Raw genomic sequence first — 68,750 nt, 5'->3', positions numbered from 1 at the left:
ACCCCATGGCCGGGGGCGGCCTGATGCCACCCCATGAGGGGCTGGATTTTTCCTACTTGCGTCAACCCCGTCTTCTCTCCTGCCTGCTTCCTGGCGGCTGGATGGGCTCAGGTTTGAAGGACAAGCCCTTTACTCTCCAACAGGCTCATGCTGAGAGCTCTTAGGTCCTTCCTTTGGGGTAACCGCAAGGGTGCAGCTGCTGTGCAAGGTGCTGTGTCCAGTGCTGGGCTCCCCGGTTCCAGAAGGACAGGGAACTGCTGGAGAGGGGACAGCAAAGGGCTACCAAGAGGATGAGGGGACTGGAACACCTCTCTTGTGAAGAAAGGCTGAGGGATTTGGGTCTCTTCAGGCTGGAAAAAAGACGCCTGAGGGGGCACTTTCTCAACGCTTATCAATACTGAAAGGGGGGGTGTCAGGAGGATGGGGCCAGGCTCTTTTCAGTGGTGCCTGGGGACAGGACAAGGGGTAACGGGCACAAACTTGACCATAGGGAGTTCCACCTAAACACGAGGAGGAACTTCTTTGCTGTGAGGGTGGCAGAGCCCTGGCCCAGGCTGCCCCGAGAGGTGGTGGAGTCTCCGTCTCTGGAGACATCCCAAACCCGCCTGGAGGCGTTCCTGTGCCACCTGCTGTGGGTGACCCTGCTCTGGCAGGGGGTTGGACTGGGTGATCTCCAGAGGTCCCTGCCAAGCCCCGCCAGCCTGGGATTCTGTGCACCACACGGAGAAGCAGTGAGGGCTGTGCTCACCTCCCCTGGGGACACTGGAAATCCTGTCAAGGACAGAGGGAGCTCTTTGGCATTGCACCCCGAGGGGCTGTGGAGGATCAGGCACCCTGAACTTCACACCTCCTCCTGGCAGCCCGCTGGGTGAGGCTCCCTGGGAAGCCTTTTCAAAGCAACTTAAACCCAGCCCCGGAGCCGGTTCAGCATCTCTCACGCCATCCTTTGTTCCATCCTCCACTTGTTTCACCTTCGCTTTTAGCCTCTCCCAGCTGTCCTCTTTCGCTGCGTGTGCACCCGTGGCTGTGGGGAGGACCCTTGCCCGGGGAAATCCAGGAGGGGGAGCCAAGAAACCCACAAAACCAAACAGGAACGGGAAACCACAGCTGCTCGTCCCCCTGCTTGGTGGCACCACCTGCTCTGGCAGACGCGGCTGCGCGTTGCCGAAGCCTTCGAGCAGATGTTCACTGAGCGCGGTGAAGGGGGAAAACCCATGCCCCAGGGGCACATCAGCAACGCCATGCTAGAAACCACTCACGTGACAGGACTTCTAATGGGGGCTCCTTGCTGTTTTCCAGCCTTGTCAACGAGGTCCGTGACATCCATGGGACGGTGCAGACTCTTCAGCAGCAGCTGAGAGACAGCCAGGACACCTTGCAAATGCTGGTTCGCACCAAATCCATCCTGCAGCACGACCTGGCCGTCAAAGCCAACTCCCTGTTCATCGATGAGGAGAAGTGCATGGCGATGCGCAAGACCTTTCCCAGCACCGCGCGGCTGCTGGGTCCCATCTAGGCTGGGCTCAGCCCACCCCACAGCATCCATTGCCAGAGTTATCAGTTTTGCCAGTATGTTATAAATAGTACATGATTAAACTTCCACTTCCTGATAGAAGCCTGGCTAGAAATTAAATTATCACTTTGCATGTCACATGGTGTACCAGGAATATTTTTTTTTCCCTTTGGTTTTTCTCTTTCCACTGCTCTTTCACGGCGTGCCAGAAAGTAACTGAAAATATCCTGGATGCAACTAAGAGCAAATCCAGCCACGGGGATTCATTCCTACCCATTCGGTCTGTGATTTTAGGAGAAAAAGTGTCGTGTCCTCCTCCTTTGGAGTCTGATGTGGAAAAAGCACAGGGTGAAGCCATGTCTCAAATCACCTCCTTGTCCTCCATGGGCCTTAGCGTGGCTTTTAGGAGGATCTGCCCCATGACCTTCCCAGCCACAGAGGTGACGCCGACAGGTCCGTACCCTCCTTTAAACCCTTTTTAAAAATGGGTGCAATGTTTCCCTTTTTCCAGTCCCCGGGGACTTCACCTGATGCCATGACTTTTCAAATACCACCTTCTTCCAGGAACACCCCTTGATTCCTTTGGGGTATTGCACCGGTGTTTCCCTCCTGGCTCCTGTGACCTCAGGAGCCCCCGGCTCATCTCTCCAAGACTTCAAGTGTGAGGCAGCGTCACCAGCGCGTCTCAGAGCAACAGGCCCTCGCTGGCACCCCGTCCCTCCAACCTTGGCATCTCATCCCACAGGGACAGCCCGATATTGTCCCCCTCTCCCTTCAAGCCTTGTTTAAAGCTCTGTCAATGAGCCCCGCTACCTCCTGAGCAAAGACCCTCTTCCCCCTTGGAGGTGGGTGGGGAGACACTGGCCCAGGTTGCCCGGAGAGGTGGGGGAGGCCCCATCCCTGGAGACATTCAAGGCCAGGCTGGATGAGGCTCTCAGCAACCTGATCCAGTTGAAGATGTCCCTGCTGACTGCAGGGGAGTTGGACTAGATGCCCTTGAGAAGTCCCTTCCTATCCAACACATTCTGTAATTCTGTGTACTTTCTAACCACTTTTTTGGGGAAAATATGTCAAGGGTTCTCAAAAGAGGCAGTTAAAGCACTTTAGTTTGTGCAGAGCCCGTTTTGATGTTGGAAATAACAATGCCAATGATGTAAATTATCTAGCAGGAGTGTGGAGTGAGGGTCCCTGGGTGTGATGGTGCTGTTACCTGAAATAAAAACTCTCGAAATCAAAAGTAGTTTAGAGAGGAAATTGCTTTATTTGCCACCAGCCTGAACAGATCCTCCACAGGGAGGTCCTGCAGGCCCAGGTGCCAGAGCATGGCCAGCAGCAGTCTGCGCAGGGCCACGAAGTCGATGGCCCTGACCTTGGTCGTCCCGACGGCGACATCCAGCAGCTGGGCCAGGCTGAGCTGGGCCATGGCTGCTGCCGTGCCTGAAACGACAGAGGGACCTGAGCGGGACCTGAGCTCCTGGGGAGCGGGAGAAAGAGCTGCCCAGGGGGCCCTTTCTGCCTGGGGGAGACTGGGATGGGTGGGAGGGATGGGCAGTCAAAGCCTTCCTCCTCCTCCCCTCGTCCTCCTCCCTGTGCGCGTCCTCCTTGTCCTCGTGCTTCTCCTCCTCCTCCTCCTCCTCTGTTGCCTCCTAGCAGCAGAGTGGTCACAGCGGCGGTGGGACGGGTGACAAGGGACAATGCAGCGTCCCCCGTTGCTGGGCGATGCCGCGCTCCCGGCCGGTCCTTGGGATGGGGTTATCCACAGGCATGGGAGAGGCCGAGGGTCCCGGCTGCCTTTTCCACCTCCATCCCTGAGGCGCAGCTGGCGCAGGCTGATCTGTGGCCGCAGCCAGCGCAGCCCGAGCCCGGGCAGAGGCAGCTCCCTCGCAGGGCTGTCCCGGTCACTCAGCCCGCTCCAGTGACACGTCCCGCAGGAGACCAGTCCCCGCTGGGAACCACCACCAATATTTTTTTTTTTGAGGAATCGAAGTGCAAGACAGATTTTACCTTCTCCCTTAGACATCAAAGACTGCTGGTGACAGCACCAACTCCCTTTGGTTTCTAGCATCTTGCTCCAAAGCAAAGAGCCACAGAAGCAGGGAAAAAGAAACACAGATAAACATGAGCTGCCAGACAAGCCTAGGAAGGATTCAAACACTGGGAAAATCTCTGAATCCGAGTGATCTGTCAGACAAGTACGTAGGAAAAGAATCAGCAAGAGCTTCTTTTCCCTTACAGCCCTCCAAGCCCGACCATTCCACGGAGAGGGCACTGCCATCTCCCTCCTTCAGTGAGGCACTCCAAGAGAGTTCCCAGGAAAGGAGGCGGGTGAGGAAGCAGGGAAGGGAGCAGAGAGTTGCTCTTCTAAAAGATACGGGAAATCTGTTTTCAGGCACTGGAGCAACAGCCACAGCTGGGCTCCGAGCATCCACTGGGGCCAGGGGTTGCAGGTGTGGGACGCAGTTGGGATCCCCGGTGACTGGTCCAGCTCTTGCAGGTGGCTTGGGGCCCCAGAAGCATCCGTGACCCACCTGATGCCCACCCTCTCCTCTCCCCGGCAGATGGAGGTGCTGCAACCCCCAGCAACACGCCGGCCACACTGCCCAACTTCCCGGGTGCTCTGGACACGTTCTCCAAGCTGTGGACCTCGAAGAGCCTGCAGAGCATGAAGAGCCCCAGCCCCTCCATGGCCTGCTCCCCACGGGCAGCTGCAGCCCCTCTGGACATCCTCGCCCCATGGCCGCCAGCCCACCTGGCCCCCGTGCCCCCCACCTGCCCCCCCGCAAAGGCCCTGGCCACCATGGACGGCCAGAGACAAAGCTGGGTTGGTGAGGGGGGAGAATCGGGGGGTCTGGGCCAGTGTGTTGGGAGCGGGGAGTCCCCCAGAAACACACGGGAATCATTGTCTGGGTCTTGTTGTTGTATTTAAGTAGAAGCCCCTCCTCTGGCTTCCAAAATTCAGCACGGCTTCTTGCACAGACCCCCCTGAACACCCCCTCACCCCGTCCTCCCTCCCTCTGCACCTCTGCCGGGCAGGGGGGAAGCAGAAGTGGGGGCTGTGATTTGTCAACGTGATGCCCCCCCCAGCCTGTGAGCACCGTTCCTGGCCCTTCCCTGGGCAAGAGGGGAGCTGGGGGGGTTTAGTTTTCAAATCAACCTCACTTAAAACAAGAAACAAACCAGCCCACCCAAGACCCCAGTAAAAAAAAGTTACAAGGTTTTTTATTAATTAAAGAAGAATTATTAATTTAATTATTTACTTAAGATTCATGAACTTAAAAAAAAACTGAAAAATCCCGTTCATAACACCAGCTGTTCCTGGCTGGCTGCCTGGGTGCTGGGTCCGTCCCGTGGGGCCCCTGCTCAGCAGGCAGCTGCTCGTCCAGCCGGTCCCTGCAGGTGTGGCCGTCCTTCCCCAGCAGATCCCTCACGTTGTGCTGGAAGGAGAGAGCGGGCTGGCTGAGCCCCGGGGCCGAACTCCGCGTCTGGGGAAACTGAGGCACGGCTCCCCGAGATGCTCAGCATCTCCCTCCCAGCCTCAGTCCCCCCTTTTGCATCCCCACCATTGTTATTCCTACCTTGCCGGGAAGCAGGAGGGGCTGGAAGGCTGTGGGGCGCTGGAGGAGGTGCATGTGCTGCAGTGGGGTAGTGTCCTTTTGCGAGCCCCCGCAGCTGCGTGGCACGGTGGGGTCCCTGCCCTCGGCCGCTGGCGCCCTGTTGGACGGGGCACAGGGATGCTCAGTGCCCAGTACTGTGGCAGCCCGTGCTCCAGCCTGCTACGGCAGGGAGGGGGCCAGGGGGTGCTCCCCGGTGGTATCTGTCCCTTCCGTCTCCCCTCCCACTGCGGCAGGAGACCCTCCACCCGCCCAGCCATCCTGGATCTGCTCTTTCCCCACAGCTCCCCAAGGAGCTGAGACCCGACAGAACTCGTCACATGTGGCTTCAGCACCCTTGAGACAGAGACCTGGGCCAGGTGGGGCAGTGTGGGCAGGCTGTAAAACCCCACAGAGCGGGGGCAAGCACAGCTGCCCCTGCGCAGCACATCTCTGCTCCCCTGCCCTGCCCAAGCCCCCCTGGAAGCCTCCGCCCCCACCCTGCTCGGGGCAGCGTCCTCAAATTCACAGGCTTGTACCCCATGGCACCTCCATCCCCGCTCTTCCCCCTGGGGAGGGCTCCCTGGGTCCCTGCTGCCGGGCAAGGCTGCGACGGGGCTTGGCAGGGTCGCACCTCCTAGGCAGACACCCGCACCCCCGTGCCAGCACCCGTCTCCCCCGTCCCACCAACGGTGCCGGGTCCTACTCGGGGCCAAGCAGCCGCATGCTGGGGGGCCGGTCCCAGGACAGGCTGTGGACATGGCTCAGCAGCTACTTTGTCAGCATGCCCACGGATCGCTGGGAAATTGTTCCCGTGCCAGGGACCACGTGGGCACCAGTCGGGGAGCCAGAGGGACCGGGGCGAGCGTTGTGCCTGCAGCCACCACTGACCCCATCGCACTCACTCCTTAATCCCAGCGGCATCCTCAGCCCCTGGCTGCGGCGCCTTCTCCTGGAGCTGCCCCACGATCCTCTTGCCGTGCTCCTCCAGCTGCTGCCGGAAAGCCCCCAGCTCCAGGCGGTCCAGCTGTGGATGGGTGCACACCCTCAGCCAGCCGCCCCGTGATGGGCCATCATTGTCCCCGGGGGGGACAGCTGGGAGGGGAGGGCCCTTGCAGGCAGGCCGCCATAGGCCCCCAAGGCCCGATGGTGCCAGTTTTGTGTGGTGGGGACAAGCCAACCCTCACCTTGGAGGCCGTCTCTTCACTGAACTGTTGCTGGACCTTCTCCTGGCCTATAACCTGGCTCAGCAGCTCCTCAGTCGCGTCATTCAGCCGCTTCATGCTTGTGTTAAACTCGGTGAAGTTGACATTGGTGGCCAGGGCTGTCTCTGCTTTCTAGCAAGAGGGAAAGGCAGGAGAGCGGTGGGGAAAGGACGGCGGTACGATGGGCAGGGCCAGGTCGTGTCGGGAGGAGAGGGAGAAGCAGCTACATGGCCCTGCTCGCCCCGTCACCCCCGTGGGCTTGGTCCCAGCAGCCAAAGGGACCTGGGGGGAAAGAGCAGGACCCGGCGAGGGAAATCCTGGAAATCCTCCCTCCCCTTGGCTGGTTGTGTCACCGAGCACCCAAGGGACCAGGGGTGTTTGTCACCCTGCCTGGGACCCCCTTGGCTGGTGCTGTGGCCCCTCAAGGGTGTAGCACAGCAACTCCCAGCACCGGGTCCTCCTTGTCCGCTTTCTCCTCCAGCCTCTCCAGGGCCTGGAACGGAGCCTTCCCATGCAGACAGCACCCCATGATGCCACGGCAGGGTCAGAGCTGCCTCCCAGCCAGCCCAGAACGCTGGCCTCCTCGGCTTCTCAGACTCCTCCAGGAAAGGCATTTGGAAGCTGTGCAGGGCTGCGAGCAGGTTGGCAGGGGGACAAACGGCTTGTGGTGCCCAGCCTGGGCTCTGCCTGGAGGATGCTCTGACCCCACGGGGCTTTCAGCCACCTACCTCGGTATCTTTGTGCTCCTGGTGACTGTCAGCCAGGACGTCCCCCACGACGGAGCTGAGTTTCCAACAGTCCCCTTGTACCTGCAGCGTGGTGGCCTGGGTGCTCTTCAGCAGTTCTTCATCCTGCTTCAGGGAGGAAGATGAGGAGGCAGTGCCATGCAAGGGGGGAGTGGCTGCCCCGTGGGGACAGACCCAGGTTACTTGGCTGGTGGCCATGGGCTATCAGTGCCAGCAGGACATTTACACCAGACTGTAATTTCCTTCCATGCTGCTGACTTGTACAAGCCAGTCTGGGGGGCGGTGAGGGGCTCCCCCACGTTACAGCGAAGCACAAGCAGCCGGGGGGTTCCTAGCAGCCCCCTGCCAAGCCCCCCACGTCGGCCTCTCCCTACGTGGCTCCTCCTCGGCAGCTGCTTCACCACCTTGCCCCTGGCTGTGGCCGCAGGGTGGTGGTCTGGGGTCGAGGGGAGCATGGCTGAACCCTTGGGGTGGTGGTCTAGGTTCCCAGGGTTCCCTGGCTGTGTCCTAAGGGTGGTAGTTGGGGGTGCCAGGAACCATGGCTTTGTCCCCAGATCATGGTCTGGGTGCCCAGGGACCGTGGCTCTGTGCCCAGGGTGGTGGTCTGGGGTCGAGGGGACCCTGACTGCACCCTTGCAGTGGTGGTTTGCCTCACCACCTTGCCCACCGCCTGCCAGGACATGAAGGTGTTCACCTTTTCCTGGAGCTTCTCATGGTGCTGGAGAAGCTGCCCCACCTTCACTCCGGTGTCCGTGCTGGAGACGGGGCGTGCTGCCTGTGCCTCGGCCTCCTCCTGCCCCATGTGCTGTATCGCCCTCAGCTTGTGTTTCTGCAGGAAGGGGAGAAGGAATGGGCTGTGAGCTGGGATGGATGCAGCCAAGGAGCCCAGATGCCCTGGAGGCTCGATGGCCCCAGCCAGCCCAGGGAGGTGGCTGGGAACCTCGCCAGAACCACCCCCCCGAGGTGGTGGGTGAAGGGAGCGCTACCTCACCTGTGCCTTCAGCTGCTCGTCCGTCTGCATCGCCAGGAGCTTCAGCCTGGCCTCAGTCCTCTGCTGATGCTCTCCCAGCTCCTTTAGTTCCCACTCTATCTCCTGCAGGCCCAGGTCCTTCATCTCCATCAGCTCCTGCTTGATTTTTTGCAGCGTGGACCTGGCCAGGGAGGTGGGGGCACGGGGAGGTTTATCCTCCATTGGGCTGCTCGGGGGTGTTCGTCACCCCCCAGACCAGGGTGCTCCAAGCCCCCCTGGGCTTCCCTGCAGCCCCCCGGGGTAGGAAACCCCCTCCCATCCTCTTACCCCATCTGGGCGCTTCCATGCAATTTCCAGTTGGCTCCATCCACCCTGGGCTTTCCACGCGTATCCTCCAGCTGCCTGGTCTGGGAACGGGGGTGTTGGCGGAGTCAGGGCACGGCCCCCCGTGTCGTCCCAGCACCGGGGTCGTTTGTATGCCCCGGGTTCAGGTGCTCACTTGTCCCCCGGAGGGGCTGCTGTGAGACGTCCCTGCCACAGGCAGCGCAGGAGGTCTGTCTGTCGGGGCAGCCGAGGAGCTGCCGTGGCGCTGCCTGTGCCAGGTCCTGCCTCCCGGCGGGATGCGCAGGGAAGAGAAGGGCTGAGCAAAGCTCCGCAGAGCCCCGGGGCGTGCAGTGGCTGGAGGCACTGGGGGCTGCGGTCCCACTGGGTCCCGCTCCCGCAGCCGGGATGCCCCAGCACTCAGCGCCGACAGAGCTCAGGCTCCTCGGCCTCCTCCTCCCTCCTCTCCCAATATGCTGCCCACCAGGCCATCCATCCCCCAGCACCTCCCAGCCCACCATGCTGCTCACCTCCTCCGGGGCCGGGCAGAGGCTCTGCCTTTCCTTCAGCCTTTGCTGGGGAAGGAAGGGATCAAGGGGTCAGGCCGGACACGGGGCTGGGGGGAACGGACCCACAGGGACATCAGTGCCCAGCACCGCCAAGCCGTGGACCATGGCCCGACACAGGAGGACTGGTCTCCGCGAGGGAGCTGGGGATGCAGCTGCTCCCTGTCCCGGTGCAGGATCCAGGCGGGATTGTGGCCGTAGCCCATCACGCTCCAGCACTGTCTGGTCCCAGGGGCCCGGCAGGCGGCCAGCAGCATCCTGGAGTTTCCTCTGGAGCGGGGCGAGGGGAGGGGCACCCGTCTGGATGTGGGAGCGGGATTTAAAAGGAGCATTTGGGCACAGGACAAAGGGAGAGCGGGCAGGCAGCCTGGGGTCTGTGGCTGGCTTGCCCAGGGCAGAGCCTTATCCCCCTCCTTCCCAGCTCCCACGTTTCTTTTTTTCTGCCTGTTAGTTCAGAAGTGCCCCAGCATCCCTTTGGCTGATGCCCGCAGTTCCCTCTACCCGCAGCCCGACTTGCAGGCAGCGGCGTCCGTTTGTGCCCTCGCCGGGGCAGTGGTGGGGGGCAGAGGGTGGGGGGCTGCAGGAGGGTGGGCTGAGCTCCCCTGCTCCCCCCTTGGGACACCCTTCCCACTTTGGGGTGGCGACAGGGAGAGGGGCAGGGAGGGGGCAAGGGCCCAGCTCCCTCCCGGGGCACCAGCGGCAGCTCACCAAGCCAAGCGCCTCCTGCATCCTGCGGATGTCCTCTGCCATGCGGGACTGCGCCACCTTCATGGTGTGGATCTCCTCGAGCAGCTCCTGGGGGAGAGCCATGGCCCACGAGAGGGGGGTGGTGGGGTGAGCCCCAGGGGAGGGTCCCTGGGGACCAGGACCTTGACCCCTGCTGTGCTCTTAACTTGAACCCGGGTTTATTTCTGCCCACGGGGGATAGTTGGGGGGCAAAGCACGGCCGCCAGCGTCTCAGCGCCGTGCAGGATGAGGCCCCTGTCTGTTCCCCACCAGTGCTGGCTTTAGCCCTTGGGCGAGCCGAGGGGATTTGGGGTGGGAGATGAGGCCCATGAGGGACTGATGGAGCCTCCCAGCTGCCCCAGGAGCGGATGCGGTAGCGGCCGTAGGTCAGGAGCGGGGAAGGGAGGGATGGAGAGGGCGATGGGGCCAGAGCTCCAGGGCTGCTGAGCCTCCAGCTAGTGGGGCATTTCAGCCCCAGCTCTTCCTCCCCAAAACTCCAGTTCTTTCCGGCTGTGAAGGCCCACGTGCTGCCATGGGCTCAGACTTAAAGCAGACCTCGGTGTAAGGGGATGCAACGGCGGCGTGGATCCTGGAGGAGGGGGTGTCTCGTGGGGGAGCACCCAAGAGACTGGCAGAAGCCCCTAACTTGAAGATCCAGGGCAGGTTCAAGGCAGCAGTGGCCCTCGAGCCTGCTGGAGTGTGTTTGCTGGGCTGTGTGCTGCCACACCGGTGCTTGGGTGAGCGTCTGATGGTGTAGGGCGGGGAGCGCAGGGCTGGAGTGCGGAGTGTTTGGGGGATGAGGAGGGGAGGGGGCGTAGGGATGAAGATGTGGCCAGGGCAAGGAACAGGGAGCTGTGGCGGCTGGAGGCAAGAATTGTTTGGCAGGAGCCCAGCCCTGGTGCAGGGTGCTGCCGGTCACCCTGCTCTGCAGCAACAGAGGGAATTTGGGCTCCCGACATCCCCTTTAGCAACTGTTTCATTGGGGTTTGAGCTCAGGGATGAGCCCGACTACAGGTGCCCATCACATGAGGGAAAGCAGGCAGGACCGTGCTGCCTGTCCCTGCCCTCCGACGCCTGACACTGGCTCCTCGCCCCCTCCCTGGCCAACCAGGCAAATATCAGGCCTTTAAAACGGGGAACGAGTTCCTCCGCATTCAATCCCCGGGAGCTGGCCCTGTCCCTGCTCCAGCTTCTGCGCAACACGCCCGCATGACACGCGCAGCCAACACCTCTGTGTTAGATAGGTGTCCCAGTCCTCTCCCCAGCTGGTGCTCGGTGCTGGGGCACGGCCAGCCCCGCTTCTGGGGACAGCAGTGGAGTGCATGGAGGGGCTCCTGCCCTGGTGCCCTGCAGCAGGTAAGGGGGCTTTGGGGGCACAGAGGAGCTGGTGCACAGGGTCAGGGTCTCCTTCTGCAGCACGTTGGGGGACCAAGTCCCTGATCCCTCTTAAAGCAGAGCAGGAGCCTGCATCTTTCTTCTCTTTGATTGGGAGGGGATGGTTTGTTGTGTTCTTGTGACCGTCCTGGCGCAGGGGATGGCTCCCAAGGAAGAGGAGGTCAGCCAAGGAGGGGATGGCAAAACCTCCAGAGACAGCTGTGAGGATGCCCATGGGCACAGTCATGCGTGAGAAAAGGGGTGCAGGTTGGGTCGGGTCTGACAATGCTGCAAGGTCTGGAAAAACCTGCAGGTTTTATGAAGCTCAGGTTTTAAGAGAAAGGAGCTGAGCTGAGCTGAGCATCCCTCCTCCCCTCTCCCCTCTCTCCTCTCCCCTTTCCCCTCTCCTCTCTTCCTCCGCCCTTCACCCATCTCCCGCTCCTTTCTCCCTTTTCCCCTCTCCTCTCTCCCTTCTTCCCGCTCCCCTCTCCCTTCCTTGAGCCGCCGCATGAATGCTCCCTGCCCTGGGAGACGCACGGCAGAGCTTCAGACCCAGCCCAGACGCGGGTCTGGGGATGCCAGCGGCCCCGCGCTCCCCCTGGCGCCCCAGGCTGGGGCAGGGGCCAGGCGGGATGGCTGGGCTCTGCCCTCCCCGCTCTGACTAAGAGGAGACGCCGGGCTCCGCGGCTTGCTGACCACACCATGCTCCGGCGTGAGGGAGATGGCTGTGGCCTGGCCACCAGCCTGGGACATCCTCCAGCAGCCTGGAAGGAGCCTGGCGTGGGTGCTCGCTGCCTGCCCCGGGTCCAGCACGCCCCCTCTCCATCCCCGGGGGGTCCTGTGCTCCCACCTGTCCCACTGCCCTGGCCTCCCCCTGCTCCCGCTGGCCCCTCTGTGTCCCCTGGGATGGGAGCATCTCCCTTTCCATGGCAGGTTTCTTTGTGGGATGGGAGTTCCCACCTTCCGTGCACCTGGAGCTGGCAGCAGTGCACGGAGGCACTCGTGACACAAGCTGAACCTGCTTTATCTGTACCACGTGCTGAGCACGTCCATCCAGGGGCTCGTGCATGTGATTTTGCAGCCGGGGATTGTTGCCCGCGCTGGCTCTGGAGTTGGGGTCCTCCCGTCATCTCTCTCTTGCCCCAAGGGCCACACTGAGAGGCGTAATGCTCCTGAAAATGCCCTGTCTTGTTGAGAGGATGCCTAGTAGCTGTCAACTGCATCTGTTAGGGGCAAGAGGGCAAAAGCAAGAGAGCAGGGAGGAGGAGGAGAGATGAAGAGATGGATCATGCTTATCATTTCAACCTTATTAACCCATCGTGCCTCTTCCTCGCAGCTGGGGAGCGCCTGTGTCCGACAGAGCAGGGATGTCTGAGGCCTCGTCCAGAGAGGAGGGACCCCCGGCCGAGTGCCCCATGTGCTACGAGAAGTTCCACCCGCTGGAGGCCATGCACCGCCAGCTCAGCTGCGGGCACACCTTCTGCCACGACTGCCTGGTGAAGTGCTTGCTCTCCGCCAAGCTTGACGGCCAGGTCCAGAGCAGCATCATCTGCCCATCTGCCGCTACGTGACTTTCCTCAGCAAGAAGGCGGCTCTATGGCCGCCCAAGGCAGGCACCAACCTCCGGGCCCTGGAGATGCCTCTGTCACCTTCCTCCTTGTCCCATCTGACCAAATTGGAGGCCAGCAACACCTTGGTGGTGCCCAGCCATTTTGTGATGCTGGTGCAGAGCTTCGACCGGTGCTGCAGCACGGGGAACAGCCCCATGGACTCGCAGGGGGTCCCAGGAGAGCTGGCACGGGAAGCCCACATCTTTGTCATCAGTGACCATGGGATGCCACTGGTGGATGTGGACTGCAGCTCCCTGGGGAGGAGAAGCAGAACAGAAACACGAAGCTCGGTGTCATCCAGCTCGGCCCTGGGGGTGAAATGCTGCCAGTCGCCCATCGCCCTCGCCGTCCAGCTCGTCTTGACGGTGGCCATGCTGGCGGCTGTGCTCCCTTGGCTGCTGCTGGTGAAGAGGGACTCGTAGCAGGGATGGGATCAGCTCAGATGCTGGAGGTGTCACTGATGCTGGGACAGAGCTAGGGCTGGGACCTCTCTCAAAAGATCCCATGAGAAAGTCCAGAAGCAGCTCCAGGTGAAGCTCTCTCTCATCTGGCCAGGGACTGAATGGACTTTCAGACCTTTCCGCAGATCTCCGGGTGCTCACAGTGTCATCGCTGGCATTTTCTGCCTCTTTTGGTTAAAATGTGGCTGGTCAAACCCTGCTACTGGGTTCCTCTAGTGTCTTAGCAGAGAGCATGGTTTCTCCTCCCGCACCCTGTTGAGGAGAAATAACTGGACTCCAGACGATCCAATGTGAATCAACAGAAGCCGTTTATTAAGCACCGATCATCATCTTTTATACCCTGTGTTGTAGCCGTACACGCGACTCGCTTATTTCTGATCAGCGAGTTACACTGTCCACACGCTGTGCATGCAGTTCGTTCACACATCAGATTGGTTACAAGAATTCGCATAGTAAATTGCTTAGTCATTAGCACAACATGTTTTCTACCTTCTCAGTTCCCGTTTTTCCCATGTACTAATGCCATCTTCTACCGCCTGTTTTGCTCTTAATCTAATCTCTCACCGTAGGGAGGCTGGCTCACATGGCCGTTTTCTCTCAGATACATTCCTACAATACCCCCTTTTTCTTCTTGAGCCAGCCAGACCTTATGCATGGCATTTTCTATCATGTCAGTCACTTTGCGGAGAACACACGAGGCTGCCATAATCAATAATAATATAACCAACAATAGCATGAGCCCTTGCTTTAGTAAATCTGATAACCATCCCGTTATACCCCATGAGCTTAACCAATCATCAAAACCGTTTTTGACCACTTTTAATTTGGACATGTTATCCTTCAGCTCCCGTAACTGCTTATGAATGGATGATGAGTGGTCGGAAAGGTTCATACAACACATACCTTCAAAACCTTCACATCCATGACCCTGGGCTAACAGCAAAAAATCAACAGCCGCTCGATTTTGCAACGTAGCATGCCGAATGCTATCAACATCAGTCAGCAAGCTAGATTTGGGTTGCCCATTGACGGTGCTGGGGGTTGTCCAGGCAAGGGATCAAGTTGCCCAGCAGAGGCACTAGGATGCACGGAGTCTGCACTGACTTGCCCAGGGGTGGCACTGGGTTGCCCACTGAGGGCCGTGAGTTCATAGGATCATAGAACGTCTCAAGTCGAGAGAGACCCATGAGGATCATCGAGTCCATCTCCCTGCTTCTTGCAGGACTACCTAAAACCAAAAGATATGACTAAGGCGCTCAACAGTTGCCCAAAAGCTGCACCTGGTTGCCCAGGGGCTGCAAAACCTGCCCATGGAGGGCAGTAGGTTGTCCAGGGCAGGATCTAGGATGCCATGTGAGGGTATTTTCTTGCCCAGGGCTGGCCCCGGCTTGCCCATCCACAGCAATGCGTTGCCCAGCGGCTGCATCGGGTTGCCAGAGCGGCTGCAGGGAGTTGCCCGCATAGAACCCGGTTACTGAGCACCCTGCGCCAGCGGCAACGCTGCCCTGGTTCTGTGACACAGAGGGCACTGGGGATGCTGCAGTGTCTGGCAGTGCTGCCACCCAACCTGACAGCACAGCACTGAGTAGCAGCCCCCCCCGCACACCCCCAAGCCTCTGCAGGGTGAGTATGTCCCTGAACTGGGAGGGAAAAAAACGGGTCATTCTCCTAATCCCCCTCCATATCTCTTCTGTCCTCTAAATGTACCCGGGTGAGGTGGTCGGTGCTCCTGTCGTGTGTCCGTGTTCAGGGGTGGCACAAAGTGTCGCCCTGGGATGGCTTATCCCAAGGGGATGCAGGGGCATTTATTTCAGCTGGAAATGCAGGGAAAAGTAGCCCTGGGCCGTTCCCAAGGGGTTTTCCCTCCCTTTCCTAAACGTGTGTCTGTCAGTGTCTGAAAGGGCAGAGTTTATTTGTGGGGGTGGGAGCCAGGGAAGCTGCCTCCCACCCTCCCAAGGCCGTTTCTCAGGTATAAAGCGGCACGGAGCTAGGGAAAGCGCCGTCATTTATCTCCCTAGGCGGGAGAAAAGGGCTGAAGGGAGCGGTTTGTGGGAAGCGGCACACACGGTGGTTTCTGTTGGACCTGAGCGCAGACATTTCGTCCTCGGTTCTGCCAAACTGCCTCGGAGGGTCGTGTTTGCGAAAGCTTCTTTTTCTGCTAAATTTGAGGGTGTGAGTTTCCCGCTGCCTGTCCCACAGCCACTCCCATCAGGGATCTTGCTGTAGCACACCCGTGTCCTCATCTTCCCCTGGGGCTCCGAGCCAGGCTGGGAGCAGTGGGGACGGGACGGTGTTAGGGGAAGGACACGTCAGGCTGGCTACAACAGCCGTATTGAGGGACTTATTCCGCCCGTGGTTGACACTCGTAACCTCACAAGAGCTTCGTACCGAGCACCACGTACCCCTCCGGAGTGTTTGTCCTCAGATGAGGTGTGTTTGGTGGCCCCCTGCCTTATCTTGCTGATAACCATCGATTGACAGCCTCAAGCTGGAGAGGACAATATGCAATTCTTGGTAGCAAAATCTTCATGTGTGGCCATTCCTCCTAGGGCTACTGCAAGGCTGGTGTTTCCAAACCACTCTGAAAAGACTGTGGGCCATCTCCTTCCCACGCACACTGATCTTACACCAGGTGAGCCATCGACACCTTTCCTCCTTTGCAAGGCAAGAGGCGGCCCCTCTTTTGAGGCTGAAATAGGGGTGTGGGGGGGTCAAATTTGGATATAGTCCTGCAAAGCTCAGCTCACCTGCAGGCTCCTCACTCCAGCATTTAAGGCAAGGGAAGATAGAGGGGGTGAGGATGGAGTCCCTCACCCACCCACAAATGGCGCTGGGCCGGTAGCAGATGTGTGTCCAAAAGGGACGCAGCTCTCGGGGCTGGGAATGGAACTTTTACAGAGAAAATGACCTCTGGAGTATCAGAAGATCAGCAGATACGCCAGCCAAAAGAAACAAAGGAAGAGCAGAGAAGGAGCAACTCCAGTTTGACTGGATTGACAGATTTAAGGAAAAGGAAGGCACGGTATCTGTCATTCTCCTTACGGCCGTGATTTGTTTTTCTCCGCATTCCAAGACCTGATGCTAGATACTAACAGCAAAGTCAAATGCTTTTATATACAAATGTTTGGGATGCTGTCAGGAGGGATTTGTTTTCAAGGGGTTTAGGCCTGTTCAGGCGCTGTGAGGGCGCTCTGTGCGTCGCTGTTTGTGTTTGAAGTTGCGGGTGTTGCTGTAAGAAGTAAGGCAAGTGCAGGAGGTTGCTGAGGTTGTCCTCTCTCTCCTCCTCTGTGCAGGACACGGACGGGACACACGAATAGCAGCGGTGGAGCATGGAGTCTGTCGGCTCTCCCTTACCAGCAAAGTTCGCCCATCCCAGAGCCATACCCACCAGGTTTCTCCCTGCCATCCACACCACGGCGTCAAGCTATAAGAACCGATTTCCTTACCGCCCCTTGCCTCAGAGCTACAGCCTCCCCTGGATGCCCAGCACCTACTACAAAACGGCTGCCAGCAAACCAACTTTGGCTGCCTTTTCCAAGAGTTCCCAGGGGATAACTGCCAGCGAGAAGCTTCCATCTGTTTCCACCAGAACGACCGTCTTCACCCGCTACACCCCTGAAGACTGGTACAAGTCCAACGTGACCAATTACAGGGAGTCGGAGACCTCCCAGAAGAACGCGGAGCGCCTGAGAGCCGATACCTCCCGCATCATTGACCACAAATACCAGCAGACCAAGAAAACGCAAGCAGAAAGCACCAAAAACCTGGGAGTGCGCGCCAATGACATCGCGTTTTGGAAATCAGAGCTCTGCCACGAGCTAGATGAGGTGATCGGGGAGACCAACACGCTCACGGAGGTGAAGACCAGGCTGGAGAGAGCCTTGGCCGAGGCGGACGCCCCTCTCCGGGTAAGCACCCGTCCCGGCGCGCTGCAAGCTGTAGCCTACTGCTGAAACATCTGCAGCCCTTCAAACGTCTCATTAAGTTTCACTGCAGCTCTGGAACGTCTAGAAAGTTGTTATTAAGAGGCCATTAGTTAAGTTAGTAGTAACCAAACCCCCCTTGCCATCTGCTGGATCCCCTATCAGCACAGGCTGAGCACGTCAGAGCTGCGTTTGCTTAACTCAATATTTTTAGAAGTGGTACATCCAAAATCCCGGTTTGGGAGACAAAAGCCCGTGTCTTACAACGAGGCTCTGGCGAGGTGGGCGTCAAGGCTGACACGGGTCCCCGTTTCAGCTGTGGCTGCACCAGGGACACGTCTGCTCCCTCATGATGGTTTAATGATGATGTTGCAGCTCGCCTGCTCCTTGTCAGCTAAACCAGCAGCCCCGGGCCACTTTTTTCCCCCTCTTGTCATCTCCGTGCCCACCTAGAATTTCTTTTCTCACATTACTGGAGATGGGGACAGTCCCCATAGAGAGCCCTGCCCCTGCAGCCAGCGGTGATGGCGTGTCCCCAACAGGTCGCTCAGGAGTGCTTACTTCACCGGGAGAAGAGGATGGGCATCGACCTGGTCCACGACAACGTGGAGGAACAGCTCTTAACAGTAAGTTGGGCAACTCAGATCATGCGTTGAAGGTATTTTTACTGTATTTCAAAGTTATGGGATTTGGAGCACTGATCACCTGCCTCCAGCAGCCGGAGCTTCACAAAGGCAATGGCTTTGTGCTGAAGTCAAGTGAGCTGAGAGCAACACACTTCCTCCGGTGGAGCTGAATGTGTCTCAGAAATTCAGCCTGGGCATTTACACCGCAGTCAAGTCCATCTCCTCTTGTCCCGTACGGATGGGATTCCTCCTGGGGAGGAAAACATTTTGGGAGCAAAAAGGGCAGGTGCTGATCTGGGGATGGAGGTGTGTAGTGGCCCAGGGAACCGCTCTGCCTCTCCACACCAGGATGTGTCCCTGTCCGTGCAGTGGGACTAACCACCGCTTGACACTGAGGTCAAGGTGAAAAAGTCCTTATTGACCCACCCCGAAAGGGAACGCAAAGGCCGTGGCTGCAGCCACAGCACCCTTCTGTCCCCTCCAGGGCGCTGGGCGCAGGCTCAGCTGCGAGTTTTCCTGCCTGTTTGCTTTGGGCAGGAAGACAAGCAGGCAAGTTCTTGCTGTGTGCAGGGCTGGAGAGGTCCAAGGGGAGGAGTGTGACCAGGACGAGTGAGTATGGACACTGATGGGGTCCTCTTTTGCCTTTGCCCAGGAAGTCGATGTCATCAGGTCGTGCCGGGAGAAGATGCAGCAGGTCCTGGACAAGGCCAAAGCCCAGATCACGTAAGGAGGAGCTCCTTCTCTCATGTCGTAGGGCTGATGTGCATTTGTGGTCACAGCAGAACCCCAGCAGATGTGAACCCCCAGAAGAAGCCTGTCTCTCCCCACACCCCGCAGGCATAAAGCCCATGGAGGCTCCATGGCATGCGGGCGGTGATGCTCGTGGGAGGACAGAGCTGCGCGGGGGGCCGGGAGCTGCTGTGGGGAGTGGAACGGGGAGGAAGCCATTCCACCCGTACGTCCCCACCGATGGCTGCTGTTTGCATGTTGAAGGTCCAACCGGGTGGCCCAGCAGAATCTGGAGAAGGATCTGGCCAACAAGCAGGTGGCCCACCGGATCGATGACAGGTGCCACCACCTGATGAACACCTCCCACGGCATCAGTTACTACCGAGGGGTGGAGCAGGTCGATGCCACGTGAGTGCACGCTGTCGGTCCCCAGCAGCAAGCTGTCCCCGGGATACGCGGTGCCTCTCCCTGGCAGGGAGCTGCTTGTCCCCAACCCAGATCCATCCCGCCTGGAGACACCTCCCTCAGAGCGGTCATTTCTCTCCGCTCCCCGGAAAGGGAGCACAACCCTCTGCTGACAGTTGGATGCAAACATCCAGAGGGTGAAAGCCAGTCCCACCTCATTAAACATTCTACCAGGGGTTGAGAGATCAGCCTGCCAATTAATTCAGCGGAGTACCTCTGCTGAAACAGCTCACTAAGTTTATGCATATTTTCAAAGATGTGTCTTAGATGATGCTAGGCGATGTTTATACTTTTCAAGGACTCTTTTCAGCTTCCCATAGAAGTGAGGAGGAGCATAGGCAGAACAAGGGAAAGGCCAACGGAATATTCCGTACCATAGATGCCATGCTCAGGATATAAATGGGGGTTGGTGCGGGGTGGGAATATGCGGTCGGGGCTCGGGAAGGTGCCAGTTCACTGGGTGGTGAGAGTGACTTCTCTCATTATTATTACTATTATTATTATTGTTCATTTCTGTTACTGTTCTATTAAACTGTCCTTATCTCCACCCACGAGTTTTTCCCTTTCCCTTTCCCCTCCTTTTCTCCCTCTTCTCCCTTCTGGGGGGAAGGGGGAGAACTGCACCGGCGCATGCGTGGTCCTGGCTGCTGGCTGGGGTTAAACTATGACATACAGTCCCATTAAAAGTGTAGATTTAAGCTATAGTGAATCCACGCTGCTCCCTGGCAGGGTCCATGCCTGCCCACATCCAGCTTACCGGGGGCCTCTCCTTTTCCCCGCCAGGATCTCGGTGCCGCAGTCCTGGGCCAAGTTCACCAACGACAACATCCTCCGCTCCCAGAGCCAGCGGGCGGCCTCCGCCAAGCTGCGGGACAACATCGAGAACCTGCTGGCGGTGACGGACAGCCAGATGTGGCGGCAGTTCAACGCCGTGAACGGCGCCTTCACCAACCGCATCGCCGAGACGGCCGATGCCAAGAGAAAGATTCAGACCCACCTGGCCAAGGTAGCCTGAACCCCTCCCTTTTGGTGTGACACTGTCACTTCCCAGTGACACCTCCAAAGCGCGACCCTCCACGCAGACCTGGCCCCAGCAGAGGAATGGTCACCACAAGAAGCTTTTATAGCATCATTTAGAATCATGGAGTCATAGGATGTGTTGGGTGTGAAGGGACCTCTCAAGGCCACCTAGTCCAACCCCCTGCAGTCAGCAGGGACATCTTCAACTGGATCAGGTTGCTCAGAGCCTCATCCAGCCTGGCCTTGAATGTCTCCAGGGATGGGGCCTCCCCCACCTCTCTGGGCAACCTGGGCCAGTGTCTCACCACCCTCAGTGCAAAGAACTTCTGCCTAATGTCTCATCTAAACCCGCCCTGCTCTAGTTGAAACCATTGCCCCTCGTCCTCTCGCTACATGCCCTTGCAAACAGCCCCTGCCCAGCTTTCTTGGGGACTTTCTTCTTGGAGCAGGATGAGTTGGCAGTGTAATTTCATCCCAAGGGATACTGCCCGTTGCTCATCCCAGCTGACAGCCTGCTAGCACAGGGATTTCCAGCAGAAAATGCCAGCGCTACTTGCATCAGCGCTAGTTACTTCAGAGGCGCTGGCTGCCCTGCAGAAGGGCTTTACTGGGACTCTGCTGGGGTGTCTGCTGTGGGGTTTGCAGCTTTGCTGCTCCTCCAAGGACGTGTTTTCGGTCTCAGCACTCTGTGGTTGCTGCACAGGTATCGGTGTGTTTGCTCCGCCAAGCAGATGAAGTGGAGATCAGCCATGGGCAGCAGGCTCGCACCACTGGCTCTCATGGAAAGCTGCCTGAAAAGTGCTCGGCACAGATTAACCGAGCAGAAACTGGGCTTGCAGCATCGCGGGCTGGTGCCACATCCTTCAGCGAGCATCCACCAAAAACCTGCCCTCTGTTAGTTGCTAGTGATGGACGATCAGTTCCTGCAAGCAGTAATTTTGGGGAGCGGGTAATTCAGTAGATCCATCACTGCTCCAAAACCTCCTCTGATGGGACAGCAAGAGCAAAGAGAGGCTTTTCCCCGCAGAGAAATGGCTGCTGGATCTGTGCCTCCATCTATGGCAGAGCGAGAGCAGTCTGAGCCCGGGGTCTGCTGATTGAACTTGGTTTTGTTCTGCAGATGGATGGCAGAAAAGGGAAATCCCGTTGCCGCTGGAGAATACATTTTTTAAATTTATGCATGTGTTTCTTTCTTACGCCAGACACTGCAGGAAATATTCCAGACGGAGAGGAATATAGAAGCCATCCAAAAGGCCATTAGGGACCAGGGGCCTCCATTAAAGGTGGCTCAGACCCGGCTGGACCAGCGCACTCGGAGGCCAAACATGGAGCTGTGCCGGGACACTGCCCAGCTGCGGTAAGGCAGGAGCGCGGGGCCGGCGGGGACCTCGAGGGCTCACGGGTGGTAGCACTCGGGAGCATCGCTGGATGACAAAATTAATCATGGGGGGTTGGTTCTTTTCCCTAAAGAGTCCTTCCAGAAGTGCACCGACATAATCAAAAGCAATGAGCGGGTATCCCAGCCTTTGGGTGCTGGGAGAGCTCTGCGCCCACAACGGAGGCTGTACCCCATGGCCGGGGGCGGCCTGATGCCACCCCATGAGGGGCTGGATTTTTCCTACTTGCGTCAACCCCGTCTTCTCTCCTGCCTGCTTCCCGGCGGCTGGATGGGCTCAGGTTTGAAGGACAAGCCCTTTACTCTCCAACAGGCTCATGCTGAGAGCTCTTAGGTCCTTCCTTTGGGGTAACCGCAAGGGTGCAGCTGCTGTGCAAGGTGCTGTGTCCAGTGCTGGGCTCCCCGGTTCCAGAAGGACAGGGAACTGCTGGAGAGGGGACAGCAAAGGGCTACCAAGAGGATGAGGGGACTGGAACACCTCTCTTGTGAAGAAAGGCTGAGGGATTTGGGTCTCTTCAGGCTGGAAAAAAGACGCCTGAGGGGGCACCTTCTCAACGCTTATCAATACTGAAAGGGGGGGTGTCAGGAGGATGGGGCCAGGCTCTTTTCAGTGGTGCCCGGGGACAGGACAAGGGGTAACGGGCACAAACTTAACCATAGGGAGTTCCACCTAAACAGGAGGAGGAACTTCTTTGCTGTGAGGGTGGCAGAGCCCTGGCACAGGCTGCCCCGAGAGGTGGGGGAGTCTCCGTCTCTGGAGACATCCCAAACCCGCCTGGAGGCGTTCCTGTGCCACCTGCTCTGGGTGACCCTGCTCTGGCAGGGGGTTGGACTGGGTGATCTCCAGAGGTCCCTGCCAACCCCCGCCAGCCTGGGATTCTGTGCACCACAGGGAGAAGCAGTGAGGGCTGTCCTCACCTCCCCTGGGGACACTGGAAATCCTGTCAAGGACAGAGGGAGCTCTTTGGCATTGCATCCCGAGGGGCTGGGGAGGATCAGGCACCCTGAACTTCACACCTCCTCCTGGCAGCCCGCTGGGTGAGGCTCCCTGGGAAGCCTTTTCAAAGCAATTTAAACCCAGCCCCAGAGCCGGTTTAGCATCTCTCACGCCATCCTTTGTTCCATCCTCCACTTGTTTCACCTTCGCTTTTAGCCTCTCCCAGCTGTCCTCTTTCGCTGCGTGTGCACCCGTGGGTGTGGGGAGGACCCTTGCCCGGGGAAATCCAGGAGGGGGAGCCAAGAAACCCACAAAACCAAACAGGAACGGGAAACCACAGCTGCTCGTCCCTCTGCTTGGTGGCACCACCTGCTCTGGCAGACGCGGCTGCGCGTTGCCGAAGCCTTTGAGCAGACGTTCACCGTGCCTCCCCGCCGAGACCCCGAGGAGCTCTGCCCTCAGCTTCCCCATGGATCTGCCACAAACAGGGGGGGTCCGAGTGAGTCTGAGCGCACTGAAGGGGGAAAACCCATGCCCCAGGGGCCCATCAGCAACGCCATGCTAGAAAACACCCGTGTGACGGGACTTCTAATGAGGGCTCCTTGCTGTTTTCCAGCCTTGTCAACGAGGTCCGTGACATCCATGAGACGGTGCAGACTCTTCAGCAGCAGCTGAGAGACAGCCAGGACACCTTGCAAATGCTGGTTCGTGCCAAGGCTGTCCTGCAGCACGACCTGGCCGTCAAAGCCAACTCCCTGTTCATCGACCAGGAGAAGTGCATGGGGATGCGCAAGACCTTTCCCAGCACCGCGCGGCTGCTGGGTCCCATCTAGGCTGGGCTCAGCCCACCCCACGGCATCCCTTGCCGGAGTTATCAGTTTTGCCAATATGCTTTAAATAGTGCATGATTAACCTTCTACTTCCTGATGGAAGCCTGGCTACAAATTAAATTATCACTTTGCATGTCACATGGTCTAGCAGGAGTATTTTTTTTTTCCCTTTGGTTTTTCTCTTTCCACTGCTCTTTCACGGCGTGCCAGAAAGTAACTGAAAATATCCTGGATGCAACTAAGAGTAAATCCACCCACGGGGATTCATTCCTACCCATTCGGTCTGTGATTTTAGGAGAAAAAGTGTCACGTCCTCCTCCGTTGGAGTCTGATGTGGAAAAAGCACAGGGTGAAGCCATGTCTCGAATCACCTCCTTGTCCTCCGTGGGCCTTAGCGTGGCTTTTAGGAGGATCTGCCCCTTGACCTTCCCAGCCACAGAGGTGACGCCGACAGGTCCGTACCCTCCTTTCCACCCTTTTTACAAATGGGTGCAATGTTTCCCTTTTTCCAGTCCCCGGGCACTTCACCTGATGCCATGACTTTTCAAATACCACCTTCTTCCAGGAACACCCCTTGATTCCTTTGGGGTATTGCACTGGTGTTTCCCTCCTGGCTCCTGTGACCTCAGGAGCCCCCGGCTCATGTCTCCAAGACTTCAAGTGTGAGGCAGCGTCACCAGCGTGTCTCAGAGCAACAGGCCCTCGCTGGCACCCCGTCCCTCCAACCTTGGCATCTCATCCCACAGGGACAGCCCGATATTGTCCCCCTCTCCCTTCAAGCCTTGTTTAAAGCTCTGTCAATGAGCCCCGCTACCTCCTGAGCAAAGACCCTCTTCCCCCTTGGAGGTGGGTGGGGAGACCCTGGCCCAGGTTGCCCAGAGAGGTGGGGGAGGCCCCATCCCTGGAGACATTCAAGGCCAGGCTGCATGAGGCTCTGAGCAACCTGATCCAGTTGAAGATGTCCCTGCTGACTGCAGGGGGGTTGGACTAGATGCCCTTGAGAGGTCCCTTCCAACCCAACGCATTCTATGAGTCTTGGATTCTATGAGAGGTGAACCCCATCTGACACCAGCAAGCCTGGTGCCGTGTATGCCATCCCATTACCATAAAACCCAAAATGGTGTTGATGACACCAGCCACGGAGCCACGTATTAATAGGCTGGTCCCACCTGTTCCTTCCAATGTCATTGCCCGCAACTGGGAGGAGAGGAAAAAATAACCTGCCTCCCAGATTCCCTTACCTGAAGTCTCCTTTGATGGGTTATCAAGCATTGGAACAGGCTGCCAGGGAAGTGTTTGAGTCACCAGCCCTGGAGGTACTTAAAAGATGGCTAGATGGGATGCTGAGGGACATGGTTTAGTGATGGTTTTGGCAGTGTTAGGTTGATGGTTGGACTTGATGATCTTAAAGGTCCCTTCCAACCCAGACCATTCTATGATCCTATGATCGAGACCCCTTGGATTACGCATTGTGGCTTCATTGCCACCCACAGGGGAGAACAGGAATGGGTAGTAATCCAAGGGCCATACCTCTTCTTGTTGCCTAAGAAAAGAAGAAGGAGAGAATGTCCTGGAGGAGTCTGATATGAATTTGGGTGAAATCAAAGCTTGCCACAAGACATGTTAACAGGATATTGCATAACTAAGGCATATTATCCGGCTTGAGGGAGAGAGAATTCCCAAAACAGCATCAGCGGTCAGAAAGAAAAAAACCCAAACTCATTGCTTTTATGAAAGAGAGCCTTCCCCCAGGCCTTCAGCTGGAAAGACTTATTTAGAGAGTTATTTCTCTCTGTATTTTTATAGAATTATAGTCGTGATTTGGGCCGGTGAGATGAACGATAGATGCTCTCCCCCACCCCCAAGGAGAGGAGGGAGAGAAAGAAAGAGAATTAGGAGTTTAGAAGGGACTAAATTACTTTAATGAAATATTAATAAAATAAAAAAGAATTAAAATGAAATATAAACCGCTCCGAGCACCTAAGTCCTCCAGCATTTCGGAAAATCTCCATTTAGTGAAAGGTTGCTCAGTCCCACAGGATTCGGCTTTTTCAAGCGCTCAAAAAAGCCCCAGCCCCCGGAGCCAGAAGCCCATTGCCCATCGCGGGAGCAAATTGCAGAGGTGTCACTTTCCTGGCCGCAGCCGCACCGTGTAAACCAGAGGGGACATTGCCCCCGACTGCAGCACAGCCCGTTCCCCAAATCCCGCCCCACGGATCCCTGGCTGAGGCTACACGAACCGCCTCCGCCGGGGCGTGGGGGGCCACCCGGTGCAGCGGAGCTCTCTGTCCTCTGCGTGTCACCTCCTCGCTGACCGCGTCCCCCTCCCCGAGCATCCCCGGGGGAGGGAAGCTCCCTGCCAGCCCTCACCAGAACTCACTTATCTGCTCAGCAACACACGCGGCTGCAGCCGCCGGCCACCGGCCGCCTCCGGCACCCCGGGCTTCCTACAGCCCCGCACCCCGCCGTGCTGCGCCCCCCGCCCCCGCCCCCCACCCGCGGCCGCTCCGGAGAGCGGAACGGGGCAGAGCCGCCCCCCGGCACAGCCCCCCCGGGGCGAGGGGGGGGGGGGGTCCGTCCACGATGGGGAAGCTGGGGGTCCTGGCTGGGGAAGCAAAGAGGGATGGCTGCCCCCCCCAAAAAAAAACCAAGAACAAATAAAAAAAAATCCCCCCGCTGAGCCAGCGGGATCGGCCGCGCCTGTGTGCGGGGACGGGGATGGGGCAGGGAGTGACCCCCGGCTGGGGGGGGCCGGCGGAGGGGGGGTGGGTGCTGGCGGGGCCGGGGCGCTGCCGCATTTACAGGAGGAGCGGCCGGGCGCCGCGGCAGGGCCCTCCCCGTCCCGCAGCCGCCAGCGGGGCCGTGGCCCCGGTTAAAGGGGAAACTTGTCAGCGCCGCCGCCCGCTCCGCTCCGCCGCTGCCGCCCCGCGCCCCTCGGCTCCGCCGCGACGTGAGTACGGCCCGGCCCGGGAGGGGGGCGGCTGCTGCGGGCTCCGCCGGGAAGGGGAAGGGGAAGGGGAAGGGGAAGGGGAAGGGGAAGGGGAAGGGGAAGGGGAAGGGAAGGGCTCTCCCGATGGGGAGAAGGGCCAGAGAGACCCTCCGGGGGGTCCACAGGGGAGAGGGAGGGGGGAGCGCACCCCCGTCCCCCCGCTGCGAGGGTCCTCTAGGGAGAGCGGTCGGGGCAGCCCCTCCCTGCTTCTCCGCGGGGAGATGGGCTGCGGAAAGACCCCCCCCACCCGTCCCGCTCCCGGGGGAGAAGGGCAATGAGAGCCCCTGCTGGGGGGGCCGGAGGGAGATGGGCCGAGGAGACCCCCCCTGCAGAAGAGAGGAAGGAGCAGCTGTCGGGGGAGATGGTCCGAGATAGACGCTCCCCCCACTCCCACCCTATGCAGGGGTCCCCAGGGGAGATGGGCTGGGGAAAGCCCCCCCACACACACGCCGGGGCGGGAGAGGGGCAAAGAAAGCCCCTGTTGGGGGTGTCGAGGGGAGATGGGTCGAGAAGAACACCCCCCCCAAGCCGGGGGGAGATGGGCCTAGATAGGTGGCTCCCCCTCCTTCCCGCAGCCGTCCTCTGCAGGGGGTCGCCAGGGGAGATGGGCCAGGGAAAGCCCCCCCTGGGGAGAGGGGCCGGCAGAATGACCCCCGGTGGTCCCCATGGGTAGGTGGGCAGGGGACCCTCCATCCCGGCGGAGGGGGGCCGGGGTAGCCCCTCGGCTGAGATGCGCCGAGATAGACACACACACACACACCCCCGCGCCGGGGTTGCCGAGGAGCACGCTGCCCTCGGGGAGAGGGATGGGAGCCCCCCCTTCGGAGGAGAGGGGCTGAGGGAGCCCCTCGGTGAGCGGGCTTGGGGGGAGCTTGGGGGATCCCCGGGGGCATCCGGGCCGCCAAGATGCTGCTTTTGCTGCTGGGGATCATCGTGCTCCACGTCACCGTGCTGGTGCTCCTCTTCGTCTCCACCATCGTCAGCGTAAGTACGGACTTTTCCTGCGGCACCGGGGTACCAGCGAGGCAGGGAGCGGCCGGCGGGGGGGTTAGGGCATGGCAAAACCAGAAGGTGGTGTTTTTATTTTTGGTTTATTTTCCAGCCTGGCTTTTAGCAGGAATTGTTACTTGCCGACTGCTGGTCTTCCTAACGTTGGGATTTTGGAGAATTTTGCACAGAAAGCTCTTTTCCGTATTTGTGCTGTCAGGTGTCACTGGGGGGGTGGGTCAGTCAGGTGTAATGGGGGGGGTCGCTTGGTTGTGTGCGGCAGCGGGTGCTCAGGACATCCCCATCAGTCCAGAGGAGAGGGCTGTTGAAGGCCATCTCCTCATCGTCCCCATGTCACATCATAGAGCACCCAAAAGACCCTCGGTGGGGGTGACGCCACACTCCCCTTTCATAAAGGAGCTCCACCTGCTAACGGGCTTCAGGCCACAGGACCAGTACAGCCAGTCTGAGCAAAACCCCTTGAAACGGGACTGGTTTGGGCACTGGCTCCTCAGCACCAGCAGTTTTGCTCTCCAGCTCTGCTCCTCTGGGGCTGTGCGTTGGGCACAGCCTCTCGCTCCCCACCCGCATGGGCTCCTCCTGGCGATGTTCAAGGCTTAAGCTGTGCAAGCAGTGGGAAGATGGAGGGTTGGATGCTGCACAGAGGGTTGCCAGCACCGTTCTCGGTCCAGAGCCCAGTTAACACGTCATCTACTTAGGAAGAGGTTTGCCTTGGTTTTAAGGCAGCAGTTTTGTAGAGCTGGTGAGTTCCAGGCTTGCTTCACCAGGTTCTTCTTTCCCTTAATTTTTTTTTTCTTATTTTGTTTTTTTTTGGGTGGTCATAGTACTAGAAGACGTTAAAAAAAAAAATAAATCTTGCAAGTCGTTAGAAATCACGTGGAACCATTCAAATAGCCCGGCCCGGCGCTGGGCGAGGACGGCAGAGGGGAGGGAAGCGCGCGTCCCGTGCGGGACTTGGTCCGTGTTTAAAGAGAATAAAGAGCTTCTGTGTTTTTTCTGCCGTTGGGGTGAAAGCGGCTAAAAGCAACTATCAGTATTTCCTTTCCAAACCCCTTTTCTGTGGAAAAGCATGTGCCTGGGAGCCCCCGGCCGGTACGCCCTGGGGCTGCTGGGTGCCGAAGCCCTGGCGGGGGGCACACGGCTGCCTGCCCCCTCCTGCCAGGGCGCTGCTCACGGGGCTGCGTCTCTTTGCAGCAATGGCTGGTGAACGGCGGGCACACGGCGCACCTCTGGCAGAACTGCACCTCCGGTAGCGTCTTCCACTGCCTGACCTCCTCCACGAGCGGTGAGTGCTCCCCCCCCGCAAATCGCTGCCCCTCGCTTTTATTCTCCTCCCCAGCCTTAGGAAATCAAGGGGGATTTGCCTGTGTGGGTCACTTGCGATTCCCTCTTGCTTTTCACTGCACACCCCCCCTCCGCCCCCGAAATTATTCCCTCCCTCCCCATCCCCTCCCCTCCTCTGCTCTGTCCCCAGATGGAGGGACAGGGACCCACCGCATTCCCGGTGTCCTGGTGGGGAGATTGCGCCCCGCCCCCAGCTTTACCAGTCCCTGAAACTGGGCTGGGGCTTCGCGTGGGTCCCAGCCCCGATGCCCATTGCTCTGCCCCCCAGCTGTGGGGCAGCTCCTGGCAGCACCGTGGCAGGGTGTTCAGCGCGCCCAGCCGCAGCGGAGGTGACCGGCTCGAGTGCTTTTCGGTAGCCTCCTGTTATTAGCCCCTTTCGATGACACTGGGATGTATAAACGCGAGGCAGTCCTTGGAGCAGGGCTCGCTGGGCGCCCATCGCCCTGCTGGGAGTGGAGGGGCCGTTTTCATCACGCCTCCCTCTTGCCTTTGTTAAAGTGGTTTAAAGATGCCACGGTGCCCTGAGGACACCCCGTCTCCAGGGGACACCCTGTCCCCTATCCAGAAAGTTGCCCTGCTTTCTGCCGCTGCGACAGGCTGAGTTTTGGGGCGCTCTCCTCGCTCCGTGGTTCGCTGCCGAGCCCCATGGGGTGGGACGTGCTGAGCCCTCAGGCCCTGCCTCATCCCGCCGCTGACGCGGCACCTGCACATCTAGAGTGGCCGAGCGGCCACCTCTGGCCTGGGCTGGGTGGAGGCTGCTGTGGCGCTGGGTGACGTCACCCAGCGAGCTGTGTGCTGAGGTCAGCAGGGGAGGGGTGCTTGCTGAGAGGCCGTGACGCAGTTTGCAGGGCACCTAGCGGTACCAGTGTCATGAGACCTGTGCTCAAGGAGTCAGGCAAGCCCGTGCCTCAGTTTCCCCACAAGGCAGGGCTAATGCCGGTGGTGCCGCGTCCAGCGTTTGTTTTCAGTTAGCCTGGGTTTTGCTTTCCCCTGGAGACGGATTCTCCCAGTGAAACCAGTTGTGAATCATACCGATGTCACACTACGCCGGAAACACGCTCCTGGCGTAGGAGCAAACCGATGCCACGTGGTCTTGGCAAGTTGCAGGGAAGAGCACTGTGTGCTTTCAAAGGGTCTTGCGGTGATGGGAGACTGTCAGGGGTTTGTGGAGATTCATGTCGCCCTAGTCCCCAGCCTGGTGGGAGTAAAACTCTTGTGGGTCCCCGACGTGGGGAGATGGGTGCTCTGGGAGGGTCCTTGGCTCTAAAGCCTCCTCAAATCTTTTGCTTTTCAAATCTCCACCGCTTTTTTTTTTTTTTTTTTTTTTCCTGGGTGTTTGCAGGGTGCCGTGTGTTGGGGAGTTTTTAAGTGTTGAGAGGGGCTTGTCCAAAACGTGGTTGGGGTGGTTTCCTCCACGTCTGACTGCCCTGCTGGGGGTTGCCAGTCTATATTGCCCCGTTCCCAGGAGCTGCTCGAAGAGGGGCTTCCCTCTGGATCCTTTCAGTGGTGAATTTTTGTCATTGAAGGGACTATAGTCGGAAAGGCCCTGCTAAAAACGCCGTCAAGCGGCTGAGTTTGGTTCATGAGGTGCCCCAGTGGGCAGCTCTTTGGGTAGAGGTGCATCGTGCTCGAGCCTTAAAGAGCTCTCTGCCAGCTCTTATTGATGTGAAGGCTCTGCTCTGGCATCAGGAAAAGGAGGTTTTGCTTGGGCAAAAGCTTCTGCCCCATCCACCCTGCGGCCGGGCTGGGGGAGCAACGCCGCTGAGGACCAGTCTTCATCTGGTGGGACCCTGGATGCAGGAGCCAGAGCTCACCGGTGCTGTAGGAACACAGAATCAAAAGATATTTCCTGGGCTTTTAAAGCAAGGCTTTTAAAATCTGTCGGTAAAAATGGAATAAAAATAGCCCGCAGTATCCTTTCCGGTGGGTCCCTGTGCCCTCCCTCCCTGCTGCCCGTCTCCGAGCCCCTCCGCTGCCGGGGGAGCCGCGGTCGGCCACGATTCGGAGCGATAAGAGGGACACGGAACAAGGATGCTGTGGCAGGACCAACTCCGGGGCTCGCCCTCATCCCCTGCCCGCTCCTTGTTAATGCTCCTCAGACTCTCTTTGCAAGGAACGTGCTTATTTTCAAAAATACGAAAGATCCTATACCAAATAACCACAAACCGTTCTCATTTAAGTCTCTCTCAAAACACAGGCTGTGCATGCCGCACGGCGTTGTAGAAAGCGGTAAGGATTTGTTTCTCTGTGCCTGTGCCAAGGACGGTACTCAACGGTTAATCGCCGAGTGCCAAGGTCTGCTCTGGGCTAAGAGCAAGAAATCCTCGGTCGGGAATTTTTGGCAGAACTTGGTCTTTACAGCCACCCTGAAACGCTGATTGTCTTGGTTATTGCCAGGCTGCTCGTGGGCTGCAGGGGTGACCTCTTAGGCACCCTGGATCTGCTTGTGCCCATTTTCCTGGGGGTCCTTAACGATGGACATGGAGGGCCAAGGAGATGTGGGAAACTGCTGTGACACCAGCCACAGCCCCGATGCCGGCTCGGGAGCGTCTGTGTGCTGGACCCATCATCCTCCCAGGATGCAGAAGGGGACAGCCGGGCACCACCTGCCCTGTCCCTCATGGGACACCGTGGGTTGGGGGTTGTCAGGACCCTTGTGTGTTTTCCAGCTGACCCCATCTGGAAGGGAGGACTGGGGTTATCCTTCCTATATTTTGACTACGGGGACTGCAGAGCCCACAGGATGGTGGGACAGGGACAGTAGCCCTCCTGCCTTGTGCCAGCATGTCTGGGCAGATGCATTTTTTCCCAAGCATCCTCCTATCACTAACCCACTTGTGTTTCTGGTTGATGATCCACCAGCTGACCCTGGCTGGTGGAGCAGCTCTGCCTGCAAACTCTCTGCTCACAGCACCATGCTGACTGCATGGTCATAAGACCCTGGAAAAATCATGAAATGAACCAAAATCCAGTATTTAGTGCTCCTTTTATGGAGCCTTTCCTTTCCGGGCCGCTCCAGCGTGTGTGGTGTTGCAGGGCTAGAAGCTGACCTCTACTTGTTCCCATTAAAGGCAGCAACCCCTCTGCAGTCTCGGCCCTCCGGGAGACAGGGCTTGGAGGAAAAAGCCAAACTGCAACACAACCTGGCAGCCAAAACCACAGGGAACATCCCATTTTGGTAAAAGCCCCCCAATCCCTAACCCCGGCAGCCTTTTCTCCTGACGTTGCAGGGATTCTGTGCATTGTCCCCCAGAATAAGGCTCGAGGGAGCTGCCTGGTAAAAAGGCAGCCAGAGGGGATGGCGTAAAAGAGTCCGTCAATACCCGCTGCTGCAGGGGACGCGGGTGGTAAAACACCCCTGGAGTGGCATGGCTCATGGCACAGCAGGGACGGGTCACAGTGACCGCGGAGGGTCTACAGCAGGTTTGTGTGCTTCCCCCGAGGGGCTGGTGTGGGCACCGGGGAAGGGGGGACAAGCCATTTTGCCCCCACATCCAGGGGGTTTGTGCAGCCCTGGCCTTGCTCATCATCTGAGACGCTTGCCTTGGGCTGCCCCCGGGCTCACTGAGCTGACGCTGTGTTGGTGGAGGGGGGAAAGAAGCTGAAGGAGCCCCTGGAGAGTGCAGTTGCCCTCCCAGGTATGGGAAAACCCCATGCACCGTGGGGCTGTGTGGCTCGGCCTGGACTGGACGAGACAAATCGCCAAGTTTTGCTGTCAGAATAAGGCTCCAAGGGCTCACACCAGGCTCGGGGTCATTCCTGGGAGGGTTTGTTGGAGGCAGAGGCAGGTGGGTGCTGTGATGCCCAGGTACTGTGCAGGTGCCTTCGCAAAAGCGCAGCATCCGGTGGGAAAACAGGCATTGGAGAGGGGTTTGGGGATGTACCCCGTTGTTCCTTGGTGTTTGATAAGCATTCGTCATGTCAAATGACTGGATGTAAATTTCTGATCATCAGGAGGATAAGCAGATCCCATCCGTCCTGGTGGGGAAGAGGCAGCATCCCAGCTGGTGGGGACCACCAGCTCCAGACCTTGGCACCCCTGGAGAGGCAGGCCCAGGGCTTTTTTTTACGGTGCACCCGGGTCTTTTTTTTTTTTTTTTTTTTTTTTTTTTTAGGGTGGCCACAGCAGATCCGAGAGTACCAGCTGCTGGGCATGGCAAAAAGCGCTGAGGAGAAAGCTGTCGGAAGAGCTTCTGCTAGGTGTTTTGGGCTGTCTTGGCTAAATCAGCAGCTTGATGGTGGGTCTGCATCCTGCCAGGTGCCTGACAGGCAGGATGGAGACATGCAGAAGGAAAAGACACTTATTTTCCCACTCTGAATTCAAGTAAAGCAAGTATGGGAAAAGATGGACCCCCTTAAAGGGCTTGGGTGCCTCCAAACTCATCCATCTTTTCCATCTATGTGAGTTTATTTTGACAGCACGGGAATGGATACAGCTAAGACAGGGGCCAGGACCCTTGGACCCTCCACCCCTTGGATTTACTTTTTCCCCTCTTCCCTTCACCTGGTTCCCAGCAGTGCCAACTATTCACCATGTTTGAGCCGGGGCTGGGAAGTGGTGGGAGGAGAACGGGCTGAGCAGAAACTTGGAGAAAGCCTCAGATTTGCAGGTTGAGCCATCACTAAGGAAAAACCTGGGGGAGTTCGGGAGGACTGGCCGTGTCGTGGGAGGGATGGGGCAGGTGTCCCCAGGTGAGGGACGCTTCAGCCAGCCCATCCTTTCCAGCAGCCACCAGCCATGTGGATGGGTTGTGGCTGCATGGCAAAGCTCCGCGCGTGCATCTTGCCGTCAGGAATAAAGCCATGATTTTTCTCACCGGGATCCTCGCCCTCGTTGAGAGAAGGGATGGAGGACACATCTCTGCTCATTGGAAATGTCCCTGCTTCATCTCTTATGATTTGGAGAAGTGCAGCATGGATTTGTTATGGAAATATGGAGACCTATAGTGAGTATTTGCCTGGCACCAGGCTCACATATAGTTTGATCTTCTGGCTTTAAATGTGCTTTGAAAATAAGCACTTTCACGTAACTATATCTAATATTATTTTCCCTCCTCCCCACCTGGTCGGTGACAGTGGGAAGTTGGGGTGATGCTGTGGAAGACAAGGGCTGTCTGCAGCATCCTCTTGTCCTTGCAAAAGGCTGCAGAGCTCTGCCCAAAAGCCATCGCAGTGTTAGTGAAGGGACCCCCGGTCACCCCCGCCTGTAGGGAGGGCTGTGTCCTCTTCTGGGTCAGAATGTCCCTTGTTCCCTGGAAGCCACCAACCCCAGAGCAGAGAAGGTCCCAGCTGTGGTCCCTGGAGAGAAGCTGAGCCTGATGCTGCCTTCTTGCTTGGATAAAAGGATCCTGGAGACCTTGACCCTGCACTGGGTTTGAGGGGGCTGAAACACTGGCCGTGAGCTGCATTGCTTAAAGCCGGAGAAAAACATACAGGCAGCGTATAGGGACTTGCTTTGCTCCTGAAACTGGTTTCTTCTCCCTCAGGCACCAGCAGACTCAATCCCGTCCTTCAGGAAAGATGCTGCTGCATGTGGAAGTGGGGCAAAGGCAGCGAGAAAAGCCATGCCCAGGAAAGAACGAAAGTGCTCACAGAGCCAGGGCTGTGATATGCCAAAATCCCTTTGATTTTGGCGTGGTCAAAGTGGCAAAGGGAGGCAGACTCGTTTTTCCAGTGCCTATGTATAGAGCCGTGAGCTCATAGTTTCCGACGGCGGGGAGCATTCAAAGTATGGGAAACAGGAATTTCCACCCCGCCTTGGTGCTGGCAGAGAGCAAACTGAAGCTGGGGAGATGCTCGGCTGCCCCAAATCTGCTCTCGCTGGCCCAGATCACTCATTCAGCAATGGAGATGTCGGTGGGTGCAACCCTGGCACCTCCAGCAGCTTCAAGGAGGGCCCAGGGAGGGGGATGGGGATGCCTACCCCAGGGGTGACTGTGCAACCTCAGCCCCGGCACGATCTGTCTGGAGAGGTTTCAGCCTCAATTTCTGGACCATCCCAAGAAAACTGGGATAACGAGTGGAGTGGTTTGGTCCCTGATCTTAAGCGGGGGGTGTGGAAGGTGTTGACATGCTCCGGGTCTCCTTGCAGCGAGGGACAGGGCTTCACGGCTTGAGACATCACCCCCGGGGCATGTCTCCCACCATGGGTGCTCTCTTTTGGCAGCTGCCCCAGTGCACGGGACGGCTCGGCGGGGCTGCACCTCCCCTGCTCCTTCCAGAAACCAGCCCCATGTTGTAACTGCTGCAAGCGCTGCACCCACGAGCGACTGATACTGCTGCCCACGCCTGCAGCCCTGCCGCGACAGCCAGCCGCACGAAACCACCCCTCCTGCCCATAGAGGACCTCCATGGCCCATCTCACTGGGGTTTGGGTGCCAGAGGTGCATCTCCTCTTCTGCCTGCCCCACGGATCCTGCAGAGCCCTGGGCATCTTCTTGGGGCTGGAGGACCACAGGGCTGGGAATGCTTGTGCGGAGCATCTCTCTGCCCCAAGGCAAGGCTCCCCGCTATGTCAGGGTTCTACGGAAGGCTCTCCATGATGGAGACTCCAGGCCCTCCAGGCCATTGGGGCCCCTTGATGGTTCAAATCCAGGTCCCGTGGCTGCACTGCCACAGCCAGAGCTGGGGAAGGCGTGCAGGCAGGGCGCCTTGGGGTCACTGTGCCTGCTCTGGGAATCTCATCCTCACATCCCTGTGGAGCCGCTCAGCAAGCCTGAGTGTGGGCTGGCAGCCCCGTGGCCACTGGCCGGGCTGAGGGGTGGCAGGGGTGGCTGGAAAGAGTCGAGACTGTGGGAGGAGTGACCCACCCCGTGGCAGTTTTTTCAAGGCTTTGCAGGGGAGACACCTCTCAGCTTCTCGCCTGGGGGTCGAGGGAGGGATGGGCAGCACCCTGGGACACATGTAAGGCCACAGGGAACCTTCTTTACGTGTGTTTCCAGCCGGCACCTGGCCAAACAGTGACTCATGAGCCACCTGCGGCTGCTGAGATGGCCAAGCTCGGGGCTTCTGCCTGCCCTGAGCCCACAGGGCTCCTGCCGCTGCCTGGACTGCAGTTCCCAAAGATGCTGGAAACCCCCTCCAGGGCAGGTTCAAGGCAGCAGTGGCCCTCGAGCCTGCTGGAGTGTGTTTGCTGGGCTGTGTGCTGCCACACCGGTGCTTGGGTGAGCGTCTGACGGTGTAGGGCGGGGAGCGCAGGGCTGAAGTGCGGAGTGTTTGGGGGATGAGGAGGGGAGGGGGCGTAGGGATGAAGATGTGGCCAGGGCGAGGAACAGGGAGCTGTGGCGGCTGGAGGCAAGAATTGTTTGGCAGGAGCCCAGCCCTGGTGCAGGGTGCTGCCGGTCACCCTGCTCTGCAGCAACAGAGGGATTCTGGGCTCCCGACATCCCCTTTAGCGACTGTTTCATTGGGGTTTGAGCTCAGGGATGAGCCCGACTACAGGTGCCCATCACATGAGGGAAAGCAGGCAGGACCGTGCTGCCTGTCCCTGCCCTCCGACGCCTGACACTGGCTCCTCGCCCCCTCCCTGGCCAACCAGGCAAATATCAGGCCTTTAAAACGGGGAACGAGTTCCTCCACATTCAATCCCCGGGAGCTGGCCCTGTCCCTGCTCCAGCTTCTGCGCAACGCGCCCGCATGACACGCGCAGCCAACACCTCTGTGTTATATAGGTGTCCCAGTCCTCTCCCCAGCTGATGCTCGGTGCTGGGGCACGGCCAGCCCCGCTTCTGGGGACAGCAGTGGAGTGCATGGAGGGGCTCCTGCCCTGGTGCCCTGCAGCAGGTAAGGGGGCTTTGGGGGCACAGAGGAGCTGGTGCACAGGGTCAGGGTCTCCTTCTGCAGCACTTTGGGGACCAGGTCCCTGATCCCTCTTAAAGCAGAGCAGGAGCCTGCATCTTTCTTCTCTTTGATTGGGAGGGGATGGTTTGTTGTGTTCTTGTGACCGTCCTGGCGCAGGGGATGGCTCCCAAGGAAGAGGAGGTCAGCCAAGGAGGGGATGGCAAAACCTCCAGAGGCAACTGTGAGGATGCCCATGGGCACAGTCATGCGTGAGAAAAGGGGTGCAGGTTGGGTCGGGTCTGACAATGCTGCAAGGTCTGGAAAAACCTGCAGGTTTTATGAAGCTCCAGTTTTAAGAGAAAGGAGCTGAGCTGAGCATCCCTCCTCCCCTCTCCCCTCTCTCCTCTCCCCTTTCCCCTCTCCTCTCTTCCCTCGCCCTTCACCCATCTCCCGCTCCCTTCTCCCTTTTCCCCTCTCCTCTCTCCCTTCTTCCCGCTCCCCTCTCCCTTCCTTGAGCCACCGCATGAATGCTCCCTGCCCTGGGAGACGCACGGCAGAGCTTCAGACCCAGCCCAGACGCGGGTCTGGGGATGCCAGCGGCCCCGCGCTCCCCCTGGCGCCCCAGGCTGGGGCAGGGGCCAGGCGGGATGGCTGGGCTCTGCCCTCCCTGCTCTGACTAAGAGGAGACGCCGGGCTCCGGGGCTTGCTGACCACACCATGCTCCAGCATGAGGAGCACAGCTTGGAGATGGCTGTGGCCTGGCCAGCAGCCTGGGACATCCTCCAGCAGCCTGGAAGGAGCCTGGCGTGGGTGCTCTCTGCCTGCCCCGGGTCCAGCACGCCCCCTCTCCATCCCCGGGGGGTCCTGTGCTCCCACCTGTCCCACTGCCCTGGCCTCCCCCTGCTCCCGCTGGCCCCTCTGTGTCCCCTGGGATGGGAGCATCTCCCTTTCCATGGCAGGTTTCTTTGTGGGATGGGAGTTCCCACCTCCCGTGCACCTGGAGCTGGCAGCAGTGCACGGAGGCACTCGTGACACAAGCTGAACCTGCTTTATCTGTACCACGTGCTGAGCAGGTCCATCCAGGGGCTCGTGCATGTGATTTTGCAGCCGGGGATTGTTGCCCGCGCTGGCTCTGGAGTTGGGGTCCTCCCGTCTTGCCCCAAGGGCCACACTGAGAGGCGTAATGCTCCTGAAAATGCCCTGTCTTGTTGAGAGGATGCCTAGTAGCTGTCAACTGCATCTGTTAGGGGCAAGAGGGCAAAAGCAAGAGAGCAGGGAGGAGGAGGAGAGATGAAGAGATGGATCATGCTTATCATTTCAACCTTATTAACCCATCGTGCCTCTTCCTCGTAGCTGGGGAGCGCCTGTGTCCGACAGAGCAGGGATGTCTGAGGCCTCGTCCAGCAAGGAGGGACCCCCGGCCGAGTGCCCCATGTGCTACGAGAAGTTCCACCCGCTGGAGGCCATGCACCGCCAGCTCAGCTGCGGGCACACCTTCTGCCACGACTGCCTGGTGAAGTGCTTGCTCTCCGCCAAGCTTGACGGCCAGGTCCAGAGCAGCATCATCTGCCCCATCTGCCGCTACGTGACTTTCCTCAGCAAGAAGAAGGCTCTATGGCCGCCCAAGGCAGGCACCAACCTCCGGGCCCTGGAGATGCCTCTGTCACCTTCCTCCTTGTCCCATCTGACCAAATTGGAGGCCAGCAACACCTTGGTGGTGCCCAGCCATTTTGTGATGCTGGTGCAGAGCTTCGACCGGTGCTGCAGCACGGGGAACAGCCCCATGGACTCGCAGGGGGTCCCAGGAGAGCTGGCGCGGGAAGCCCACATCTTTGTCATCAGTGACCATGGGATGCCACTGGTGGATATGGACTGCAGCTCCCTGGGGAGGAGAAGCAGAACGGAATCATGAAGCTCGGTGTCATCCAGCTCAGCCCTGGGGGTGAAATGCTGCCAGTCGCCCATCGCCCTCGCCGTCCTGCTCATCTTGACGGTGGCCATGCTGGCGGCTGTGCTCCCTCGGCTGCTGCTGGTGAAGAGGGACTCGTAGCAGGGATGGGATCAGCTCAGATGCTGGAGGTGTCACTGATGCTGGGACAGAGCTAGGGCTGGGACCTCTCTCAAAAGATCCCATGAGACAGTCCAGAAGCAGCTCCAGGTGAAGCTCCCTCTCATCTGGCCAGGGACTGAATGGACTTTCAGACCTTTCTGCAGATCTCCGGGTGCTCACAGTGTCGTCGCTGGCATTTTCTGCCTCTTTTGGTTAAAATGTGGCTGGTCAAACCCTGCTAGTGGGTTCCCCTAGTGTCTTAGCAGGGAGCATGGCTTCTCCTCCCGCACCCTGTTGAGGAGAAATAACTGGACTCCAGACGATCCAATGTGAATCAACAGAAGCCGTTTATTAAGCACCGATCATCATCTTTTATACCCTGTGTTGCAGCCGTACACGCGACTCGCTTATTTCTGATCAGCGAGTTACACTGTCCACACGCTGTGCATGCAGTTCGTTCACACATCAGATTGGTTACAAGAATTCGCATAGTAAATTGCTTAGTCATTAGCACAACATGTTTTCTACCTTCTCAGTTCCCGTTTTTCCCATGTACTAATGCCATCTTCTACCGCCTGTTTTGCTCTTAATCTAATCCCTCACAGTAGGGAGGCTGGCTCACATGGCCATTTTCTCTCAGATACATTCCTACAATACCCCCTTTTTCTTCTTGAGCCAGCCAGACCTTATGCATGGCATTTTCTATCATGTCAGTCACTTTGCGGAGAACACACGAGGCTGCCATAATCAATAATAATATAACCAACAATAGCATGAGCCCTTGCTTTAGTAAATCTGATAACCATCCCGTTATACCCCATGAGCTTAACCAATCATCAAAACCGTTTTTGACCACTTTTAATTTGGACATGTTATCCTTCAGCTCCCGTAACTGCTTATGAATGGATGATGAGTGGTCGGAAAGGTTCATACAACACATACCTTCAAAACCTTCACATCCATGACCCTGAGCTAACAGCAAAAAATCAATAGCCGCTCGATTTTGCAACGTAGCATGCCGAATGCTATCAACATCAGTAAGCAAGCTAGATTTGGGTTGCCCATTGACGGTGCTGGGGGTTGTCCAGGCAAGGGATCAAGTTGCCCAGCAGAGGCACTAGGATGCACGCAGTCTGCACTGACTTGCCCAGGGGTGGCACTGGGTTGCCCACTGAGGGCCGTGAGTTCATAGGATCATAGAACGTCTCAAGACGAGAGAGACCCATGAGGATCATCGAGTCCATCTCCCTGCTCCTTGCAGGACTACCTAAAACCAAATGATATGACTAAGCCGCTCAACAGTTGCCCAACAGCTGCAGCTGGTTGCCCAGGGGCTGCAAAACCTGCCCATGGAGGGCAGTAGGTTGTCCAGGGCAGGATCTAGGATGCCATGTGAGGGTATTTTCTTGCCCAGGGCTGGCCCCGGCTTGCCCATCCACAGCAATGCGTTGCCCAGCGGCTGCATCGGGTTGCCAGAGCGGCTGCAGGGAGTTGCCCGCGTAGAACCCGGTTACTGAGCACCCTGCGCCAGCGGCAACGCTGCCCTGGTTCTGTGACACAGAGGGCACTGGGGATGCTGCAGTGTCTGGCAGTGCTGCCACCCAACCTGACAGCACAGCACTGAGTAGCAGCCCCCCCCGCACACCCCCAAGCCTCTGCAGGGTGAGTATGTCCCTGAACTGGGAGGGAAAAAAACGGGTCATTCTCCTAATCCCCCTCCATATCTCTTCTGTCCTCTAAATGTACCCGGATGAGGTGGTCGGGGGCTCCTGTCGTGTGTCCGTGTTCAGGGATGGCACAAAGTGGGTTTTTCCCTCCCTTTCCTAAACGTGTGTCTGTCAGTGTCTGAAAGGGCAGAGTTTATTTGTGGGGGTGGGAGCCAGGGAAGCTGCCTCCCACCCTCCCAAGGCCGTTTCTCAGGTATAAAGCGGCACGGAGCTAGGGAAAGCGCCGTCATTTATCCCTAGCCGGGACAAAAGGGCTGAAGGGAGCGGTTTGTGGGAACCGGCACACACGGTGGTTTCTGTTGGACCTGAGCGCAGACATTTCGTCCTCGGTTCTGCCAAACTGCCTCGGAGGGTCGTGTTTGCGAAAGCTTCTTTTTCTGCTAAATTTGAGGGTGTGAGTTTCCCGCTGCCTGTCCCACAGCCACTCCCATCAGGGATCTTGCTGTAGCACACCCGTGTCCTCATCTTCCCCTGGGGCTCCGAGCCAGGCTGGGAGCAGTGGGGACGGGACGGTGTTAGGGGAAGGACACGTCAGGCTGGCTACAACAGCCGTATTGAGGGACTTATTCCTGCCCCTGGGTGACACTCGTAACCTCACAAGAGCTTCGTACCGAGCACCACGTACCCCTCCGGAGTGTTTGTCCTCAGATGAGGTGTGTTTGGTGGCCCCCTGCCTTATCTTGCTGATAACCATCGATTGACAGCCTCAAGCTGGAGAGGACAATATGCAATTCTTGGTAGCAAAATCTTCATGTGTGGCCATTCCTCCTAGGGCTACTGCAAGGCTGGTGTTTCCAAACCACTCTGAAAAGACTGTGGGCCATCTCCTTCCCACGCACACTGATCTTACACCAGGTGAGCCATCGACACCTTTCCTCCTTTGCAAGGCAAGAGGCGGCCCCTCTTTTGAGGCTGAAATAGGGGTGTGGGGGGCTCAAATTTGGATATAGTCCTGCAAAGCTCAGCTCACCTGCAGGCTCCTCACTCCAGCATTTAAGGCAAGGGAAGATAGAGGGGGTGAGGATGGAGTCCCTCACCCACCCACAAACGGCGCTGGGCCGGTAGCAGATGTGTGTCCAAAAGGGACGCAGCTCTCGGGGCTGGGAATGGAACTTTTACAGAGAAAATGACCTCTGGAGTATCAGAAGATCAGCAGATACGCCAGCCAAAAGAAACAAAGGAACAGCAGAGAAGGAGCAACTCCAGTTTGACTGGATTGACAGATTTAAGGAAAAGGAAGGCACGGTATCTGTCATTCTCCTTACGGCCGTGATTTGTTTTTCTCCGCATTCCAAGACCTGATGCTAGATACTAACAACAAAGTCAAATGCTTTTATATACAAATGTTTGGGATGCTGTCAGGAGGGATTTGTTTTCAAGGGGTTTAGGCCTGTGAGGGCGCTGTGAGGGCGCTCTGTGCGTCGCTGTTTGTGTTTGCAGTTGCGGGTGTTGCTGTAAGAAGTAAGGCAAGTGCAGGAGGTTGCTGAGGTTGTCCTCTCTCTCCTCCTCTGTGCAGGACACGGACGGGACACACGAATAGCAGCGGTCGAGCATGGAGTCTGTCGGCTCTCCCTTACCAGCAAAGTTCGCCCATCCCAGAGCCATACCCACCAGGTTTCTCCCTGCCATCCACACCACGGCGTCAAGCTATAAGAACCGATTTCCTTACCGCCCCTTGCCTCAGAGCTACAGCCTCCCCTGGATGCCCAGCACCTACTACAAAACGGCTGCCAGCAAACCAACTTTGGCTGCCTTTTCCAAAAGTTCCCAGGGGATAACCGCCGGCGAGAAGCTTCCATCTGTTTCCACCAGAACGACCGTCTTCACCCAGTACACCCCTGAAGACTGGTACAAGTCCAACGTGACCAATTACAGGGAGTCGGAGACCTCCCAGAAGAACGCGGAGCGCCTGAGAGCCGATACCTCCCGCATCATTGACCACAAATACCAGCAGACCAAGAAAACGCAAGCAGAAAGCACCAAAAACCTGGGAGTGCGCGCCAATGACATCGCGTTTTGGAAATCGGAGCTCTGCCACGAGCTAGATGAGGTGATCGGGGAGACCAACGCGCTCACAGAGGTGAAGACCAGGCTGGAGAGAGCCTTGGCCGAGGCGGAGGCCCCTCTCCGGGTAAGCACCTGTCCTGGCGCGCTGCAAGCTGTAGCCTACTGCTGAAACATCTGCAGCCCTTCAAACGTCTCATTAAGTTTCACTGCAGCTCCAGAACGTCTAGAAAGTTTTTATTAAGAGGCCATTAGTTAAGTTAGTAGTAACCAAACCCCCCTTGCCATCTGCTGGATCCCCTATCAGCACAGGCTGAGCACGTCAGAGCTGCGTTTGCTTAACTCAATATTTTTACACGCGGTACATCCAAAATCCCGGTTTGGGAGACAAAAGCCCGTGTCTTACCACGAGGCTCTGGCGAGGTGGGCGTCAAGGCTGACACAGGTCCCCCGTTTCAGCTGTGGCTGCACCAGGGACACGTCTGCTCCCTCATGATGGTTTAATGCTGATGTTGCAGCTCGCCTGCTCCTTGTCAGCTAAACCAGCTGCCCCGGGCCACTTTTTTCCCCCTCTTGTCATCTCCGTGCCCACCTAGAATTTCTTTTCTCACATTTCTGGAGATGGGGACGGTCCCCATAGAGAGCCCTCCCCCTGCAGCCAGCGGTGATGGCGTGTCCCCAACAGGTCGCTCAGGAGTGCTTACTTCACCGGGAGAAGAGGATGGGCATCGACCTGGTCCACGACAACGTGGAGGAACAGCTCTTAACAGTAAGTTGGGCAACTCAGATCATGCGTTGAAGGTATTTTTACTGTATTTCAAAGTTATGGGATTTGGAGCACTGATCACCTGCCTCCAGCAGCCGGAGCTTCACAAAGGCAATGGGTTTGTGCTGAAGTCAAGTGAGCTGAGAGCAACACACTTCCTCCGGTGGAGCTGAATGTGTCTCAGAAATTCAGCCTGGGCATTTACACCGAAGTCAAGTCCATCTCCTCTTGTCCCGTACGGATGGGATTCCTCCTGGGGAGGAAAACATTTTGGGAGCAAAAAGGGCAGGTGCTGATCTGGGGACGGAGGTGTGTAGTGGTCCAGGGAACCGCTCTGCCTGTCCACACCAGGATGTGTCCCTGTCCGTGCAGTGGGACTAACCACCGCTTGACACTGAGGTCAAGGTGAAAAAATCCTTATTGACCCACCCTGAAAGGGAACGCAAAGGCCGTGGCTGCAGCCACAGCACCCTTCTGTCCCCTCCAGGGCGCTGGGCGCAGGCTCAGCTGCGAGTTTTCCTGCCTGTTTGCTTTGGGCAGGAAGACAAGCAGGCAAGTTCTTGCTGTGTGCAGGGTTGGAGAGGTCCAAGGGGAGGAGTGTGACCAGGACGAGTGAGTATGGACACTGATGGGGTCCTCTTTTGCCTTTGCCCAGGAGGTCGATGTCATCAGGTCGTGCCAGGAGAAGATGCAGCAGTTCCTGGACAAGGCCAAAGCCCAGATCACGTAAGGAGGAGCTCCTTCTCTCATGTCGTAGGGCTGATGTGCATTTGTGGTCACAGCAGAAGCCCAGCAGAACCCCAGCAGATGTGAACCCCCAGAAGAAGCCCATCTCTCCCCACACCCCGCAGGCGTAAAGCCCATGGAGGCTCCATGGCATGCAGGCGGTGATGCTCGTGGGAGGACAGAGCTGCGCGGGGGGCTGGGAGCTGCTGTGGGGAGTGGAACAGGGAGGAAGCCATTCCACCCGTACGTCCCCACCGATGGCTGCTGTTTGCATGTTGAAGGTCCAACCGGGTGGCCCAGCAGAATCTGGAGAAGGATCTGGCCAACAAGCAGGTGGCCCACCGGATCGACGACAGGTGCCACCACCTGATGAACACCTCCCAGGGCATCAGTTACTACCGAGGGGTGGAGCAGGTCGATGCCACGTGAGTGCACGCTGTCGGTCCCCAGCAGCAAGCTGTCCCCGGGATACGCGGTGCCTCTCCCTGGCAGGGAGCTGCTTGTCCCCAACCCAGATCCATCCCGCCTGGAGACACCTCCCTCAGAGCGGTCATTTCTCTCCGCTCCCCGGAAAGGGAGCACAACCCTCTGCTGACAGTTGGATGCCAAACATCCAGAGGGTGAAAGCCAGTCCCACCTCATTAAACATTCTACCAGGGGTTGAGAGATCAGCCTGCCAATTAATTCAGCGGAGCACCTCTGCTGAAACAGCTCACTAAGTTTATGCATATTTTCAAAGATGTGTCTTAGTTGTTGTTAGGCGATGTTTATACTTTGCAAGGACTCTTTTCAGCTTCCCATAGAAGTGAGGAGGAGCATAGGCAGAACAAGGGAAAGGCCAACGGAAGATTCCGTACCATAGATGCCATGCTCAGGATATAAATGGGGGTTGGTGCGGGGTGGGAATATGCGGTCGGGGCTCGGGAAGGTGCCAGTTCACTGGGTGGTGAGAGTGACTTCTCTCATTATTATTATTATTATTATTGTTCGTTTCTGTTATTGTTCTATTAAACTGTCCTTATGTCCACCCACGAGTTTTTCCCTTTCCCTTTCCCCTCCTTTTCTCCCTCTTCTCCCTTCTGGGGGGAAGGGGGAGAACTGCACCAGCGCATGCGTGGTCCTGGCTGCTGGCTGGGGTTAAACTATGACATACAGTCCAATTAAAAGTGTAGATTTAAGCTATAGTGAATCCACGCTGCTCCCTGGCAGGGTCCATGCCTGCCCACATCCAGCTTACCGGGGGCCTCTCCTTTTCCCCGCCAGGATCTCGGTGCCGCAGTCCTGGGCCAAGTTCACCAACGACAACATCCTCCGCTCCCAGAGCGAGCGGGCGGCCTCCGCCAAGCTGCGGGACGACATCGAGAACCTGCTGGCGGTGACGGACAGCCAGATGTGGCGGCAGTTCAACGCCGTGAACGTCGCATTCACCAACCGCATCGCCGAGACGGCCGATGCCAAGAGAAAGATTCAGACCCACCTGGCCAAGGTAGCCTGAACCCCTCCCTTTTGGTGTGACACTGTCACTTCCCGGTGACACCTCCAAAGCGCGACCCTCCACGCAGACCTGGCCCCAGCAGAGGAACGGTCACCACAAGAAGCTGGTTATAGCATCATTTAGAATCATAGAGCCATAGGATGTGTTGGGTGTGAAGGGACCTCTCAAGGCCACCTAGTCCAACCCCCTGCAGTCAGCAGGGACATCTTCAACTGGATCAGGTTGCTCAGAGCCTCATGCAGCCTGGCCTTGATTGTCTCCAGGGATGGGGCCTCCCCCACCTCTCCGGGCAACCTGGGCCAGTGTCTCACCACCCTCAGTGCAAAGAACTTCTGCCTAATGTCTCATCTAAACCCGCCCTGCTCTAGTTGAAACCATTGCCCCTCGTCCTGTCGCTACATGCCCTTGCAAACAGCCCCTGCCCAGCTTTCTTGGGGACTTTCTTCTTGGAGCAGGATGAGTTGGCAGTGTAATTTCATCCCAAGGGATACTGCCCGTTGCTCATCCCAGCTGACAGCCTGCTAGCACAGGGATTTCCAGCAGAAAATGCCAGCGCTACTTGCATCAGCGCTAGTTACTTCAGAGGCGCTGGCTGCCCTGCAGAAGGGCTTTACTGGGACTCTGCTGGGGTGTCTGCTGTGGGGTTTGCAGCTTTGCTGCTCCTCCAAGGACGTGTTTTCGGTCTCAGCACTCTGTGGTTGCTGCACAGGTATCGGTGTGTTTGCTCCGCCAAGCAGATGAAGTGGAGATCAGCCATGGGCAGCAGGCTCGCACCACTGGCTCTCATGGAAAGCTGCCTGAAAAGTGCTCGGCACAGATTAACCGAGCAGAAACTGGGCTTGCAGCATCGCAGGCTGGTGCCACATCCTTCAGCGAGCATCCACCAAAAACCTGCCCTCTGTTAGTTGCTAGTGATGGACGATCAGTTCCTGCAAGCAGTAATTTTGGGGAGCGGGTAATTCAGTAGATCCATCACTGCTCCAAAACCTCCTCTGATGGGACAGCAAGAGCAAAGAGAGGCTTTTCCCCGCAGAGAAATGGCTGCTGGATCTGTGCCTCCATCTATGGCAGAGCGAGAGCAGTCTGAGCCCGGGGTCTGCTAATTGAACTTGGTTTTGTTCTGCAGATGGATGGCAGAAAAGGGAAATCCCGTTGCCGCTGGAGAATATATTTTTTAAATTTATGCATGTGTTTCTTTCTTACTCCAGACAGTGCAGGAAATATTCCAGACGGAGAGGAATATAGAAGCCATCCAAAAGGCCATTAGGGACCAGGGGCCTCCATTAAAGGTGGCTCAGACCCGGCTGGACCAGCGCACTCGGAGGCCAAACATGGAGCTGTGCCGGGACACTGCCCAGCTGCGGTAAGGCAGGAGCGCGGGGCCAGCGGGGACCTCGAGGGCTCACGGGTGGTAGCACTCGGGAGCATCACTGGATGACAAAATTAACCATGGGGGGTTGGTTCTTTTTCCTAAAGAGTCCTTCCAGAAGTGCACCGACATAATCAAAAGCAATGAGCGGGTATCCCAGCCTTTGGGTGCTGGGAGAGCTCTGCGCCCACAACGGAGGCTGTACCCCATGGCCGGGGGCGGCCTGATGCCACCCCATGAGGGGCTGGATTTTTCCTACTTGCGTCAACCCCGTCTTCTCTCCTGCCTGCTTCCCGGCGGCTGGATGGGCTCAGGTTTGAAGGACAAGCCCTTTACTCTCCAACAGGCACATGCTGAGAGCTCTTAGGTCCTTCCTTTTGGGTAACCGCAAGGGTGCAGCTGCTGTGCAAGGTGCTGTGTCCAGTGCTGGGCTCCCCGGTTCCAGAAGGACAGGGAACTGCTGGAGAGGGGACAGCAAAGGGCTACCAAGAGGATGAGGGGACTGGAACACCTCTCTTGTGAAGAAAGGCTGAGGGATTTGGGTCTCTTCAGGCTGGAAGAAAGATGCCTGAGGGGGCACCTTCTCAACGCTTATCAATACCGAAAGGGGGGGTGTCAGGAGGATGGGGCCAGGCTCTTTTCACTGGTGCCCGGGGACAGGACAAGGGGTAACGGGCACAAACTTGAGCAAAGGGAGTTCCACCTAAACAAGAGGAGGAACTTCTTTGCTGTGAGGGTGGCAGAGCCCTGGCACAGGCTGCCCCGAGAGGTGGTGGAGTCTCCGTCTCTGGAGACATCCCAAACCCGCCTGGAGGCGTTCCTGTGCCACCTGCTGTGGGTGACCCTGCTCTGGCAGGGGGTTGGACTGGGTGATCTCCAGAGGTCCCTGCCAAGCCCCGCCAGCCTGGGATTCTGTGCACCACACGGAGAAGCAGTGAGGGCTGTCCTCACCTCCCCTGGGGACACTGGAAATCCTGTCAAGGACAGAGGGAGCTCTTTGGCATTGCACCCCGAGGGGCTGGGGAGGATCAGGCACCCTGAACTTCACACCTCCTCCTGGCAGCCCGCTGGGTGAGGCTCCCTGGGAAGCCTTTTCAAAGCAATTTAAACCCAGCCCCAGAGCCGGTTTAGCATCTCTCACGCCATCCTTTGTTCCATCCTCCACTTGTTTCACCTTCGCTTTTAGCCTCTCCCAGCTGTCCTCTTTCGCTGCGTGTGCACCCGTGGGTGTGGGGAGGACCCTTGCCCGGGGAAATCCAGGAGGGGGAGCCAAGAAACCCACAAAACCAAACAGGAACGGGAAACCACAGCTGCTCGTCCCTCTGCTTGGTGGCACCACCTGCTCTGGCAGACGCGGCTGCGCGTTGCCGAAGCCTTCGAGCAGACGTTCACCGTGCCTCCTCGCCGAGACCCCGAGGAGCTCTGCCCTCAGCTTCCCCATGGATCTGACACAAACAGGGGGGGTCCGAGTGAGTCTGAGCGCACTGAAGGGGGAAAACCCATGCCCCAGGGGCCCATCAGCAGCGCCATGCTAGAAACCACCCGCGTGACTGGACTTCTAATGAGGGCTCCTTGCTGTTTTCCAGCCTTGTCAACGAGGTCCGTGACATCCATGAGACGGTGCAGACTCTTCAGCAGCAGCTGAGAGACAGCCAGGACACCTTGCAAATGCTGGTTCGTGCCAAGGCTGTCCTGCAGCATGACCTGGCCGTCAAAGCCAACTCCCTGTTCATCGACCAGGAGAAGTGCATGGCGATGCGCAAGACCTTTCCCAGCACCGCGCGGCTGCTGGGTCCCATCTAGGCTGGGCTCAGCCCACCCCACAGCATCCCTTACCGGAGTTATCAGTTTTGTCAATATGCTTTAAATAGTACATGATTAACTTTCCACTTCCTGATGGAAGCCTGGCTAGAAATTAAATTATCACTTTGCATGTCACATGGTCTAGCAGGAGTATTTTTTTTTTCCCTTTGGTTTTTCTCTTTCCACTGCTCTTTCACGGTGTGCCAGAAAGTAACTGAAAATATCCTGGATGCAACTAAGAGCAAATCCACCCACGGGGATTCATTCCTACCCATTCGGTCTGTGATTTTAGGAGAAAAAGTGTCGTGTCCTCCTCCTTTGGAGTCTGATGTGGAAAAAGCACAGGGTGAAGCCATGTCTCAAATCACCTCCTGTCCTCCATGGGCCTTAGCGTGGCTTTTAGGAGGATCTGCCCCATGACCTTCCCAGGCACAGAGGTGATGCCGACAGGTCGGTACCCTCCTTTAAACCCTTTTTACAAATGGGTGCAATGTTTCCCTTTTTCCAGTCCCCGGGGACTTCACCTGATGCCATGACTTTTCAAATACCACCTTCTTCCAGGAACACCCCTTGATTCCTTTGGGGTATTGCACTGGTGTTTCCCTCCTGGCTCCTGTGACCTCAGGAGCCCCCGGCTCATCTCTCCAAGACTTCAAGTGTGAGGAGCGTCACCAGCGCGTCTCAGAGCAACAGGCCCTCGCTGGCACCCCGTCCCTCCAACCTTGGCATCTCATCCCACAGGGACAGCCCAATATTGTCCCCCTCTCCCTTCAAGCCTTGTTTAAAGCTCTGTCAATGAGCCCCGCTACCTCCTGAGCAAAGACCCTCTTCCCCCTTGGAGGTGGGTGGGGAGACACTGGCCCAGGTTGCCCAGAGAGGTGGGGGAGGCCCCATCCCTGGAGACATTCAAGGCCAGGCTGCATGAGGCTCTGAGCAACCTGATCCAGTTGAAGATGTCCCTGCTGACTGCAGGGGGGTTGGACTAGATGGCCTTTAGAGGTCCCTTCCAACCCAACGCATTCTATGAGTCTTGGATTCTATGAGAGGTGAACCCCATCTGACACCAGCAAGCCTGGTGCCGTGTATGCCATCCCATTACCATAAAACCCAAAATGGTGTTGATGACACCAGCCACGGAGCCACGTATTAATAGGCTGGTCCCACCTGTTCCTTCCAATGTCATTGCCTGCAACTGGGAGGAGAGGAAAAAATAACCTGCCCCCCAGATTCCCTCACCAACCGTCCCAAGGCCCTGAAGTCTCCTTTGATGGGTTATCAAGCATTGGAACAGGCTGCCAGGGAAGTGTTTGAGTCACCACCCCTGGAGGTACTTAAAAGATGGGTAGATGGGATGCTGAGGGACATGGTTTAGTGATGGTTTTGGCAGCGTTAGGTTGATGGTTGGACTTGATGATCTTAAAGGTCCCTTCCAACCCAGATCATTCTATGATCCTATGATCGAGACCCCTTGGATTACGCGTGTGGCTTCATTGCCACCCACACGGGAGAACAGGAATGGGTAGTAATCCAAGGGCCATACCTCTTCTTGTTGCCTAAGAAACGAAGAAGGAGAGAATGTCCTGGAGGAGTCTGATATGAATTTGGGTGAAATCAAAGCTTGCCACAAAACATGTTAACAGGATATTGCATAACTAAGGCATATTATCCGGCTTGAGGGAGAGAGAATTCCCAAAACAGTATCAGCGGTTCAGAAAAAAAAAACCCAAACTCATTGCTTTTATGAAAAAAAAAAAGAAAAAAGGGAGAAAACTTTGGCAAAATGGTAAGGAAAATTTGGGCAGTGTAGGATCATAGGAATGGCTGTGCTGGCTCAGAGCAAAGTGCAGCGAGCCCCACATTCAGCCTCTGACAGAGCCAACAGCAGATGCTTGGATAAAAGCACCAAAAGAAGGCAAGCACCCTGTGATACTTTCCCAGTCTACTTTCCCAGCTTCCAGCAATTAGCATCTCAAGGACTTCCTGAGCTGCCAGGGCTGTCCTTGAATTTAATATCCCCCCGTGGATTTGTTTCACATGAGCTTGTTCCAGTTGTTCCTCGAGCCCGTGCAGACTTGCAGCATCCGCCGTGTCCCTCAGCCGGCAGCTGCAGGGGACGGAGCATCGTCACCCTCGGAGCATCGGCGGCCGCTCTCGGGACCCTGGAGGAGACCGAAAAAGGTCTCCAGACCTGGCACTGCTGAAGCCAAAAGTCTAAAACTCAAGAGCTTGAGCAAAAAGCTGGTTTAGATCGGTATCCTCGGTAGGTTCAACAAAGGAGCTGGCAGGGGCTTGGCTGTCAACACGCAGGAGACGAGCACAAATCCCAGTTTCTGGAAGTATCTGAGTGTGTCCTGACACAGAGTCACGTCCCAGCTGGGAACCTCGGTTGGTTTTTGTTTTTTTGGCTTTTGGAATCAGTGGGTAAATTTTGGTTTCCTTGAAGCCAGTGGGATTTTCTCCAGGGATTTCAGCCTGACTCTATCAATGATGACAACTGGCTTGGAGGTGAAAGGGAAAAAGTTGGATGAAGTCGGGTCTTGGGGCATGAATGCAGACGGGACTCCAACATTTTATGAATTCTTCTTGGTTTGGTGGAAAACAAATGTCAGGAAAAGTAAGTAAATGTCTCCAAGATGTATTAGGGCTCTTGTTTTAGAAGTTTGCTGAACTTGAATGTCTCCCCTTCTGTCTTTTTTTTTTCTCCTTGAAATGGCTTTTCAGATCGCCATTCCACCAGTTTGACCAGAAAAGGTAAAAAAACCCACTCTCCCTCAGTGCAATTTGATCCAAACAGCATTTCATGCTGCAGCCAAGGCCCGTGCCCCACGCAGCCCTGCCGTGGGGCAGCCGTGGGGCTTGGTAACCCACAGCAGCATCCTTCCCGGGGCACGGCACCCGCCTCCCCCCCGGCACCTCCCGGAGCCGGGGAAAGGGGGAGATCCTGGCACCCTCCGCGCTCGCTGCCAGCTGGGGACGTGCTCTCGGGGTGGAGAGCCTTCCCCCAGGCCTTCGGCTGGAAAGACTTATTTAGAGAGTTATTTCTCTCTGTATTTTTATAGAATTATTATCGTGGTTTGGGCCGGTGAGATGAACGATAGATGCTCTCCCCCACCCCCAAGGAGAGGAGGGAGAGAAAGAAAGAGAATTAGGAGTTTAGAAGGGACTAAACTACTTTAATGAAATATTAATAAAATAAAAAAAAAGTAAAATGAAATATATACCATATATATAAACTGTATCAAGCTCCGAGGATGAGATCACGTCACCAGCAGGCACTGGGAAAGTCACAGACTGGACTCAGCGACGGATGGGAACTGCGTTGTTTGGGGGAGCACTATCGGTTCTCCGTACAATGCGAGTCAAACCGTATATTGCTCTCCTCATTTCCCTAGCAGCACAGATGTTTGAAACCAGGATCTTTTTTTTTTATTTTTATTTTCCCCGTTTCCAGATTTCTGCCCTTTTGCCCTTTGCATTTCAAGTCCTCTGTTGCCAATGGTCTCAGGGTAAGGAACTGGAAGCGAGTCCCTAAAATTGTGATGACAGAGCAAAATCTGGGGGTTAAAGAAGTTAATCCACAAGAATCGTAGGACCATAGAATGGTTCGGGTTGGAAGGGACCTTGAAGCCCATCCAGTGCCACCCCCTGCCCTGGGCAGGGACACCTCCCACCAGCCCAGGTTGCTCCAAGCTCCGTCCAGCCTGGCCTTGAACCCCTCCAGGGATGGGGCACCCGAGAAGACACACGGAGAAAAAGTTGTCCTTTGGTGTCGTTTGAAAATGCTTGTTTTCAGAGCGGTTTCATTCGCCTGCCCTGGGGAAGGGGGTGGTGTACGTGTACGCTGGACCGATGGCGGCCGAGCCCATGATGTGCTGGTTCAGGTGATGCCGCAGACACGGTTAAACGAGGCTTCGACCCTTTTCAGCAAAGCCCTCAAAGTCCGTCACTGCCTTGTCAGATTAGATCCGAGCCCCTTGAATTGCTATAAAACCCACTTTCCCTCCTAAATTCTCATTATTTTATTCTAGAAATTCAAGCTGAAGCATTGCAAGAATTTTAAGGGATCCCGTGGAAGAGATTCAAAGTGAGAAATCCACTTTTTCTGGTTTTTACCCCGTGTTTATAAAACCCGTTGATCTTCCAGTATTCCCAGCGCAGCCTGTGGCAAATCTTGTTTGTACACAAAAGATTTTTCAAATTTCTTGTGGCGCCTGCCTGTATTTAGGCGGTGACCACTGCTAGCCACGCTCGGACGGAGCTGGGGAAGCCGGGCAGCCGTCGAGCCCCTCGATGGGAAGCAGGGTGCAATTCCCTGGCTTGTGCCGGGAAGGCGATGCCGTCTGATGCCCAGGGTTCTGCTGTGAACACCCCCCTTTCTCACCTCCTTCTGGCCCAGAGGCGCCATCCGGCACCTCCAGATTTGCCTCCCGTGTTTTCAGATGAACTCCCGGGAGCATCCTGGTCCCCCGGCACCAGAGCTGCCGTGATGGCACGTACTCAGCAGATGGTTTTCCAAAGCCCTGCTCCGTTTGGATGATGCACCTTTCCAAGAAGAGGAGCGTCTGAGGAGCACGGGATTGATGTGCTCTTCTCTCTGGGCTTCCTCCTCCGTTTCTAATCCGCAACTCTCCGCCAAGACAGGCTTCATTACCCGCAGGCTACTCTTTGCCCTGATTGGAGTTTCAGGTGTTTCTCCGGCGCCTAAAAAGCTGCTTTTGGCAGCGTTTTCAGAGCTGGAACCAAAGTGGGTTTGCTCTCCCACGTTCACGGAGGAGCTCGGGTGCGTACGTGCCCCCCCACACCCCCCGGCTGCCTGTCACTGCTGTGCATCTCCCTGCTCTGCTTCTGGGGAAGCGGGTCAGATAATTTATCCAGAGAAACACAGCCGCCGAGAGCTCAGCCCTACAAACCCGACTCAGAAGATGGTCTCTAACGGCAGGTTGGGTGGCAGTCCTTGGGGACAAGACCCTTCTCGCCCTGTGTTTGCGCAGCCCCAAGCGCGGCGGCTCCTTCTGCTCTGAAAGCAGCAGACAGCTCAACCCGCAGAGCCCGAAATAGCCTCGTTAGCGAGGAATGGACTGATGTTGGTCCAGATGTTTTAGTCCTCTGGGGCTTGCAGTCACGGATGGCACTGGCTGCCGGCGATGCCTGCGATGGCAGGCAGCAGTGTCACAGGGGGCAGGGGGGGTGGCACAGAAATGGGTGGGGTATTTTTCAGAGGGAAGGGCAAATTGCCTCCTTCGAAACCAGGCTGGGCAAACCTGCACAAGGCAGAGCCGGCGCTGCTAGAGCAGAGTTTGGCTCGGCAGCATCGCGGCGGGGCGTGCAGGCATGTACGGAACCAGGGGCTCGAGCACGGTGGGAGTCCGGGGGGGGGCTCATTTCAGCCGCTGGCCCATCTCCCCCCCCATCCCCATAGAGTGCTCCGAACTCCCACTTGCTGGCCGATGTGTGTGACGGGACCACTTAACACCAGCGCGGAGGAGCCAGAGCCCATGCTGCAGGGAACGCGCCTGTGCTTGCCAGGAGGAGGGAGCCAAGCACGCTTCTCTCCCTCTTTCTCCCAGGATTTGCAGTTTTGGTGGCTGGATGCCGAGTTCTCTCGTCTCAGCAAGCAGGACTAGTTCGGAGCTGGTGCGTGAAGAGGGGCAGAGGTGATGGGGAAAGGTGACGGGGAGGCAGGTGCTAGCGCTCAGGGCTCCCAGGGGTGCGCGGGTCTCCTGCGGGGACTATGGGGGAGGTCTGCGCGTGAGGTTGATTTCAACAGATTAGCTGGGGTTGAGGGATGAGCGAAGGCTGCTGTACCGGAGTGCAGCCACCCCTTCTGCTCCCAGCACCTAAGTCCTCCAGCTTTTCGGAAAATCTCCATTTAGTGAAAGGTTGCTCAGTCCCACAGGATTCGGCTTTTTCAAGCGCTCAAAAAAGCCCCAGCCCCCGGAGCCAGAAGCCCATTGCCCATCGCGGGAGCAAATTGCAGAGGTGTCACTTTCCTGGCCGCAGCCGCACCGTGTAAACCAGAGGGGACATTGCCCCCGACTGCAGCACAGCCCGTTCCCCAAATCCCGCCCCACGGATCCCTGGCTGAGGCTACACGAACCGCCTCCGCCGGGGCGTGGGGGGCCACCCGGTGCAGCGGAGCTCTCTGTCCTCTGCGTGTCACCTCCTCGCTGACCGCGTCCCCCTCCCCGAGCATCCCCGGGGGAGGGAAGCTCCCTGCCAGCCCTCACCAGAACTCACTTATCTGCTCAGCAACACACGCGGCTGCAGCCGCCGGCCACCGGCCGCCTCCGGCACCCCGGGCTTCCTACAGCCCCGCACCCCGCCGTGCTGCGCCCCCCGCCCCCGCCCCCCACCCGCGGCCGCTCCGGAGAGCGGAACGGGGCAGAGCCGCCCCCCGGCACAGCCCCCCCGGGGCGGGGGGGGCGTCCACGATGGGGAAGCTGGGGGTCCTGGCTGGGGAAGCAAAGAGGGATGGTTGCCCCCCGCCCAAAAAAAAACCGAAAACAAACAAAAAAATCCCCCCGCTGAGCCAGCGGGATCGGCCGCGCCTGTGTGCGGGGACGGGGATGGGGCAGGGAGTGACCCCCGGCTGGGGGGGGCCGGCGGAGGGGGGGTGGGTGCTGGCGGGGCCGGGGCGCTGCCGCATTTACAGGAGGAGCGGCCGGGCGCCGCGGCAGGGCCCTCCCCGTCCCGCAGCCGCCAGCGGGGCCGTGGCCCCGGTTAAAGGGGAAACTTGTCAGCGCCGCCGCCCGCTCCGCTCCGCCGCTGCCGCCCCGCGCCCCTCGGCTCCGCCGCGACGTGAGTACGGCCCGGCCCGGGAGGGGGGCGGCTGCTGCGGGCTCCGCCGGGAAGGGGAAGGGGAAGGGAAGGGGAAGGGGAAGGGGAAGGGGAAGGGAAGGGAAGGGCTCTCGATGGGGAGAAGGGCCAGAGAGACCCTCCGGGGGGTCCACAGTGGAGAGGGAGCGGGGAGCGCACCCCCGTCCCCCCGCTGCGAGGGTCCTCTAGGGAGAGCGGTCGGGGCAGCCCCTCCCTGCTTCTCCGCGGGGAGATGGGCTGCGGAAAGACCCCCCCCACCCGTCCCGCTCCCGGGGGAGAAGGGCAATGAGAGCCCCTGCTGGGGGTGTCGAGGGCAGATAAGCCGAGGAGACACCCCCCCTACGGGGGTCTTGTAGGGAGAGGGCTCAGGGCAGCCCGTCCTTCCTTCTCCGCGGGTCCCCAGGGGAGATGGAAAGGGAGATGGAGATGGAAAGCCCCCCCACACACACCCCGGGGCGGGAGAGGGGCAAAGAAAGCCCCTGTTGGGGGTGTCGAGGGGAGATGGGTCGAGAAGAACACCCCCCCCAACCCGGGGGGAGATGCGCCTAGATAGGTGGCTCCCCCTCCTTCCCGCAGCCGTCCTCTGCGGGGGTCGCCAGGGGAGATGGGCCAGGGAAAGCCCCCCCTGGGGAGAGGGGCCGGCAGAATGACCCCCGGTGGTCCCCATGGGTAGGTGGGCAGGGGACCCTCCATCCCGGCGGAGGGGGGCCGGGCTAGCCCCTCGGCTGAGATGCACCGAGATAGACACACACACACACACACCCCCCCGCCGGGGTTGCCGAGGAGCACGCTGCCCTCGGGGAGAGGGATGGGAGCCCCCCCTTCGGAGGAGAGGGGCTGAGGGAGCCCCTCGGTGAGCGGGCTTGGGGGGAGCTTGGGGGATCCCCGGGGGCATCCGGGCCGCCAAGATGCTGCTTTTGCTGCTGGGGATCATCGTGCTCCACGTCACCGTGCTGGTGCTCCTCTTCGTCTCCACCATCGTTAGCGTAAGTACGGACTTTTCCTGCGGCACCGGGGTACCAGCGAGGCAGGGAGCGGCCGGCGGCGGGGTTATGGCATGGCAAAACCAGAAGGTGGTGTTTTTATTTTTGGTTTATTTTCCAGCCTGGCTTTTAGCAGGAATTGTTACTTGCCGACTGCTGGTCTTCCTAACGGTGGGATTTTGGAGAATTTTGCACAGAAAGCTCTTTTCCGTATTTGTGCTGTCAGGTGTCACTGGGGGGGTGGGTCAGTCAGGTGTAATGGGGGGGGTCGCTTGGTTGTGTGCGGCAGCGGGTGCTCAGGACATCCCCATCAGTCCAGAGGAGAGGGCTGTTGAAGGCCATCTCCTCACCGTCCCCATGTCACATCATAGAGCACCCAAAAGACCCTCGGTGGGGGTGACGCCACACTCCCCTTTCATAAAGGAGCTCCACCTGCTAACGGGCTTCAGGCCACAGGACCAGTACAGCCAGTCTGAGCAAAACCCCTTGAAACGGGACTGGTTTGGGCACTGGCTCCTCAGCACCAGCAGTTTTGCTCTGCAGCTCTGCTCCTCTGGGGCTGTGCGTTGGGCACAGCCTCTCGCTCCCCACCCGCATGGGCTCCTCCTGGCGATGTTCAAGGCTTAAGCTGTGCAAGCAGTGGGAAGATGGAGGGTTGGATGCTGCACAGAGGGTTCCCGGCACCGTTCTCGGTCCAGAGCCCAGTTAACACGTCATCTACTTAGGAAGCCTTGGTTTTAAGGCAGCAGTTTTGTAGAGCTGGTGAGTTCCAGGCTTGCTTCACCAGGTTCTTCTTTCCCTTAATTTTTTTTTTCTTATTTTGTTTTTTTTTGGGTGGTCATAGTAGTAGAAGACGTTAAAAAAAAAAATAAATCTTGCGAGTCGTTAGAAATGACGTGGAACCATTCAAATAGCCCGGCCCGGCGCTGGGCGAGGACGGCAGAGGGGAGGGAAGCGCGCGTCCCCCGCGGGACTTGGTCCGTGTTTAAAGAGAATAAAGAGCTTCTGTGTTTTTTCTGCCGTTGGGGTGAAAGCAGCTAAAAGCAACTATCAGTATTTCCTTTCCAAACCCCTTTTCTGTGGAAAAGCATGTGCCTGGGAGCCCCCGGCCGGTACGCCCTGGGGCTGCTGGGTGCCGAAGCCCTGGCGGGGGGCACACGGCTGCCTGCCCCCTCCTGCCAGGGCGCTGCTCACGGGGCTGCGTCTCTTTGCAGCAATGGCTGGTGAACGGCGGGCACACGGCGCACCTCTGGCAGAACTGCACCTCCGGTAGCGTCTTCCACTGCCTGACCTCCTCCACGAGCGGTGAGTGCTCCCCCGCCGCAAATCGCTGCCCCTCGCTTTTATTCTCCTCCCCAGCCTTAGGAAATCAAGGGGGATTTGCCTGTGTGGGTTACTTGCGATTCCCTCTTGCTTTTCACTGCACACCCCCCCTCCGCCCCCGAAATTATTCCCTCCCTCCCCATCCCCTCCCCTCCTCTGCTCTGTCCCCAGATGGAGGGACAGGGACCCACCGCATTCCCGGTGTCCTGGTGGGGAGATTGCGCCCCCCCCCAGCTTTACCAGTCCCTGAAACTGGTCTGGGGCTTAGCGTGGGTCCCAGCCCCGATGCCCATTGCTCTGCCCCCCAGCTGTGGGGCAGCTCCTGGCAGCACCGTGGCAGGGTGTTCAGCGCGCCCAGCCGCAGCGGAGGTGACCGGCTCGAGTGCTTTTCGGTAGCCTCCTGTTATTAGCCCCTTTCGATGACACTGGGATGTATAAACGCGAGGCAGTCCTTGGAGCAGGGCTCGCTGGGCGCCCATCGCCCTGCTGGGAGTGGAGGGGCCGTTTTCATCACGCCTCCCTCTTGCCTGTGTTAAAGTGGTTTAAAGGTGCCGCGGTGCCCTGAGGACACCCCGTCTCCAGGGGACACCCTGTCCCCTATCCAGAAAGTTGCCCTGCTTTCTGCCGCTGCGACAGGCTGAGTTTTGGGGCACTCTCCTCGCTCCGTGGTTCGCTGCCGAGCCCCATGGGGTGGGACGTGCTGAGCCCTCAGGCCCTGCCTCATCCCGCCGCTGACGCGGCACCTGCACATCTGGAGTGGCCGAACGGCCACCTCTGGCCTGGGCTGGGTGGAGGCTGCTGTGGCGCTGGGTGACGTCACCCAGCGAGCTGTGTGCTGAGGTCAGCAGGGGAGGGGTGCTTGCTGAGATGCCGTGACGCAGTTTGCAGGGCACCTAGCGGTACCAGTGTCATGAGACCTGTGCTCAAGGAGTCAGGCAAGCCCGTGCCTCAGTTTCCCCACAAGGCAGGGCTAATGCCGGTGGTGCCGCGTCCAGCGTTTGTTTTCAGTTAGCCTGGGTTTTGCTTTCCCCTGGAGACGGATTCTCCCAGTGAAACCAGTTGTGAATCATACCGATGTCACACTACGCCGGAAACACGCTCCTGGCGTAGGAGCAAACCGATGCCACGTGGTCTTGGCAAGTTGCAGGGAAGAGCACTGTGTGCTTTCAAAGGGTCTTGCGGTGATGGGAGACTGTCAGGGGTTTGTGGAGATTCATGTCGCCCTAGTCCCCAGCCTGGTGGGAGTAAAACTCTTGTGGGTCCCCGACGTGGGGAGATGGGTGCTCTGGGGGGGTCCTTGGCTCTAAAGCCTCCTCAAATCTTTTGCTTTTCAAATCTCCACCGCTTTTTTTTTTTTTTTTCCTGGGTGTTTGCAGGGTGCCGTGTGTTGGGGAGTTTTTAAGTGTTGAGAGGGGCTTGTCCAAAACGTGGTTGGGGTGGTTTCCTCCACGTCTGACTGCCCTGCTGGGGGTTGCCAGTCTATATTGCCCCGTTCCCAGGAGCTGCTCGAAGAGGGGCTTCCCTCTGGATCCTTTCAGTGGTGAATTTTTGTCATTGAAGGGACTATAGTCGGAAAGGCCCTGCTAGAAACGCCGTCAAGCTGCTGAGTTTGGTTCATGAGGTGCCCCAGTGGGCAGCTCTTTGGGTAGAGGTGCATTGTGCTCGAGCCTTAAAGAGCTCTCTGCCAGCTCTTATTGATGTGAAGGCTCTGCTCTGGCATCAGGAAAAGGAGGTTTTGCTTGGGCAAAAGCTTCTGCCCCATCCACCCTGCGGCCGGGCTGGGGGAGCAACGCCGCTGAGGACCAGTCTTCATCTGGTGGGACCCTGGATGCAGGAGCCAGAACTCACCGGTGCTGTAGGAAGAGAGAATCAAAAGATATTTCCTGGGCTTTTAAAGCAAGGCTTTTAAAATCTGTCGGTAAAAATGGAATAAAAATAGCCCGCAGTATCCTTTCCGGTGGGTCCCTGTGCCCTCCCTCCCTGCTGCCCGTCTCCGAGCCCCTCCGCTGCCGGGGGACCCGCGGTCGGCCACGATTCGGAGCGATAAGAGGGACACGGAACAAGGATGCTGTGGCAGGACCAACTCCGGGGCTCGCCCTCATCCCCTGCCCGCTCCTTGTTAACGCTCCTCAGACTCTCTTTGCAAGGAACGTGCTTATTTTCCAAAATACGAAAGATCCTATACCAAATAACCACAAACCGTTCTCATTTAAGTCTCTCTCAAAACACAGGCTGTGCATGCCGCACGGCGTTGTAGAAAGCGGTAAGGATTTGTTTCTCTGTGCCTGTGCCAAGGACGGTACTCAACGGTTAATCGCCGAGTGCCAAGGTCTGCTCTGGGCTAAGAGCAAGAAATCCTCGGTCGGGAATTTTTGGCAGAACTTGGTCTTTACAGCCACCCTGAAACGCTGATTGTCTTGGTTATTGCCAGGCTGCTCGTGGGGTGCAGGGGTGACCTCTTAGGCACCCTGGATCTGCTTGTGCCCATTTTCCTGGGGTCCTTAACGATGGACATGGAAGGCCAAGGAGATGTGGGAAACTGCTGTGACACCAGCCACAGCCCCGATGCCGGCTCGGGAGCGTCTGTGTGCTGGACCCATCATCCTCCCAGGATGCAGAAGGGGACAGCCGGGCACCACCTGCCCTGTCCCTCATGGGACACCGTGGGTTGGGGGTTGTCAGGACCCTTGTGTGTTTTCCAGCTGACCCCATCTGGAAGGGAGGACTGGGGTTATCCTTCCTATATTTTGACTACGGGGACTGCAGAGCCCACAGGATGGTGGGACGGGGACAGTAGCCCTCCTGCCTTGTGCCAGCATGTCTGGGCAGATGCATTTTTTCCCAAGCATCCTCCTATCACTAACCCACTTGTGTTTCTGGCTGATGATCCACAAGCTGACCCTGGCTGGTGGAGCAGCTCTGCCTGCAAACTCTCTGCTCACAGCACCATGCTGACTGCATGGTCATAAGACCCTGGAAAAATCATGAAATGAACCAAAATGGAGTATTTAGTGCTCCTTTTATGGAGCCTTTCCTTTCCGGGCCGCTCCAGCGTGTGTGGTGTTGCAGGGCTAGAAGCTGACCTCTCCTTGTTCCCATTAAAGGCAGCAACCCCTCTGCAGTCTCGGCCCTCCGGGAGACAGGGCTTGGAGGAAAAAGCCAAACTGCAACACGACCTGGCAGCCAAAACCACAGGGAACCTCCCGTTTTGGTAAAAGCCCCCCAGTCCCTAAGCCCGGCAGCCTTTTCTCCTGACGTTGCAGGGATTCTGTGCATTGTCTCCCAGAATAAGGCTCGAGGGAGCTGCCTGGTAAAAAGGCAGCCAGAGGGGATGGCGTAAAAGAGTCCGTCAATACCCGCTGCTGCAGGGGACGTGGGTGGTAAAACACCCCTGGAGTGGCATGGCTCATGGCACAGCAGGGACGGGTCACAGTGACCGCGGAGGGTCTCCAGCAGGTTTGTGTGCTTCCCCCGAGGGGCTGGTGTGGGCACCGGGGAAGGGGGGACAAGCCATTTTGCCCCCACATCCAGGGGGTTTGTGCAGCCCTGGTCTTGCTCATCATCTGAGGCGCTTGCCTTGGGCTGCCCCCGGACTCACTGAGCTGACGCTGTGTTGGTGGAGGGGGGAAAGAAGCTGAAGGAGCCCCTGGAGAGTGCAGTTGCCCTCCCAGGTATGGGAAAACCCCATGCACCGTGGGGCTGTGTGGCTCGGCCTGGACTGGACGAGACAAATCGCCAAGTTTTGCTGTCAGAATAAGGCTCCAAGGGCTCACACCAGGCTCGGGGTCATTCCTGGGAGGGTTTGTTGGAGGCAGAGGCAGGTGGGTGCTGTGATGCCCAGGTACTGTGCAGGTGCCTTCGCAAAAGCGCAGCATCCGGTGGGAAAACAGGCATTGGAGAGGGGTTTGGGGATGTACCCCGTTGTTCCTTGGTGTTTGATAAGCATTCGTCATGTCAAATGACTGGATGTAAATTTCTGATCATCAGGAGGATAAGCAGATCCCATCCATCCTGGTGGGGAAGAGGCAGCATCCCAGCTGGTGGGGACCACCAGCTCCAGACCTTGGCACCCCTGGAGAGGCAGGCCCAGGGCTTTTTTTTACGGTGCAGCCGGGTCTCTTTTTTTTTTTTTTTTTTTTAGGGTGGCCACAGCAGATCCGAGAGTACCAGCTGCTGGGCACGGCAAAAAGCGCTGAGGAGAAAGCTGTCGGAAGAGCTTCTGCTAGGTGTTTTGGGCTGTCTTGGCTAAATCAGCAGCTTGATGGTGCGTCTCCATCCTGCCAGGTGCCTGACAGGCAGGATGGAGACATGCAGAAGGAAAAGACACTTATTTTCCCACTCTGAATTCAAGTAAAGCAAGTATGGGAAAAGATGGACCCCCTTAAAGGGCTTGGGTGCCTCCAAACTCATCCATCTTTTCCATCTATGTGAGTTTATTTTGACAGCACGGGAATGGATACAACCAAGACAGGGGCCAGGACCCTTGGACCCTCCACCCCTTGGATTTACTTTTTCCCCTCTTCCCTTCACCTGGTTCCCAGCAGTGCCAACTATTCACCATGTTTGAGCCGGGGCTGGGAAGTGGTGGGAGGAGAATGGGCTGAGCAGAAACTTGGAGAAAGCCTCAGATTTGCAGGTTGAGCCATCGCTAAGGAAAAACCTGGGGGAGTTCGGGAGGACTGGCCGTGTCGTGGGAGGGATGGGGCAGGTCTCCCCAGGTGAGGGACGCTTCAGCCAGCCCATCCTTTCCAGCAGCCACCAGCCATGTGGATGGGTTGTGGCTGCATGGCAAAGCTCCGCGCGTGCATCTTGCCGTCAGGAATAAAGCCATGATTTTTCTCACCGGGATCCTCGCCCTCGTTGAGAGAAGGGATGGAGGACACGTCTCTGCTCATTGGAAATGTCCCTGCTTCATCTCTTATGATTTGGAGAAGTGCAGCATGGATTTGTTATGGAAATATCGAGACCTATAGTGAGTATTTGCCTGGCACCAGGCTCACATATAGTTCGATCTTCTGGCTTTAAATGTGCTTTGAAAATAAGCACTTTCACGTAACTATATCTAATATTATTTTCCCTCCTCCCCACCTGGTCGGTGACAGTGGGAAGTTGGGGTGATGCTGTGGAAGACAAGGGCTGTCTGCAGCATCCTCTTGTCCTTGCAAAAGGCTGCAGAGCTCTGCCCAAAAGCCATCGCAGTTTTAGTGAAGGGACCCCCGGCCACCCCGGCCTGTAGGGAGGGCCGTGTCCTCTTCTGGGTCAGAATGTCCCTTGTTCCCTGGAAGCCACCAACCCCAGAGCAGAGAAGGTCCCAGCTGTGGTCCCTGGAGAGAAGCTGAGCCTGATGCTGCCTTCTTGCTTGGATAAAAGGATCCTGGAGACCTTGACCCTGCACTGGGTTTGAGGGGGCTGAAACACTGGCCGTGAGCTGCATTGCTTAAAGCCGGAGAAAAACACACAGGCAGCGTATAGGGACTTGCTTTGCTCCTGAAACTGGTTTCTTCTCCCTCAAGCACCAGCAGACTCAATCCTGTCATTCATAGTTCATAGCGCGTGGTTTCCGACTGCGGGGAGCATTCAAAGTATGGGAAACAGGAATTTCCACCCCGCCTTGGTGCTGGCAGAGAGCAAACTGAAGCTGGGGAGATGCTCGGCTGCCCCAAATCTGCTCTCGCTGGCCCAGATCACTCATTCAGCAATGGAGATGTCGGTGGGTGCAACCCTGGCACCTCCAGCAGCTTCAAGGAGGGGCCAGGGAGGGGGATGGGGATGCCCACCCCAGGGGTGACTCTGCAACCTCAGCCCCGGCACAATCTGACTCATGAGCCACCTGCGGCTGCTGAGATGGCCAAGCTCGGGGCTTCTGCCTGCCCTGAGCCCACAGGGCTCCTGCCGCTGCCTGGACTGCAGTTCCCAAAGATGCTGGAAACCCCCTCCAGGGCAGGTTCAAGGCAGCAGTGGCCCTCGAGCCTGCTGGAGTGTGTTTGCTGGGCTGTGTGCTGCCACACCGGTGCTTGGGTGAGTGTCTGATGGTGTAGGACGGGAAGATTTTGGGCTCCCGACATCCCCTTTAGCGACTGTTTCATTGGGGTTTGAGCTCAGGGATGAGCCCGACTACAGGTGCCCATCACATGAGGGAAAGCAGGCAGGACCGTGCTGCCTGTCCCTGCCCTCCGACGCCTGACACTGGCTCCTCGCCCCCTCCCTGGCCAACCAGGCAAATATCAGGCCTTTAAAACGGGGAACGAGTTCCTCCGCATTCAATCCCCGGGAGCTGGCCCTGTCCCTGCTCCAGCTTCTGCGCAACGCGCCCGCATGACACGCGCAGCCAACACCTCCGTGTTAGATAGGTGTCCCAGTCCCCTCCCCAGCTGGTGCTCGGTGCTGGGGCACGGCCAGCCCCGCTTCTGGGGACAGCAGTGGAGTGCATGGAGGGGCTCCTGCCCTGGTGCCCTGCAGCAGGTAAGGGGGCTTTGGGGGCACAGAGGAGCTGGTGCACAGGGTCAGGGTCTCCTTCTGCAGCACGTTGGGGGACCAAGTCCCTGATCCCTCTTAAAGCAGAGCAGGAGCCTGCATCTTTCTTCTCTTTGATTGGGAGGGGATGGTTTGTTGTGTTCTTGTGACCGTCCTGGCGCAGGGGATGGCTCCCAAGGAAGAGGAGGTCAGCCAAGGAGGGGATGGCAAAACCTCCAGAGACAGCTGTGAGGATGCCCATGGGCACAGTCATGCGTGAGAAAAGGGGTGCAGGTTGGGTCGGGTCTGACAATGCTGCAAGGTCTGGAAAAACCTGCAGGTTTTATGAAGCTCAGGTTTTAAGAGAAAGGAGCTGAGCTGAGCATCCCTCCTCCCCTCTCCCCTCTCTCCTCTCCCCTTTCCCCTCTCCTCTCTTCCTCCGCCCTTCACCCATCTCCCGCTCCCTTCTCCCTTTTCCCCTCTCCTCTCTCCCTTCTTCCCGCACCCCTCTCCCTTCCTTGAGCTGCCGCATGAATGCTCCCTGCCCTGGGAGACGCACGGCAGAGCTTCAGACCCAGCCCAGACGCGGGTCTGGGGATCCCAGCGGCCCCGCGCTCCCTCTGGCGCCCCAGGCTGGGGCAGGGGCCAGGCGGGATGGCTGGGCTCTGCCCTCCGCGCTCTGACTAAGAGGAGACGCCGGGCTCCGGGGCTTACTCACCACACCATGCTCCAGCATGAGGAGCACAGCCTGGAGATGGCTGTGGCCTGGCCACCAGCCTGGGACATCCTCCAGCAGCCTGGAAGGAGCCTGGCGTGGGTGCTCGCTGCCTGCCCCGGGTCCAGCATGCCCCCTCTCCATCCCCGGGGGGTCCTGTGCTCCCACCTGTCCCACTGCCCTGGCCTCCCCCTGCTCCCGCTGGCCCCTCTGTGTCCCCTGGGATGGGAGCATCTCCCTTTCCATGGCAGGTTTCTTTGTGGGATGGGAGTTCCCACCTCCCGTGCACCTGGAGCTGGCAGCAGTGCACGGAGGCACTCGTGACACAAGCTGAACCTGCTTTATCTGTACCACGTGCTGAGCAGGTCCATCCAGGGGCTCGTGCATGTGATTTTGCAGCCGGGGATTGTTGCCCCCGCTGGCTCTGGAGTTGGGGTCCTCCCGTCATCTCTCTCTTGCCCCAAGGGCCACACTGAGAGGCGTAATGCTCCTGAAAATGCCCTGTCTTGTTGAGAGGATGCCTAGTAGCTGTCAAGTGCATCTGTTAGGGGCAAGAGGGCAAAAGCAAGAGAGCAGGGAGGAGGAGGAGAGATGAAGAGATGAATCATGCTTATCATTTCAACCTTATTAACCCATCGTGCCTCTTCCTCGCAGCTGGGGAGCGCCTGTGTCCGACAGAGCAGGGATGTCTGAGGCCTCGTCCAGCAAGGAGGGACCCCCGGCCGAGTGCCCCGTGTGCTACGAGAAGTTCCACCCGCTGGAGGCCATGCACCGCCAGCTCAGCTGCGGGCACACCTTCTGCCACGACTGCCTGGTGAAGTGCTTGCTCTCCGCCAAGCTTGACGGCCAGGTCCAGAGCAGCATCATCTGCCCCATCTGCCGCTACGTGACTTTCCTCAGCAAGAAGGCGGCTCTATGGCCGCCCAAGGCAGGCACCAACCTCCGGGCCCTGGAGATGCCTCTGTCACCTTCCTCCTTGTCCCATCTGACCAAATTGGAGGCCAGCAACACCTTGGTGGTGCCCAGCCATTTTGTGATGCCGGTGCAGAGCTCCGGCCGGTGCTGCAGCACGGGGAACAGCCCCATGGACTCGCAGGGGGTCCCAGGAGAGCTGGCACGGGAAGCCCACATCTTTGTCATCAGTGACCATGGGATGCCACTGGTGGATGTGGACTGCAGCTCCCTGGGGAGGAGAAGCAGAACAGAAACACGAAGCTCGGTGTCATCCAGCTCGGCCCTGGGGGTGAAATGCTGCCAGTCGCCCATCGCCCTCGCCGTCCAGCTCATCTTGACGGTGGCCATGCTGGCGGCTGTGCTCCCTCGGCTGCTGCTGGTGAAGAGGGACTCGTAGCAGGGATGGGATCAGCTCAGATGCTGGAGGTGTCACTGATGCTGGGACAGAGCTAGGGCTGGGACCTCTCTCAAAAGATCCCATGAGAAAGTCCAGAAGCAGCTCCAGGTGAAGCTCTCTCTCATCTGGCCAGGGACTGAATGGACTTTCAGACCTTTCTGCAGATCTCCGGGTGCTCACAGTGTCATCGCTGGCATTTTCTGCCTCTTTTGGTTAAAATGTGGCTGGTCAAACCCTGCTAGTGGGTTCCCCTAGTGTCTTAGCAGAGAGCATGGCTTCTCCTCCCGCACCCTGTTGAGGAGAAATAACTGGACTCCAGACGATCCAATGTGAATCAACAGAAGCCGTTTATTAAGCACCGATCATCATCTTTTATACCCTGTGTTGTAGCCGTACACGCGACTCGCTTATTTCTGATCAGCGAGTTACACTGTCCACGCGCTGTGCATGCAGTTCGTTCACACATCAGATTGGTTACAAGAATTCGCATAGTAAATTGCTTAGTCATTAGCACAACATGTTTTCTACCTTCTCAGTTCCCGTTTTTCCCATGTACTAATTCCATCTTCTACCGCCTGTTTTGCTCTTAATCTAATCTCTCACAGTAGGGAGGCTGGCTCACATGGCCGTTTTCTCTCAGATACATTCCTACAATACCCCCTTTTTCTTCTTGAGCCAGCCAGACCTTATGCATGGCATTTTCTATCATGTCAGTCACTTTGCGGAGAACACACGAGGCTGCCATAATCAATAATAATATAACCAACAATAGCATGAGCCCTTGCTTTAGTAAATCTGATAACCATCCCGTTATACCCCATGAGCTTAACCAATCATCGAAACCGTTTTTGACCACTTTTAATTTGGACATGTTATCCTTCAGCTCCCGTAACTGCTTATGAATGGATGATGAGTGGTCGGAAAGGTTCATACAACACATACCTTCAAAACCTTCACACCCATGACCCTGAGCTAACAGCAAAAAATCAACAGCCGCTCGATTTTGCAACGTAGCATGCCGAATGCTATCAACATCAGTCAGCAAGCTAGATTTGGGTTGCCCATTGACGGTGCTGGGGGTTGTCCAGGCAAGGGATCAAGTTGCCCAGCAAAGGCACTAGGATGCACGCAGTCTGCACTGACTTGCCCAGGGGTGGCACTGGGTTGCCCACTGAGGGCCGTGAGTTCATAGGATCATAGAACGTCTCAAGTCGAGAGAGACCCATGAGGATCATCGAGTCCATCTCCCTGCTCCTTGCAGGACTACCTAAAACCAAATGATATGACTAAGCCGCTCAGCAGTTGCCCAAAAGCTGCACTTGGTTGCCCAGGGGCTGCAAAACCTGCCCATGGAGGGCAGTAGGTTGTCCAGGGCAGGATCTAGGATGCCATGTGAGGGTATTTTCTTGCCCAGGGCTGGCCCCGGCTTGCCCATCCACAGCAATGCGTTGCCCAACGGCTGCATCGGGTTGCTAGAGCGGCTGCAGGGAGTTGCCCGCGTAGAACCCGGTTACTGAGCACCCTGCGCCAGCGGCAACGCTGCCCTGGTTCTGTGACACAGAGGGCACTGGGGATGCTGCAGTGTCTGGCAGTGCTGCCACCCAACCTGACAGCACAGCACTGAGTAGCAGCCCCCCCCGCACACCCCCAAGCCTCTGCAGGGTGAGTATGTCCCTGAACTGGGAGGGAAAAAACAGGTCATTCTCCTAATCCCCCTCCATATCTCTTCTGTCCTCTAAATGTACCCAGATGAGGTGGTCGGGGCTCCTGTCGTGTGTCCGTGTTCAGGGGTGGCACAAAGTGGGTTTTTCCCTCCCTTTCCTAAACGTGTGTCTGTCAGTGTCTGAAAGGGCAGAGTTTATTTGTGGGGGTGGGAGCCAGGGAAGCTGCCTCCCACCCTCCCAAGGCTGTTTCTCAGGTATAAAGCGGCACGGAGCTAGGGAAAGCGCCGTCATTTATCCCTAGCCGGGACAAAAGGGCTGAAGGCAGCGGTTTGTGGGAAGCGGCACACACGGTGGTTTTTGTTGGACCTGAGCGCAGACATTTCGTCCTCGGTTCTGCCAAACTGCCTCGGAGGGTCGTGTTTGCAAAAGCTTCTTTTTCTGCTAAATTTGAGGGTGTGAGTTTCCCGCTGCCTGTCCCACAGCCACTCCCATCAGGGATCTTGCTGTAGCACACCCGTGTCCTCATCTTCCCCTGGGGCTCCGAGCCAGGCTGGGAGCAGTGGGGACGGGACGGTGTTAGGGGAAGGACACGTCAGGCTGGCTACAACAGCCGTATTGAGGGACTTATTCCTGCCCCTGGGTGACACTTGTAACCTCACAAGAGCTTCGTACCGAGCACCACGTACCCCTCCGGAGTGTTTGTCCTCAGATGAGGTGTGTTTGGTGGCCCCCTGCCTTATCTTGCTGATAACCATCGATTGACAGCCTCAAGCTGGAGAGGACAATATGCAATTCTTGGTAGCAAAATCTTCATGTGTGGCCATTCCTCCTAGGGCTACTGCAAGGCTGGTGTTTCCCAAGCACTCTGAAAAGACTGTGGGCCATCTCCTTCCCACGCACACTGATCTTACACCAGGTGAGCCATCGACACCTTTCCTCCTTTGCAAGGCAAGAGGCGGCCCCTCTTTTGAGGCTGAAATAGGGGTGTGGGGGGCTCAAATTTGGATATAGTCCTGCAAAGCTCAGCTCACCTGCAGGCTCCTCACTCCAGCATTTAAGGCAAGGGAAGATAGAGGGGGTGAGGATGGAGTCCCTCACCCACCCACAAACGGCGCTGGGCCGGTAGCAGATGTGTGTCCAAAAGGGACGCAGCTCTCGGGGCTGGGAATGGAACTTTTACAGAGAAAATGACCTCTGGAGTATCAGAAGATCAGCAGATACGCCAGCCAAAAGAAACAAAGGAACAGCAGAGAAGGAGCAACTCCAGTTTGACTGGATTGACAGATTTAAGGAAAAGGAAGGCACGGTATCTGTCATTCTCCTTACGGCCGTGATTTGTTTTTCTCCGCCTTCCAAGACCTGATGCTAGATACTAAC

General features: G+C 57.7%; 3 protein-coding genes and 2 pseudogenes across 3 annotated transcripts in view; all 5 read left to right on the top strand.

Moving 5' to 3' along the window:
• Positions 1-1,501, top strand: part of LOC134523141 (tektin-3-like) — a gene marked incomplete at its 3' end in the record, with an annotated part of 6,512 nt that extends 5,011 nt beyond the window's left edge. Inside the window, exon 7 of the mRNA XM_063351648.1 lies at positions 1,300-1,501. Coding sequence (XP_063207718.1) covers positions 1,300-1,501 — 202 coding nt within the window. The remainder of the gene's footprint in view (positions 1-1,299) is intronic.
• Positions 1,502-12,378: 10,877 nt separating this feature from the next.
• On the top strand, positions 12,379-13,043 carry LOC134523139 (RING finger protein 222-like; annotated as a pseudogene).
• Positions 13,044-26,846: 13,803 nt separating this feature from the next.
• On the top strand, positions 26,847-38,178 carry LOC134523497 (RING finger protein 222-like; annotated as a pseudogene).
• Positions 38,179-41,457: 3,279 nt separating this feature from the next.
• On the top strand, positions 41,458-48,053 carry LOC134523478 (tektin-3-like; the record flags this gene model as incomplete). Its single annotated transcript, XM_063352433.1, has 7 exons — positions 41,458-42,036; positions 42,595-42,678; positions 43,331-43,401; positions 43,683-43,826; positions 44,665-44,887; positions 46,105-46,259; positions 47,852-48,053. Coding segments are annotated over exons 1-7 (1,458 nt in total), but the record flags the coding sequence as incomplete, so codon positions are not given.
• Positions 48,054-55,695: 7,642 nt separating this feature from the next.
• Positions 55,696-65,766, top strand: LOC134523440 (RING finger protein 222-like). The gene is made up of 3 exons (XM_063352374.1): positions 55,696-55,870; positions 57,082-57,172; positions 65,013-65,766. Exon 3 carries the CDS (start codon positions 65,044-65,046, stop codon positions 65,707-65,709), a length of 666 nt encoding a protein of 221 aa, XP_063208444.1. The 5' UTR covers positions 55,696-55,870; positions 57,082-57,172; positions 65,013-65,043; the 3' UTR covers positions 65,710-65,766.
• The last annotated feature ends 2,984 nt before the right edge of the window (positions 65,767-68,750 follow it).

The sequence above is a fragment of the Chroicocephalus ridibundus genome, chromosome 14, assembly GCF_963924245.1.
Source record: "Chroicocephalus ridibundus chromosome 14, bChrRid1.1, whole genome shotgun sequence".
NCBI classification, from domain to species: Eukaryota; Metazoa; Chordata; class Aves; order Charadriiformes; family Laridae; genus Chroicocephalus; species Chroicocephalus ridibundus.
Note: the sequence above shows the minus strand (reverse complement) of the source record. Positions and strands in the feature narration are given on the sequence as shown.

What these genes read in the sequence shown, in the direction of transcription:
- LOC134523440 (XM_063352374.1), top strand. Translation starts at nt 65,044, where the DNA reads ATGTCTGAGGCCTCGTCCAGCAAGGAGGGACCCCCGGCCGAGTGCCCC.